The sequence below is a fragment of the Tinamus guttatus genome, unplaced genomic scaffold (genome assembly GCF_059628265.1).
Source record: "Tinamus guttatus ecotype Peru unplaced genomic scaffold, ASM5962826v1 Tinamus_guttatus_pri_ptg000038l, whole genome shotgun sequence".
NCBI classification, from domain to species: Eukaryota; Metazoa; Chordata; class Aves; order Tinamiformes; family Tinamidae; genus Tinamus; species Tinamus guttatus.
Window position 1 is genome coordinate 2,771,649 of NW_028288572.1, and position 72,089 is coordinate 2,843,737.

The following is a 72,089-nucleotide window of genomic DNA, read 5'->3' on the forward strand; positions in this document are numbered from 1 at the left end:
CCTTGGTAGCATTTGGGTATTGATTTTCGTTTGTGTATTCTCTTATTATTCTTTCTTTCTTTGTGTGTCTATGTCTTCTTTCCATGCTATGTGCAACCTAATATTCACCACAAAGTAGTTACACAAAGTTGGTAAGCCCAACATCACTGAACACCCAAATAAAATAATAAAGTGGACTAACCTCACTCATGGACTTTGATATTTTACAGTAATTTTTTAAGCCACAACTTAGACAGAAACCATGGATAGCTCCTCAAAGCTGGAGGCGGAAACTGGTCCAAGTGATGTTAAAATTCCAATTGCTAAACTCTCTGAGTTTAGGTAATAGACAAACTAAATCAGAACATACCAGAAAGAATTCAAGCTATTTCTCCTTAGTGGAAAGGAATGCAGCAGAAGAAAGGGACACTCTTTTTCTTTTTTTTTTTTTTTTTTTTTTTTTTTCCCCAGAAGGCCAAAAAAGGGCTTTTCACAGTACAGGATTTTTTCGATAATTTCACGTAATATTCCTTATGTATCACTGCTGGCCTGACATAACTCAGGAAGACCATGCCTTAAACATATATTATCACTTCCTAAGCAGGATTAGGGCTGGCCCCCTTCACTCACGTGGAAATGTGGATTGTGCATGAAATTATAATGCTTGCAAATGTGATTTATGTTTGTGGCAATTCCTAGCATTTTAGAGCACCATTTTAATCCTTTTAAAAAGCTTTTACGTTCTATCTCCTTCTATTAGACACATACCACACTCCAAATTGGATTATGGATATATAAATCAGTCCAAGGAGTGATATCCCAGGCAGGAAGCTCTGAACTTTTGATCGTCCTTCTATTCACTTTATCATACCGGGATTCTTGGCCCGCGGTTCACTAGGAGACGGTAACACAATTTCTCCCAATTGTGCTTATTTGAATCTTGGCCTTAGAAAAATAGCCAGACTTGACCCAACATTGACCCTGAAATGCACCAAACAAAAAGAGAGTTGTGGAGTGCAAACTAAGCTAATGCTGTCAAAATGACACAATGCAGCACACACAAAATTAGAATTGAGGCCAAACCTTTTTATTGGCTATGACATATCTATCATTTAAGCTAAGCCATTCAATGGATCTGAATGAAATCCTTAACCTGGTTTATTTTTACCTGCTTTTCTTCTCTCCAGAATACAATAAACATTTGAAAGCAAATGCGGAGTTCTATGAAGCATATTTTATTTAAGCAATTCAGAGTGATATTCATAAGAAGGCATCTCAAGAGTTACTAACTACTCTGTTTGTGTCAGTGTGTTGTGTGTTACTGATGGAAGACTGACAGAAGAGGGAGGTCTGTATATAAATACGAATATATTTCTACATACAGCAGGAAGAAACCATCAGACAATAGCAGCTCAGAATATTTTATTTTATTTTATTTTATTTTATTTTATTTTATTTTATTTTATTTTATTTTATTTTATTTTATTTTATTTTATGAGGAATTTAAAAAAAAAATGAATAACATCCATGTGAATGACAATATTGAACAAAATGATCCACCAGCTTTCAATTCTACAATTGTATTTTTAAGTGGTTATGTGAGGCAAGGAAAGAGAAAGGAAGGGAAGGGAAGGGAAGAGAAGGGAAGGGAAGGGAAGGGGAAATTAGGATCTAGCTTGGAGTATCAATATCAGAAAGGAAAAAGAAAATAGGAAACAAGTACCTCAAGTACCTTGGAATGAAGTTTCTGAAGAGCCACTAGCTATCATTACCACTTAGAGAAACAAATGACTCTTGGATGTGACAAAACTATTATTTTACTCTGGAAGCATGTTTTCAGATGGGTATGAAATCATTCTTGTTATTCTTTCACAAAGAAAAGCTCTGAAAACTTCCAAGCAATTAAGCGTCAAAGTCTCTGACTGCTCTGTGCTTGATTTTCTCTGGTCAATATCTTCTTATATACAAGAGATAAATTAGTTTTCTCAAAACTAGTTTAATTTGGTTCCTTTTAGGAACAAGGCACATCCATTCTTCATGGCTATAGGATGAAGTAGAGATCACATTTCCACGTATTCTTTCCCAAATCATTAGTATTTAGTGAACAACTTATCCGTAGAGGCTCTTAGGTGTGAAAGTCTATTTACTGCTTGAATAGAAATTTTGGCATGGATCTAAAATGTGCAAATTTTACCAAATTTTACCCTGTCTATTTGAAATTGGATACTTCAAATTTTAGGTTGCTGAACAAAGAATTACTGACTAAGGCAGGAAAAACAAAAACAGCAAAATGACTGTCAAATGAGCATGTGATATTGGACTTAATTAGAAAGTAACATGTTGTGATCCCTGTGCATAGGGAGGTATCCCAAGGCATATCAATTCAAAACAGAGAAAACATTTAAAGGTATGAAGATGATTCAGAAAAGGGAGCCTAAGTGTTTAAGATTACCTCTTACTGATCAATAAATGAATTCTTTTCTGTAGATGAATCATGGACCTATTTTATATTAAATGCTATTGTACACTAACATTTTACATAAAGCTGAAAGCTGGCTTTCTACATAACATCATTCCATTTACTTTCCATATTGATATCTGCAGAAATTACTGTGTCTGGTCATTATATACCTTTTTAAGGCTTCAAAGCTCAAAAGCCTGAATATCTAGAAAGATGACTCAGTAATCTTGTTTCATCCTGCATCAGAATAAATGCATTTCTTTTTAAAATCCATTGTATTACCAAAAAAGAAAATATCAGAAGTGTAAGAAGGTGCTACTTGTCCTCGTTTTTCTCTTTAAATGACTATCATGTGAAAGACAGAAACGACAACACAGAATAAAGTACTTTATTATTTGTAGAATAGATGTAGCCGCATAACTTCAGAAGTATCTTTGAAAAGGCTAAAATATTCATTGCAAACAGAATTTGGATACAAATCCTTATCTTATGCCTTATCTTATTTTTGCCAGAGTCACTAGACATAAATCCACTAGCTTCATTGGAGAGTGAATCATATCAAAATGTGGCCTACCAATTCTGCATCAAAATAGTCTAGCACTGACATACAGACCAACCACAGGGTTTTCTTAGTAGCTTCTCTGTTGTATTCCTTTTCAGGAAAAACAGCCCTCACATAAGCTATTTTTTAATACTTGAAAAAGTTTTTTTTCTGTTGTGAAATGCATATGATAAAATATTAATATCTGAAGGCTTATGTTTGTATATAGTTGGATATAACTAGCTAAATATGAAAAAACTATACAGTGTGTTTATATATATCTGTGTGTATATGTGTATATATGAATATATATATACACACACCTTTTAACTGTTATTACGGCTTCTCAGTCTTTAACAGTGGATCAAAACAAAAATAAATAAGGGGATTCATGATATCATGTCAAGTCTGACTGTCGGACAAAAGTCTTTATCAAATTTTAAAGTACAGCTGGATGAGATCAAAAATATATGCCACCTTAAAGGATTGGTCCACTGCACACTGAAGGAGCCATTATTTCTATCAGTACCTCTCTGACTGGTCTGACTTCTTCAAATCTGTTTACCTGTTCCAACATTTTCTTTCAATCCTCTGATTCAAGTGATCTGAGTGTAGGAACACTTCCAACAGCTTTCTGCACTCCAGGACCTCCTCATGCACCATCCTTTTATTTATCAGTCACAAGGAAGGTCAGGGGAGCTTTTATTCATAGTCATAAAAGTTTAGATAGAAGACAAAAGAAAAAAAAAGGAAAACAAAACCAAATCTTTTTCATATTATATATTACATAAAAAAGAAGAGGCAACAGTCTTCCAATGACACAAGAATATTCAGCCTTCATTTCCCCATGTTCAATACAGAGAAAAATAATCTGAAAGTTGATACTGGTCAACTGCTCAACAACTATTGGTCATAGTTGTTACACCCAGGTCTTCTCACTATGAGGCCACCTCAAACCTCTTGCTGATGAGAGTAGAGGTCATATCATAACGTCCTGGAGGCAGGGGAAGGCTCTAGGGGCTAGTCCAAGGGAAGGTGAAGGGGAAGCTGAAGAAACAGAGAAGTTTTAAGTTCTTAAGTGACAAGTTTTGAAGGAAGTTTCTGTAAAGTCTTTGATGAGATCTTGACTGCACAAATGGCCAAGGCAAGGGGAGTTAGGGAACGTTAAGAAAAAGGAGAGCATATCCTGCTCTTAGGTAGGTGCACAAGGTTCCCCTTAGGGTTTAGGCTGTTGAAGGGTGAAATATACTCCCTCTTATGACAGAATTTAAAGGTCAGGTTGTTGCACCAACTTGATGTTGACGAGTTAAGGCAAAAAGAGCTATCAGTTACACTGGGTGCAGATATGTGACATTATATTCACAAGACCACTAAAGCTAGAGGCAATTAGACTGTGTCATCCACTCTAACTTTAATTGGTTAATATTTTTAGGGCATAGTTTCATTTCAATTTTTGAATTAAAATTCAATATTAATTTTGAAACTACTTTTCTAAGCAGAAACTTTCTGAGGCGAAGCTGTTTCTGCAGAGAGTCTAAGTTCCAATTGCAAGCTTTTAAATGGAAAGTTTTCTAAAGATAGGCTACATGCAGGACTAAAATTAAGGCTGCACCATATCTTGCCTACGTCAGTTTAATAGTGGATCAACTTTCCTGGATTTGTGGGGTTTTTTTTCCTCTGATTCATATCTTTTTAAGTGGGAGGACATTAGAGTCCTTGACTCTAGTATATTCAGCTTACAGTGTATACGTTCTCCAATACTAAAGTTAATAACTAACATGGATTGTTAAAGGGGGAAATTGTTAAAGGTGAATTTTGGGGAGCTGCTTTGTGGGAGCAGTTTGTCATATTGCATGACCCTAATTAAGACTAGAATCATAATCATATTCACACAGTATTCAGATTAGGCAGAAGAAGCGAAACTCTGCTTTATGTTCGGTAAGTGCCTTTTGATTAACACTTGTCTCAATGAAAGGAAAATGAAGTCCATATTTATACATCTACTTAGATTAGTTTAGATTTGCTTAGATTAGGAGAAATTGTCTAATGCATATGTAAGAGCCACGAGTAGAGGACCGTAGTAAAACTAACATATTACTGCTAATAAATCCTCTTCCCTACTTAAACAAATTAAACTCTCATCAGCCGGTACATAATAGCTCCATTGTCATTGACTTAAGAATAAAATGACCTGATAGCAAGGAGACACTTTCACTGTTGTCATTACCTCCTATTGAAAAATGTGAATTACTTGGAGGCAGTAGAGGGTTCCACTTGCAATTAAACTAGCGCTAGTGGACATTTCACCCACATCCAAGGAGATCACTAGAGAGGAGAAAAAGACAGGTTCTAATTTATCACCAGCTACTGGTTCTTTATGAAAAATGCAGGTTTTAACTGTTCTTGTCCATTTTCTGAAACCCAGAAATGTCTTTAAATTATCTGATCATCTAACTGAATGATTTATAACTCTTTTTTGGTCCCACACAAGGATTTGACCTCAAAAATTAATCTTCCCAGATATAATTGGAGTTAAAATTAAAACTACATTATTCCTCAATTCACTGGGAACTTGGTATGACCTTTCATAGCATCATCGGGTAACACAATGGTTAACAATGGCCCATGATACCATCTATGACTGGACAAAAATAAAAGCAAGGGAGGGAAAATTAGCACAAATAACAACCTTTTATCAAGGCATCAATGCATCCCAGCTGCTCAGTTTTACGGTAGCAAATAGCCTCAGTAGCAATTACCTGCTATAGGTAAAATGAAGCTATTCTTAAATCCCAGTGGTATAAACCATAGTATATTTCAAAAAAAAAAAAAAGTGCTAGGAAAAGTAAGTTGCTCAACCCCATTCAAACGCAACAAAGAAGCAGGATCCCTAATAATGCTTTGAATAGGCTAGCATAGAGTCAGACCCAATGCACAGGCTCACTCACGGGCTGCAGGAGACCGTTCTGGGCTCAGAAGAGAAAAAAAAAAAAAAAGCTTTTTTTTTTTTTTGGCTCATGACCTGATTGCACATTTTCAGACAATGAACCCAAAGTGTAAGCCTTTTCATAGAAATTGTTAGACACCTCAGGTGCTCTGCAAAGGCGGTTCTGCAGCACTAAGCACAAAGCGAAATGGTAGAGATGACACTTACGGCAGTCTCTTCCAAAGAGACAGTGTTCTTTGGGGAAGCCTGCAATGGACTCCTGGGGTGCATTAGGAAGAGTACTGCCAGCAGGTTTAAGGAGGTGATCTTGATCCTCCCTTCTCAGCCCGGCTGAGACCACATCTGGAGCTCTGTGTGCAGTTCTGGGCTCCCCAATGCGAGAGAGACATGGAACTACTGGAAAAGTCCAGCATAGAACCCTATATAATAGGACAGATAGATAATAGATAATTAGAGGACTGGAGCATCTCTCTTCTGAGGAGCCTCTAGAAGAGAAAGCTGAGAGCTGATCTTATCAGTGTGTACAAATCCTAAGAGAGGATGTCAGGAGGTTGGGATCAGGCTCTTCAGTTGTGGCCAGCAATAGTGCAAGAGGCAACAGCCACAAGCTGAAGCACAGGAAGTTCCACCTGAACTTGAGGAAAAACTCCTTGACTGGGTGACAGAGCACTGCAACAGGCTGCCCAGAGGATTTGTGGAGTCTCCTTCTCTGGAGATATACAGAATCCTCCAGGATATGATCCTGTGCAACATTCTATAGATGTCCCTCCTTGTACATGGGGCTTGTACTAAACGATCTCCAAAGGTTCCTTCCAACCTTAATTATTCTGTCATTCTGTGTATGATAAACAAACAAGAACTTTACTGACATAAGTGTGTCTCTCTTCATTCAGACTGGTCCATGGCTGGTCCCTAATGGTTCTGGGTAGGAATATGGCAATACCTGATTCAGTGCCAGCTTGAAAAGCTCTGAACAAGCTGCTACATCTGTGTAGCACGATGCAACACTAGGCAGAAATACTGATCAAAGCTCTGCAAGACAAAGAGCTACTCCTTTTGTATAGCATCCAAAGTTAGCAGAAGGGATTTCTGTGGGGACTGTAGGTATCAATGCCCAAGGCTGCACTGTACGGTGCAGGCATATCCTGTAAGCTCCATATGCCATCAGCTCTGGAGCAGAGCAAAACGTCCCTTTGCAGCACCAGTATCATTATCATGTAGTGGAAGATTTAAAGAGGTCTCTACTCACTTTTTTTTTTTCTCCCCCTACCATTTCTATTGATTCAGTTGTTTGGAATTTGTATTTTGTTGCCCCTTTCCTGTCTCTTCTGCGTATTTAGGAACCCTCTCGGGTTTCGGATGTGCCACAATCTCTCTTTCCCTCTGCTGTGTATTTTCTGTGCAGAATGTCACCCAGAAGGAATAGACTGCTAAATGAACCTGCTGCTGACATTAGATCTTCTGTTTTTGTGCCAATATGAACTCCTGCTGTGTAGTTTGAGCTACATTCCAGTCCTAAAGAATCGAAACTCCAGATGTAAAATTATTGATGATGACAGATTTCAGATTTAACAATAAAATGTTACACCAATTTCGGTCAACTCAGCTATCGTCATTAAGAGCTATATTTTATTCAAAGATTTAGGCCTATAATAGAGGGAGGAGGACCCCACTTTGTAAAATAAATGAGGGAGCTATTCACCAAAAAACTCTGAGCCTGCTGATCCTGCTTTATGAACATAAATGACTTATCCTCAGAATACAGAAGTGTCTTTATGAACATCTGCTTCCTAGGAACTTCTCTGTGAACAATAGTTATGCCTCTCAGAAACTGTCACCATTAGGAAAAAACTTCCCAGTTCATCACAAAAGAGACAGAAAACCGAATGGGAGTAAGGTTTTCCTTCTAAGCAGAGAAATAAGTTGCAGGTGTGCTGAAAGGTAGTGACAGTGGAAACTTTCGCTGTTGTTACCTTTGTGTGTGTGTAATATAAAGTGTGCACTGTCAGAAAATAGGATGATTCTGTACCACTGGCAGTCAGACATAGATAAAACACTCACAAACATGAAATGATGATGCACCACACAGGGCTCAGACCAAGTTCCCTGTCCATTGCTTCAAGGACAGTGAGCATCTGTAATGAGAGGGAATCCCTCAAAAATAACAGATTTACAGATCAAGTAAGTAGAATAGGTTGTTATTCCTATCTTCTTTTAAAATTTTTATCCCTTTGAAATGGGAGAAAAAAAAATAAAGCTCCAACCCTGGAAAAAAAAATGTGCAAACTGTCTCCACATCAGTATATAAGTTACAGGTTGCACATGAAATTTCAAGCAGTCTTGGGAAGGGTGCTCAGCTCTGTCAAAGGTTGTATTTGGTGCTTCAAGGAGCATATGGAGCCTTTGGTTCTCTTTCTCAAAATTTTTGACTGTTGTCACTGATAATCAAGAGAGCATTACCGATAGTCGGGTTTCTGGAGAGGGCAATACTCGAAATGTCCATCAGAGGTCAGAAGATAGTCCTTGATCATCCAACATTCTTCAAAGGTGCTCCTGATAAAATCCTGAATACTGGAAAAGCTCCTGAAGTGAGATGTACCTTTGCTGAGAAGAAGAAATGAACTGAGGAAGAGTCTACCTAAATGTGCTGTGATTTGGGTGTTCCCCCCTCCCTTTTTTATTGCTCTAACAATGAAGGATTATAGTAAAGCTTTACCAAATAATGAAGACATATGACATAAGGGAATGAAAACTGCTCAAATTGTCAACATATTTTGTTTTGCAGTTCAATATAAATCTTTTCTTTGCAGATGCAGATGTTATTCATTATGCTGTAGATAAATTCAGAAATGTGGTTTACACTGATTTAGCATTGTACTTAATTGGTTTTAAATCTAATGCACTGCAATAAGCCTTAAGTGCTACTTTGCTGTGAAATTTAAAAGTGAGCAGTACTGTAATTTTGCTTTGGTAGGATTTCTCTGGAAGCAAATATGCTTCATTTCAACAGCCTTTCACTGGGAATTGCACAGCAACAACAAAAAATCCCTTTAAAAAGTAGCTTTCTGAAATGACCTGGGTTTCTAAAAGCTCTCATTTGAGGATTGTGTTATTTATGGATTTCAGGTTTGAGAGACAGATACAATCAGGAATCTGGAATCACAACATTTGGCATTTAGCTCCTAATAATGAAAAAAAAAAAAAAAAAAGCATGAGACTATCAGCAAGTGACAGCTGCTGCACCAGTGTGATGGGTGTCTTAAAAGCACAAAGGAATGCAACAGTAAATACTGCAGATGTTCTGTAGATCCAGGCACTGCACCTTGGTCTTTGACTGTCCAGGACATGCACAGCAGCCACAAGACTACTCTTGCCCTCGCTAATATAACAGCTTGTTATTGAGAGATAAAGTAATTTGCCAAGCTAGATTTTTTGTGCTATCAGCCCTTCTGGCTTCTAGCCACGAAATGCACTTTCAGTATCCTTGAATTGAAAGGAGAGTCTCTTTAAACTTATATATATATATGCATATATATATAAAAATATACACATATATATATGTTTTTTTTTTTTTTCTGAAGAATAGTGGTCTTAAAGACATGGAATGTAGCTACCATATTAATCTGACAGCTCAACTACTACACAGCATCTATCTTCCTGAAATTCTCTTATCCTTTTTTTCTTTCTTTTTATTTGTACATGAATCAGACTGTCTGACTTGGAATTTGACTTGTTGTTTTCCTAAATTATTCTCTGTGAGGAATCTACCTCCTAAAGAAATAAAGAAAAATAATACTGTTTTCTTTCATAATTTTAAATGTATATTGACTCTTTTATTTTTCAAACTTTTTTTTTTATTGAAACCTCACTCTACAGAAATCTTCAGGCACTTACAAAGGATGTATATAAAATAAATTTTCATAGTAGTAATAGTAGAAATGTCTCTAGTTTTGGCTTTGGGAATACAGTTTGGGTTATTTTTGGTATGCTTTAAAAATAACTTGTGTTTTTGGTAAGACCAAATATTAACAATTGTTAGGTCATCAGGAATGGTTTATTCTTTTCTTATTCTCAAGATGAGGTCTCTGATCCTTCTAATCATTATGTAGTTTGAGGATAGATGTGTGTTAGACCTAATAATTTCTTTGTAAGATGCAAAAGAGCATAAAAGATGAGGAGATGGAAGGGAAAATAAAAACTCATTCATTCATAACATCTGAGAACAGTGCCTGAAAAGTGGTGTTGTGTCCTTGAAGAGATTTATAAGAATTTTACTCATGATTGCAATGGAATTAGGGCCAACAAAACTCAGTATACCAACAGAACTTGTCTGTAGTTATCCACAAAATGACTTGAGAACATGAGTTCAGACTTGGGAACAACAGTTCCACACAGCCTAAGGATGGATGAATATTCATTGAAGTGCCTACAATGACAAAATTTGACATTATTATTGAAAACATTTGGATGACATGAAAAATCTGTCTCACTGAGGACAGCTGGATGTCACATGCTTATTTACACATCTCCCAGCACCAACACTTCATAGTTTCATCCAATTACCAGAACTGATGCCGCTTTTGTATCCTTGTACTAGTCATGGGGCAGAAGCTGCCTTTAATCCAAGCTGAACCAGGGAGCATAACACTCAGTCGGTTGCTCAAGACAAAGGACATTTTTCTTTCCTGCACTCTCTTTCCCAAGATTACCAGGTAACAGTTGGAGCTGTCACATTTAAAAGCTTTCATTGTATTTCTGCCTCACTTTCTTTTAAGGAAGTATGGTGATACAGTTCAGGAGATAGACAGCTACTTGAAAATGTCTTTTAGTTATAGTTCAGACATAATGAAATCGTAGGACAATTACCAATTTAACCAGGGTCTCAGACATCTTGGTATCCCTATTCACATGCTCTCTTGACAGTGAGTGCAGGATTTTCTGTGACTTGCAGGAGAATCTTATCTTTAGCTTTTGGTAGCTTTCTGGGTTCTCACAAAGAATCACAAATAAATAAATAAATAAATAAAAGTCAAACCTCCTAGAAGCACATTATTTGCTTCAGGCAATGCTAGTCTTGCAATATGAACCAGATTTTCTCAGTTTAATTTTTCTAAACCGCCTGTAAAAATATCCAGACGTTCACAATCTGTGCTCATCCTAGTCTGTTTGCCTGCTCCAGTCCAATCCTACTTACCATCTTGGTCATCTCCACTGGCTCCATTCTGTACCATTACGTGATATGGTTTGTCTCTGCCTCCCTCAATTTCCAGCATTTCTTCTAGTTGTAGTTACCAAAACACAGATAGTTAAAGTATAACTTTGTAGCAGCCCAATTCACCAAACTCATTTATCAGCAACAGTGTTTCTTGGCAGGGGTTAGTGTTATGATTATGATTATTATTATATTATGGGAGAGGGACAACATATAGTTTGAACATTTCAGTTCATAGATGTTAGTTAATGACCAATGACCAACACTTAATTAGAAGGGATCAGCTATTGATTTCTGCTTGCTTTCTGAACACCAATCATTGGTTTTCGGTGTTACAAAAGGACACATGTTGACTGATGGCAAATATTAAAAATCAATCAACTTTTAGTGGTTACTAAAAATGAACTTCTTGGGAGGATTTTAGTGCTTTTACCAATGCTCAGTTTTGGAAATGATATCCCACAAATTAGGTGTACAAATGGTGAACCATGCTGCAGGTAGGTCACCTTTCCCTTCTGTGAAAATCCTTAGTGTCCTCAGATTTGACAGGAGATTTTTAGTATTGCTTTGTTCAGTAACGATAAGGGAATATTGATATTAGCAATTCACAGGGATAAGATCTAATACTTCAGATAAAGGCATAGCCCTGTGTGTGCATCATTTTCACAGACAGCTTTGTCCATGGTATTGACCGTGTCTACATAAAATATACCAATGAAAATTTCTCTTCATCTCTAAGACAACTAGGAAACATCTGAGAGAATTTGGCTTTTATCCATCCTCAGGATAATTTCATAAAAATCATGATATATCCTTAACAAGATGATCCCAGTAATCTTAAACAGAAGCTAGGATATTGTGGGCAGGTAGTGTGAATACCCCTCTGGGGTAACACTTATCCAAGATAGAAACTTATGAATATCAGCTAGGTTTCTTCACATCTCTTCGTGTTCTATAATTCTTGCTTGTCAATTATCTTCAGCAGATGTTGCTGCATAGGTTATATTTGGCATAACAGGAGGAACATAAACCTTTTTTTTTTTTTTTTTTTTTTTTAACTGAAAACACCAACAGCACTATTAAATAGCGTTAAGTTTTATGCAAAAGGTGGTAATGTTTTTTAGTCTGATCATAACATGAAAGAATATATAACACACTAACTTACATTAAACCACTATTCTTGTGCGTTTGCTTGGCATCATGGAAGAAACTCACCAAATGGTGTTTGCAATTGTTTGTACCCTTTTTTCCTGTTTTATCAATGCAACAGAAGATGGGACATACACATAGCACTAACCACAGTACATTTGAGTACAGTCTGGGTTTTAGGGAATCCTTCAGATTCATCTTTGCCTTAACATGTTAATTTCACTATTAAATTAGTTTTTAAAGCTTTCTTGTGGTACACCAGGATGGATGCTCAGAGAATATAGCCTTGGACCTATCAAAATCTCACACAAAATGGTATGGACATAACCAATGTTTTTGGTTAACCATTACAAAATAAAAACAGAGCAAAAAAAAAAATCATCTGGGACTCTGAAAAATTATACCTCAAATATAAATAGGTCTAATGAATAAATATTAAAATATCTCTTGGATGTAGGGACGACTCATGCTAATGCTGAATTTTTGACTTTCCTAATACCAATAGAGATCTTGCCATTAAATTCAGCAGAGTCAAGATTTGACTCTGGACTTTAGGTAAAAGTTCCTCTGAGCTTGCAGCAGTTCTGAAACGATGTGGTTTGCATTTGCTTTTCTTGAAGTCCATTAGGACCATCTGTGGCAAAGATGTTGAGTCCACAGTGACACGTTTTTAAAGAAAAGCATATTGGTGCACCAACCACTTACAAGGATTGATGTTTTTGAAACAAGGCATCTTGTAGGCAAGTTTTACATTTTTATAATGTAGGTGACCTGAAGGTGTGAAGGCGACCTGATCTTATGGACATTTTTAGAAGATTTTGCAATTATTTGAAAAAAAATGTTATATAGATTTAATGGAATATATGGAATATATATATATATATATATATATACACACACTGAACCAACCACAGTAATTCATGTTGTTATGCAATATATCCAATATTAATTCGTGTTCTAGAATGGAATTAACTTAATAGCATTTCATCATGAAGACATTGGAATGTGCTATGCTGTTTAATTACATTGATGCTTTGATATGTTCCTTTTACTTATTTTTTACAGTATAGCGTTTAGCACCTTTTCTGCTATTCTTACAAAATAATATTTTAGAAAGATGTCTACACTTTTCTGTCAATGAACACTTTAAAGATGGCACAGAAACTTGCTGATAGGTATACTGAAGATGTCTGTAAAGGATAATATAAGTTTGCTAAACTCAAAGAGATCTAATTATTAAGGAATTTGGAAACAAGAAGGGAGACAGTATACATAGCTTTAAAAATTCTTCTGCCTTGATAATATTAAACACTCTCTTTTTCCTTAGAAACAGGACCAGCTGGCACTGTCATTCCAGATGTGGTTAGGGAAGAGCTACATTTTTCTTTGTATGTACAGAAGAGACAAAGAGTCTATTTGTTTTTCAATTCAAGAAGATATTAATGAACCTCGGGTAGTTGGTAATCACCAACTTTGTGAAACTTTGTGAAAAACCTATCACTGACTTGTTTGTGCATCAGCTTTTAAGTGCTCTTGGGCCTAAACCAAGCATTTAGCTATTAGTTAAATGGTAGCTTCATCATTGAGCTTCCAGAATTGATCATGGCCTCAAAGCTTCTGCAGATCTGGTCAGCAATAAGAACAAAAGCATGATGATACCCAGGGCGCATTTTACCACCTCTTTATTATTATCAAAAATAAGAAATAAGTTTGAACTTTCCTTAAGATATGGAATATGAAAGCTCCCATGCTGATCAGAGATTACTTCTGTGCTACTCTGTACTTTTTTTCCTTCCTTCCTTTTCTATCTGTATCGTATTCTGAAAGTATGAGAAATCCCTTGAAATGCTCAATAGCTCTTTATGATTTCATGCTGCTATATGCCCAGCTTGGAGCAAAAGTCATACTCCTAGATGCAATAGTAGCTAAATTGCAATAGTAGCTAAATAATCAACTAGCACTATAGTGTGATTCACACACCACATCATTATTTTTTGAGCAGTCATAATAAAAGCAATGAACAGTAATTGCAATTCACTGTAATGGTCTGTGTCCCAAAGTGTCTTGGTAAAGTTAATCCACATAATCAAACCTCATTCCTCTCAGTAGCAGGTATTTGTCAAATAACAGAAATTTATAAGGTTCAGAGAGTTAGAAAATATGTACCTTATAATATTTTTAACGATGAATGTAACGTTTACCAGTCCCTCCAAGCCCCTGCTCTCCGATCCAAAATCTTTGCTAAAAAAGTATAAAAATTGCATCTCCAGCAGTATACCTGTGTGTCCCACCCATGCATTTCTTATAATGTGTCCAGTATTGTTGTTCACATTTTTCTGTTTCAAAGGTGTATAACTGCCATGACTAATAATATGCACACTAATTTATGCCACAAACACAGAAGATCTGCCACAGAACAATCTTTTCATAACACTTCCTAGGAGAAAATCTTAAGCTATTAAGAAAAGTGTAAATTGCATATGCCCACTTGCTAAAATAGGTAATGTAAAAATTAATTTGCTTTGGATAGTCAAGTGGAAAGTTACTGTTTATTATTTAAAATGCAACCCAGATCAGAGACAGATTGTATAAAGTGGCCTGTATAAATGGAAGAGAAACTGCAGTCAGATTTGCTAATCCTCAGTTTAAATGCATTATCTGTAAACCAGATATTGGAGAAAATGAACAATGTATTGTCCACAATGTCCAAATGTGGACACATTACATATGTGTATGTATATATGTATGTATAGGTACGTAATTCCTATTCATATAATGCCTCTCTGTCTCTCGCTGTTAACTCTGATTTACAAGAATGAAGTTGAACGTATGGCACTCATGAGCAAAAACACTTCTCTTCAGGCTGCGTGTGAATCACTGCAGAAACCAGACCTATACTTTTAAGGACAATGCAAGTGCAAATACACTGTGCTCTAAGTGCTTTTCACTTTACCTTCCAGAGCAAATCCATGTGGATTAAGCCAATGACTTACTGAGGTGCTTGGCAAAGTTTTCCAAATTGCTTTGGAAGTGTCCTATATAAACCCCTTAGCACACACATTATCAAGTTCCTGTTGAGTTTCACCAAAAGACTTCCATTAATCTTGATTGATCCTCAAGTTTTTGACTTTCCTAGGAAACTGCAAAGGAGATTGGGAATGACTATTTGGAGTACAGATACAGCCTCTGTTTGTTAAGAAATGTGCGGGCACTGATTGTCAGAGAGGAATGGAGAGGACTGAGAACCTAACTTTCAACCACCCACAATGCTAACACAGAATTACGTAGCTATATTAGATGCCTAAACACATTAGGGTTCGGTGACATACTAGTGACTTTTAGCAGACTTTGGAAGGAAATGGAGCTGAGAATTAAAAATAATAATCGATGCCAGCAGAACAACACACTTGTGAATGTACTCCTCCTGTGATTTTTTTTTTTTTTTTTTTTTTGGCTACAGGGCTGGTGGCCCTGGTAGCTTTTTGACCAAAGAGCATTCTCTTCTCCGTATCCTGAAGACTGATCAGTAAATTGCTCACTGAGTGGGCGATTCATTTGAACGACTAAATATGGACATTACAGTTTAGCAGTCTGTGTGTGAGCAAATCCCTCCTGAGTTCCCTTATGTTCAGCAATGGTATAGGTAATGATATTTCAGAAATTTAGTATCAGAGAATGAAATTAGTAGGACGTCAGTCGTACCTAACATGTGAACAGGCTGTGATTGAACTTGGAATTAAAATATTTGCATTTAAAATGTATGTAACACAATCGAAGTGTGGAACAAAATGTACTGGAGACAAAGCTGTCAAGGGGGGCGAGTTTTGTGTATTACATCATGTAAATCACATCATTTTATACCACTTGGAATAGTTTTTGCTTCAGCTTTCTGGAAGCAGCTGAGATGACTGTTTAATGAGGACAGGAGCTAAAGGCACTAATGCTCCTTTTTGTGGGACTGCATGGTTCACACTGTGAAGGAGGTGACAAGGAACTACATGAGCGTTGTGGAACAGCTCTTCTTACCCAAATTTTATTTACCAAAAACCCCTGAAACATGTATACATAATATGATGAAAAGCAGGATGTTGGACACCTTGCCACTAGAGAGAAAGATGGTCTACTCAGGAAAATACTTTGAAAAGATAAGTTAAATCCATAGTGTATTGGAAATAAATAAGTTAAATCATGCAAATGTTTGGTGACTGTATTGCTGAAGTAAAAGCTTGTCATGATTCATCCTATGTTAGATTGAATAGACTGGCTTTTAGGATATACCAACCTCCCCCTTCATTGATAAGGCAAGGAACATCAATAACAAGATTGGAGGAGAAGCCTGATTTTAAGATGACTGACAATAAACGGGCAGCTTATACCATCATTCACAAAAGATTAGTTTATGCTGCAGTCAACAGCTATGGAAATATAAGAAAAGTAGTTTGTGCTCCACTAGGCAAAAATATAACTATGAAGACTTCTGCTGACCCTTTAGCAGCAGTAGAGCACATATTTCAGCATTCCATGCCTGAGTTTCTTATTTATAGAGCAGAGATAAAACTTCCTTTATTTATTTGTTAAAGTAGTGATTTTATGTGGACGAGCAGTAACAATAAGTGAGATTGTAGACTATTCCAGTCATCTGAGATTAATTTATTGCCAGATTAAATACAATAAAGTAACAAATCAATATACATTGCATACAGGATGAGTAAATTTGCTCATGGCTTTGCTGGCCAAGCTTCCAGTTAGAAGATGTAAGAGATTCCTGTAATTTGTTTGATGTTTTTTCAGTCATCAGTTCCCACCTTGCTTGTGTTCAGGCTTGCATAATATTTTCTCTTCCCAAATTAGAGTATTATTAGAGTTTACTAATAATATAGTTCACTATATTTAAATATCCTTTGTCCTGAAAAAATCCAAGTTGAACTGATCTCTGTCAGCTTTTAATTTCTTTCTTGAAAAGACATCTGGGATGTCTTTTCTGTGTCACAGCATCACTAATGCTTTTGTCTTATGTTGTCCCACATCTCTGTTTAGCATATCCTGCTCACAGTAGTCAAAGGTTTGCCTGAATTTACATGTCTTTGCATTGATATGGAAGGAGTGAGAAAAAAAGGATAGAATGAGTGTGCATGAGAGAGAGAATGCGGTGTGTGACCTTCTTATTTAAACAAAATAGCATGTACAGCCATTTTGTTTGGACTTCCTTTGCATACGTTCAAGTCCAAAGAAAATATGGTTTCCTTACAATTTAATGATATTATATGTGGAAATGAGCAGTCTTTTGCATATGTACAGTGTAATTACAATGAGACAAAATCTCTGAAAATTAAGCAAGTATCAATAATTATAGGAAAGAATGGATCATCTGGTTTTGCCTGTGTTGCTGTGGTTTTATTCTCACAGTTTGGCATATACTTGTTTTTTTTTTTAAAAAAAATATATATTTATTGGGAAAACTGAAAATCATTTTTCCCTCTTTTTCAAAAAAACAATGTTTTCAACCTTGTGTATTCTTAGTTCTATCACAAGGATGTGACTTGGTGAAGATGGAGATGCAACCATTTTTTGTCGTATTCATTTAGTCAGATTTAGTCAGAACCTTCACAGAAGAAAGATGCTGATTTACAAAAAAAAAAGAAAAGGAAAGAAAAGAAAAGAAAAGAAAAGAAGAAGAAGCATGCCTCCTGACTCTTTTTCTGTTTGTTTGTTTGTTTGTTTGTTTGTTTGTTTGAGAAATAACATTGATATCTCAAGTGATCTTTAAAAAGTTGACTGTGTCACACACTTCACTCTGGTGCCAGTGGGATAGCAACACAAATACATTATTTATTTAGGGGATCACGGTTAGGTGTCTAGGGCCAGGCACTTCTCCATGTGTTTCATTTTGTGATGCTTAAAGCAAGGAAGACTGTAAATTGCTAATGGAAGTGCTAGCAATCACCATGCACTTAGCTCTTCAAATGTGCAGTAAAGATAAGAGATAAAAACAAACAAAAAGAGATAAAAACAAACAAACAAAAAGAATAATTTTCAGTTGTGCAAAGAAATCACTTTGTCTTTTGCAGGACAACTAGATAAATGCATAGCTAAATAAACAACAAACCCCCACACCCCTCTGCACTGGAGAAACTAAACATTTGTCCACCCAGATTAAATCATTTTCCAGGCTGCATCCTCTCCCACTGTGAAGCTTCGTTCCTTTTATGAGGACCTCCCTTCAGTGTCTCTTGAACAAAATTAGTAATTGCTGGACCTAGCCATTTCTTAGTAATTAGAGATCCATTTGTAAGTTCCTTGGGGCAGGCATAAAGCACTGTGGCCTTCTACGGGAAAATGTGCAGGAAACACTTGGCTTAGTCATAAATAATGAATAATAGAAAATACCAATATTTTTAGGGGCAGCTATTTATCTTGTGTAAATCCATGTAAGATATGCAGACACGCACCGATTTCCATGACTTGAATCAACTACCATGGATACCTTGATGCCAATTTGATAAGATTTAACCTCAGCTTCTAAAATGTCTAAGAATTACTGCCAGCTAATGAAGATCTCCCTGATCAGCTCTCTGTGTGCTCCTAAAGATCTCCAAGCACAAAGAGCTCTGCATCTGAAAATGTTAAAAGCTGAGTTGCTCAGATGTTGCAGTAATGATGCACAAAAGTGCAGTAGTTTTTAGCCCTGTGAACCCTGGCAAACACATTACAATCATCCTTGGTCACTTTTGCAGTCACTATCTGGAAGACAATGTAAAAGCTGAGGGGGATTAAGACTCACTTGCTCTACAATTTGCCTAACAACAGATTATTGTTTAGGGCATGGTCAGAAGTAAACAAAACAGAAAGTGTCCTGAATTCTTCAAAGAGTGATTTTAAAACACCTTTTAAATTAAAGAAAGGCCACATGACACATATTTCAAGTTAGGCAGGCAATTTGAAAAAATCACTGTATTAAACCTTGGAAACGGGAGATCGTAAAGGAATTGCTGAAAGGCAGCCTTTCTTGGAGTGATTTGAGGGATGTCCTAGCAATAAAGATAAGATCCTGTCAGTTTAGACAATCCCAAATATCCTCCATTGAGCTTTTGTTCAGGTGGTCTATTTACAATTTGCAAGATATTATAAAGATTACTGGTGCCAAGGAAGTTCTGGGAAGACAGTCAACTGCTGCAGATTGAATATGTTTCATTGAAACAAATTGCTTAAATGGTGTTGAGAACAGAAAGGACTGTATGGTGTCTTGCCTATTTTATGGTTTTGATTTTTTTTTCTTTTTGTATTTTTATGCTGCAAATTCCCACTTTTTCAATTTTCCTTAGAGATTTTTGTTATCTGTTTCCCTTTTCAGGAATCACAGTGTAGCTGCCACTTTTTTTTTTTTTTTTTTTTTTTTTTCCTCAGGAACACCTGGACTAATAACCAGCCAAAGAGTGACTATAACATGTTAAACATCTGATCCGTGGTTTCTGAAGTACCAGCATCTAAACCTCTTTCCTAACCGAGTTCCTCCTTCTTTACTTTATTGGCTGCATACACTGGAGATGTATATTTGGTTATCTCATTCACCTTATGTACACTGGATATTACAGTAGTATGGCTGTGATCCAAACAGATGATTTCCGCTTTTATAGAGGTCATTGAGAAACTATTTGTCCCTCTCAGTCTGATGCTTCATTTGACCTACTTAATGCAACTACAGTTTTTATGGAGTGACTATTTACACTCCCATCAAATGAATACAAACATGCATATGACAGTCACAGTGAATTTGTCAATTTGATTGTTCAAGTAAAAAGCAAAACAAAATAGAAAAATAGAAAAAAAAATGTACAGTGAAAAAACTTTTGAAAGAAAAACAACGGGTTACATCATATTCTCCTCCAGATGTCACGAGAACTATCCTGGAGATAGAGGCACAACTAGAAACAGAGCTTAGTCACTTCTATTTAAAGCAAATCAACAATTAGATTTCTTTTTTAACTTCACACTTTTTCACCTTTCTTAATATATCACATTCTTTTAGCTTTCTTCATATTTTGAAAGCACATTTTTTTATTTTTTATTTTAAAGCAGTAGAGAGAAGGATATACCATTATAATAAGCTTTGGGCAAAAAGAGAGAGTTTTGGTAGAGCAGGAGAAATTTTAAGTTTATAGCATAACAACAAACTTTGTATCAATTATTTATTACCTACAATAGAAATAATAAATATTTCAATCCATGTCAACAAAACCATGGCATATAAAAGACAAAAGCTTAAACACATTCATTTGGAGTGCTGATATAACAGATAAATCAAAACAAAAATGTATTTTTTTTTGGTCAATGGAAATATATGTATGCAGGTACATATTTCTGTTAGTTATAAAAGAATATGATACATAATTTATGTGGATTTAAACCCACAAAACTATGGAAAGAAATATAGCAATGACGGACTGGCACCTTTTACTGAGTCTTCTACTGAAGCATTGTTCGCTTGGCAATGTTCAAGTTAAAGAAATATTTGTGAAAATACATGAAAGCAGGAATAGCTGCCATTCATGGCGCATTCCTCTGAAGGGCTGCCCCAAGCCTTTGCTGTATTTCAGCATTTTATGGAAATATCTTCCTTAACTTAATCCCACCACAAGGATGATGCACTGTGCCTATGACATGCAGAGGGACAGCAGGGGACATTCATGGCAGTCTGAAGAAGATCTCGGCTGGAGCATCATGCTGCAAACCACTGGTCATAGAAATGACTATACCTTAGAGGGGTAACATGATTCTTGCATTAATTGCTTCTAATTTTGTGCAGAGTACATATTCTGAGATCATTCATTTAATTATAGTTTGAAGCATAACGATATTTCTACTGAACCTGAGGAATGCAGAAGATCAAGTATTCATAGAGAGGAGATACAGAAAAGAGAGAGAAAGATCCAAGTGGCTGGAAGCTCTGTTTAAAGACAGGGACAAAGAAACTTCTTTAAAACTGAGAAAAGAGTTGGAAAGCAGACAGGAATTTCCCCTTGTTCTTTTATTTGTGTTATGGAGCATGACACTATTCTCAGTTTTGTTTCAGTCTCCTCTCTGACTTATAATTATGCTCATATATTTTAATTGAGAGTTTGTTTTGGTCTGATCTTGGTCTCTTGTGGCTATTTTATGGGCCACAGAAGGCTCTGTATCTCTTGAGGGAGTTTTGTAGACTGGTCACACATTTCCTTTAATCGGCTTTAAATACCTTCTTATCCTCTGCCCCTCAAATTTGTCATGCCCTCTCAAGTAGTTGTTGCAGGTTGTTTTTGGCTTCAAACCAGTATTAATGCACAGCTTTTGGCAATGAGTCATGTAGCACATCTTTTCCAGCAGTCCTCAAGTGGCAGGTTTGTGCAATGCAGCTGGGCTGACAGTCCCAAATACACCAGGTTACGCCATTGGGTATCTATTTTATGCTTACATTAAGGTTTTTGGGGGGGGTTGGTTGTTTGTTTTTGATTTTTTTTTCTTTAGGCACTCTTTGCTCAGTTTTAGAGCTGTGTAGTGACTTGCAAAGCAAGTTTGCTACAGAATGTTTTGATTCACTAAAGAGGAAAATCAGGCCTTGGCAAAAGCTTGTTATCTGTACTTAAGAAGACATGCCTTATTTACAAACCATAAAACAAACAAATGCATGAAGAAAAAAATAAACAGAAACAATCATCAGTAGAATAAGAAATCTGGATTAGTGTCTCAAGATTCAAGACCTAAGCAATCTTCTGACTTTGGAAATGTAGAACAACCCTCAGTAAAGGGAAAACATAGGAGTCTAGACAAGCTAGCAGATGAATAATGTGCCAAAAACAGCATCATGTCTGGTTGAAGTGCATACAAAATCCTCCCTGAGACACTGTAATAAATATGGCTATTAAATTCGAGAAGGGGAGGGTAGGGAAGGGGAGGAGGGAATCCCAGCTGGAGCAGTGAGGTTAAACAATCTCCAGCCCAGCTCTCTTGTCAGTGTACCAGATGAAAAGATACATACCAGATGAAAAGGCCCATAATGAAGTCATTGATTGCAGTTTGTGGGCCAAGTCATAGATCTTGGAAAGGCGGAAAGCTAAAAACATCCCACAACAAAGTAACCTATTTCATTAAAGAGGAGGCAAGAATCAAAGTGCTTAACAAATGCATTACGCATCAAAGCCAACAGCCAGCAAGAGGCAGCCTTAGAAGGAAGAGTAGAACTAGATAGCATCAAAATAGAAGGTTCAACAGAAGGTTGATTACAAATAAAGGTTCAGAGTGATTTCCATAGAGTCCTCTCACATTTCCATAGAGTTCTCTGGGAAAACACACCTTTCACTCTGGAATAGTTCTTGTTGAATGTATTTTCACAATTTGGCTCACCAGAACTTCTGCTTCTCTTCTCTTCTACTCTGTGAGAGGAGATAATTCACTGCTTCTACCATACCAATCCTATTCTCATATTTTTGAAATAACCTATTCATATTACATAGAGTAGCTTCCCTGCTGATCTGTAATGGCACTCTGCAGACTATAAATGCTGGACATGGCAGCCCTATATGAAAAGTTTGCTAAAAGTTAAGACACATGAGAGAACTAGAAACATTCACTGGTTACAATGTGAGGACAGGAAAACCTCTTGGAGGGTGTGAGTCCTGTTTGGCTCCCTGGTACTCCTGTGCTGGGAGGACAACCACCTTTGAAGTAACTTAGTAAACACAGGCATCGGTAGTGGCCAGTGACAGAACAAGGGGTACTAATGGGTACAAGTTGAAACACAGGAAGTTGCATCTCCATGTGAGGAAGAACTTCGTTACTGTGAGGGTGACAGAGCACTGGAACAGGCTGCCCAGAGAGCTTGTGGAGCCTCCTTCTCTGGAGATCTTCCAAAGCTGCCCGGATGCGCCCCTGTGCCCTGCGCTCTAGGTGTTCCTGCTTGAGCAGGAGGGTTGGACTAGGTCTCTAGAAGTCCTTTCCAACCTCAGCCATTCTGTGATTCTGGGATGCTGGGAGTTTAGACACTTCCTTAGCATGTAGACAACTGGATTGTAGACCCATTCATTTAGATATCTGAGTCTTAAACTTAACCCCACTCAGTAGGAGTGAAGTGCCTGAATATAGGCATCTAGAGCCATTTCAAATTGCTCTGGCCTCCAGACACTGCTTCAGAAAGCTGCAGGTCTCCCTTAAATTCTGTGCATACCTATCATTCCTACAAAAACTTTTCGCTTATCCAGGAAATTCTCAAATGATACAGGATGGGTATGTTTCAACAACTGGATCTTGCCCCTTATGTTCTGTAATAAAATGTCATTTCAAGTGTGCAATCTGTCTAACCTGTTCTAGAATATTACCTTAAGAGAAGTAGATTGAAAATGAACTAGGAAATTCAAAATTAAATTCCAAGTATAAATATATGTATAATATACATAGTAATATATAGTAATAAATACATACATATATAATGTAAATACATAGTAATATATAATGTACTATATGTATTGAACTTTACTGTGAAACCTCAGTTACATATTTCTATACATTTTGAGCTCTTTTGCTCTTATACTAATCTGTACTAGTGAACATTTATTCAGATTTGGACAAATCAATATAGTGTAGTTTGGGAAAGGAGGGATCTAGCTTGGCTCTCGAAATGCCAAAGGTAAAATAAAATGCAAAATAATCTTTCATCCTTTTACATTTCTATTTGCATATTGATCCTTATGAACAAAGAAGAGGTAAGTTTTTACTTTTTCTTATTTCTTTCTATGGTGACATTATGGCATCAAAGAAATCAATAGAGGTTCATTCACCAATTTTAACAGGATTAAGATCTTACTCAGTGCTATAAGAGTTTCAAAACTCCTTCTTCCCTTTCTACTATAGGAATTATATGTGTATGTGTGTGCATATGCACTTTTTAATATGCATATGCAAAAAGATGAAAAGATTTATAGAAATATATATCAGGAAAATAGCCCTCAGTTTCTCTTTGTAGGAATTACTTCAGTGTATTGTTTTTTTCTGGTTTTGCTCAGAGCTAACAAATCTGTCGCTCCTTTACTCTTTCCCTATTCAAGCACTAAAGGAATGATGCAAGAAAGCTGTAGCACAACCAAACTTAGAAGATAGTTTCTTTCAGTGATAGGAATAAAATAATATTGCTTATTTAATAATTTATACTAGTCAGTTGTTAAACATAAACACAACTTTCCAGGTGAATGTCTCCATCTCTGTAAACCTATTCAGAGGCAATCTAGACCCGCTAAAAAATCAGCCACTTTATGATAGTGTTCAACAAGAAACAAAACAGCTGGCTAATTTAAAGTTAATGATAAAACTACAAGATTTAGGATGAATAAACCAATATGGGAAATTCTGTTACATAGAGTCCTGAGGCTCTGATTCCTTCTTCTTCTCTCTTTATTTTATTTGTTATCCTATTGAAAAGCTGCTAGCTTCACCAAATGAGATACAAGCACTTTGAGAAACAAAGTCTGACAACTGGAGTCTTAGCTTCCATGTTTAATCCTAAGGAAGTCTAAATCGCTTAAAAATCTCTGAGTTTTCTCCATGAAAACTCATTATACCACTGGATTTCTACTGGTGACATGAAAAAAAAAGAAAAAGAAAAAAAAAAAAAAGAAAAAGAAAAAAGAGAGATATCAACAGGAACAAGCACTTTGAGGTTGTTCACAGTCCAGATTCCACACCTCAATTTTATCTGAATAAACTATGCCAGAAATTTTTCCTGTTGCAGTAAAAGGTACTGTCCTGTGTCCCATATTGTGATCAATTGACTGAAGTTTTCAACTGAGAGAACTTTGTTTTTAGGTCTTAGAATCACAGAATAGCTGGTGTTGGACAGAACATCTAGAGACCTCCAGTCCAGTGCAGTGCAGTGCCCTACTTAAAGCAGGATCATCAATCAGCCAGAGCAGGCTGTTCATGACTGTGTTCATTCAGTTTTGGAGTAACTCCAAAGATGGAGAGTTCGGAAAGTGACTGGATACCTCCCTGTGTTTGACCACTCACACAGCAAAAATTTGGGGGGGGTTGGGTGTTTGTTTCTTTATTTATTTATTTATTTATTCATTTTCTATTTAAGTGGAATTTCCTGTGTATTAGTTTGTTCCCATTGCATCTTGTCCTGTCACTGGACAGGGCACTGAAAAGAGTCTGTCTCCATCTTTATTCCCTCCTACCAGGTATTCATAAAACATTTATAGGATCCCCCTGGAGCCTTCTCTTCTCCAGCCTCTTCTCTAGTGCTTTCTCACACTTTCTTCATAGGACAGATGCTCCAGGCTTTTCATCATCTTAGTAACCATTCACCGGACTCACTCCAGTATCTCCATATCTGCCTTGTACTGGGGAGCCCAGCACTGACAACAGCATCCCAGATGTCTTCATCAGTGCTGAACAGAGGGGAAGGACCATATCCCTTGACCTGCTGGCTGCTCTCTGCCTAATGCAGACCACAAACTATTGGCTGTCTTTGCAGCAAGGGCACATTGCTGGCTGTTGCAGTTTGATGGGGGAAGTGGGGTGTAAATTTGATAAGAGATGAATCCTGTTGCATTCCAGCCAATCCTCAAAGTCATCCTTGGGCATGGCTGGATTCATCTCTTAATAGGGATACCAAATATTGTGATAACTATAAGCCTAATTCTGGCAGTACTGGATTCACAAACAGTCTGTTGACTGTATGTCCAAAAACCTTCGAAATAAGTAGTCGAGTTCATGAATAGCATGATTTATTCAAATACAAGAGAACAGGTTAGAGAACAGGTTTCAGATGTCAGTACAGGAAATTCTCTACTACAGTGTGGGGTTATTAGCTAGTGCCTAGTGTACAAATGCACAATCATCTCTCACCCAGAAGATGGGAGAGGGCACTCAGTCTTGAGGAATCTCCTTAGGCAGTGTCCTGACCCGAGGGGAGGAAAGGGGTTCAGCCTGTCGACTGATCCAGAAGTTACGATGGAATCTTCCCTCTCTCTTCTTTCCTCTTTCTTCCTTCTTTCTTCTCCTTCTTAGTTCCTCCTTCCTCAGTTCCTTCTTCCTACTCTATCCCTCCTTAGTTCACCTTTTATATATTTTCTTTTACATTTAGGTGGAGCTTGAGTGACCCTGGTCATACTTATTTTTGTTATTCTTTGGTTTAAAAGAGTCTCCTGAGTTAATCTAAAATCTAGAGAGCATGCTGAGTGAGGAGTGATCATTCCTTGGAAGTGGGTATCTTCTAGGATGGGGTTGTGTATTGGTATTATAATGCAATTAGAATGAGGAGAAGTTTGAGCAAAGTCCGTTGGAAGGGACTGATCTGTAACCACTGTTGGCCCAGCACTAGACATCACACTATGTGGCTCATTAGCTACATGGTACAACCAGGTTTCCATCTCTTCAGGGAGTACAACAGAGTTTGGCCGTGGTGTCTTCACTCCACTACACCCTCCATTCACTCATCGTCTGCACAGCACATTCAGATTATCCCCTCTGCAGGGAAGCCAACAAAGTTTGGCCATGGTGCCTCCATCCTGTTCATTCTTTGTTTACTCTTAGTAGTGTGTGCCAGAAGAGCAGATTGTGTTGCCAAGGGAATGATGGAGAAGTAGATTCTGTACATACCAACCATCCTGGAAGTGGTAAGTGTCTCTCATCTCAAAGAAGCCTCTGTAATGCCATAACTTCTGCTAGACCCTAGTTTTTCTCTATTTTCCCTTTTCTCAAGCAATTCTGTCATACCAGCCCACGTTCAAGTTGTTACAGGACCCTCTAGGTCTTTCTCTACAATGCTGTTGTACAGCCAGTTGTCTCCGACGTGTACTGGTGCCTGGGTTCCCTTTGTTGAACTTCATGGAGTTCCACTCTGCCCATTTTTCTAGTCATTTGAAGTCCCTCTGAATGGAGGGAGATTGGAGCAGGTGGTTCTTGAATATCAACCTCTCCTGGATGCCTCATTCTTCCATGACCCTCTCCCATGAGGTTCTTCCAGGTAGATATGTACAAACTTCCTATATAATAGAAAAAAACAAACAAACAAACAAACAAAAACCAGTGGGCTATATAGTTGCTTAGCAATTCCATTCCCAAATAGAAAATCTGCAAAATATTGCAGTTATAGTTTATGAATTATTACATCTTTTCTTGCATATCTGTCCCGTTGGTGGTTTGTTTTCTCCCTTTAAAGCAAATATTGTTTCTTAAACTAATTAATCTTTAAGCTTGGAGAAAAATAGGTCACTAAGGATCAGAAATCTTATTTTAGTTTTCCTGTGTTACTATGTGGAGGCTGTAATGAGTATGTTAATAAATGATTTCTTCAAATTAGAGACCACTTTTTGTTGCCAGTCAAGTTCTGGAAGAAGAGTTGCATCATTATTATTACTACTACGACTTAATCATGCACTTTAAATGCAGTGTTTGTCTTTCTTAAAAAAAGTGTTTCCAAATGTCATAGGATGATAACACTTGGGATTGGAACTGAGATGAGGAATAGTTAGTAGTTTATGAACTGGGAGCACATTCCCTGCTCCCAGTTCATAGCATAGCATCATGCTATGTCATATTGTGGCTTAGGATATAAATAGAAGAAGTGTTAAAGAGATAAACAGATTTGTGTATCTGGAGGAAGGACAGGGCAGAGATAACAAAATCACAAGAAATTCTTTTAGTGGTGGGCAGATCGTAGGGGCAAAACACCTGTATGTGTGGTAGAATGTTAGTCAGGAAATTACAAAGAATTTACTGTAAATTTATTTAACATTTCTTATCAAAGGTGTTTATATTCCTGTTGTTAAAGGTTTGAAAGCTGTATTGGAGATGGAAATTTCTATGATCTGTAGCGTCATAAATAAGTATTGTGTAAAACAAAATCCAGACCTTGGAGGAAAAACACTGAACTTTGATAATGCTCAGCAGAGGCCGCTAACAAAGGAAGGTTGTAATACCCGGATCTCTGAAGAAGACCAAAAAGCAACATGTTATTTAAATGAACAAAGAAGTAGTTAGTTCAGAAGAAGCAAGAACTGCTGTTCAGGCTGGTTTGCATCCAGCCTAGACTATAAACTGCCGTCTAAGGAAGTTTGAAGGCCAAAGTCACTGTGAGAACAAGAAGGATAAGGGAAGTGATACCACCAAAGTGAGGGATGAGACCCCCTTCTGGAATTTGTGCAGGCACAGTCCTAGAAGGATGATATAATAGAAAGGCAGAGATTTACCCGCTCCTGGGTGGCCTCCTGGCATGTGCTGGCCCTATGTGACCAGACACTCCAAGGGATAAAATACAAAGGGCAGATTTGGGGGATGGAGACTCCTAATATCGAGGCCAATGTTGTCTCCTGCGGGGACACCCGCTATGATTGAGAGCCTGCCAGCCCCTCCAGTTTGCTACCTTGGAGAGATGCGTGGTCTCATAACTCTACTGGCAAGTATTATTCAGTAAGTAACTTTTTCGTATTCACATGTACTAACCAATTCATATTCGTATGTACTTGTATCTATGTTGTATTAATTAAAGGCATCATTGTTATCAAGTCTATTTCTTGTCCTTGGACTGCTGAATCCCTAGCCCATCTGGCACAAAAGCATATTATCTGGAGTTTGAATAGCATATTTTGGATTGAATTAGAGGTTGACCTGCTGGAAGGCAGCTCCGTGGAGAGGGATTTGGGAGTCCTGGTTGACAACAGGTTAACCGTGAGTCAGCAATGTGCCCTCATGGCCAAGAAGGCCAATGGGATCCTGGCCTGCATCAAGAAGAGCATTGCCAGCAGGTTGAGGGAGGTGATACTGCCCCTCTACTCAGCTCTGGTGAGGCGGCACGTGGAGTATTGTGTGCAGTTCTGGGCTCTCCAGTACAAGAAGGACGTTGAACTTCTAGAGAGGATCCAGCATAAAGCCATGAAGATGATCAAAGGACTGGATTATTTGTCGTATGAGGAAAGACTAAACGAGCTGGGCCTGTTTGGTCTGGAGAAGAAAAGGCTGAGAGGAGAATTGATTAATATGTTCAAGTCCCTGAGGGGTGATTGTAGGGAGGATGGGGCCAGGCTCTTCTCGGTGGTGGCTGGTGACAGGATGGGGGTAACGGGTGTAAGTTGAAACACAGGAAGTTCCACCTCCATGTGAGGAAGAACTTCTTTACCGTGAGGGTGACAGAGCTCTGGAACAGGCTGCCCAGAGAGCTTGAGTAGTCTCCTTCTCTGGAGATCTTCAAAACCTGACTGGACGCCACCCTGTGCCACATGCTCTAAGTGTCCCTGCTGTAGCAGGGGGATTGGACTAGGTGATCTCTAGAGGTCCCTTCCAACCTCTTCTGTCATTCTGTGATTCTGTGAATGTATTTCAAAGTATGTATGAGAAAAACTTTTCCCTTTTCTCCCCTGTCCCAGCTAAAGCAATTTTCTTACAGGCAGTCCTTTTTGAAATGCAACATCTGCGACTGTTTCCAGAGTTGGTTTAAGGAAAGGAAATAGCCAAGTACATTAGTGAACTATACTATTTATTCTTATGAATGTTTTCCTTAACATTCTTCACATACCTGCTGTGATTTTTTTTCTTTCTTTTCTATGATTCAGATGAGTTGTTTGAATGAAAGGGTCTGGTTTTAATCATACACAAGTCTGCCTCAGACATAGCATTCTTTTTTAATAAGAGGGAAAAAAAAGAGAAAAAAACAAAGGGAAAGGAAAACATCATGACACTGATGCATCCTGGAAATCAGAGCAAAGTCTACTACTGAATGTCCTGTGTAATTATGTCAACAGAAATCCTAAATATCACAGTCTGAAAGCTAGGCTTGTGGCTTTGATTCTGCAAGGAGGATCCTGCCTCTGGCTGATTTCTAGAGTCTAGATATTTTATCCACACTCCTGCTGCTATTAGGCAGCACACTGTGACCCCTATTCTGCCTTCCCTACAAGCAGGTGATTGCAATTATGTCCTGACATTCTCAGTCCAATGATCACATCTCCACTCTGTCTGAGCACAGTGCCATTGGAGTCCATGTCAGTTGACTTGGATTGACTGTTTTTATATGTTTTTGACACACAATTATTTTGCTGAAAAATTTCCTGCAGAAAAGGATTATCCTTCAGGAGATGAGAACAAAACAATGCAACTTCCTTTACTAAAGCAGTTTTGTACTAACCATATCTTTACAGTCACAAGAGACTCTGTTATCAGTTTAGATGGTTACTCTCAGATGCTGGGATGATGGACAGGAACATGAAGTTCTAAAATAGACCCTAAAATGCTTTCCCTAGGTAACCAATTAGAAGCACTAGACAGAGATAAGCAAAAGAGTGAATCTATGGGCTCCAGAACTTTGAAGTGATTAAGGACTAGGAACAGTATCAATCAATCAAACAAACAAACAAAAAACTTCTGAGTAGTCACTCACCATTTTTTTTTTCTTGGAAAGCTGTTATTTCTTCCTAATTCTTACCTCCTGAATAAGTTATTTCATCTCCTGAACCCAAGGCTTTGGTACCTGTTGTGTGTACACTTCTAATTCTTTAGCATTTGTGTGCAACTCAAGTCTAGCCTTGTAATCCAAAATGGGTACCTGATGATCAGGAAAGCAGGAAACACAGTTCAAATGCTAATACAGCTGATACACTCAGAAAGAAGTTGGTCATGTAGAAAGGAGACTCAACTACAGAGTTAATAGATTTCTTGTTGAAACATGATCTGCATTATTTATTCATATTGCAATAGTACCTAGAGCTATCAGGCATAGGCAAAAGTCATGGTCCTGCCACACAAGGTACTTCATGGAACCAAAGGGATATTCTCTGCCATTCTGCACTAAGAAGCTTACAATTTTAGGAGGAAATCAACATAGCTCTTTCTATTGCATCATGAAACGACCATGTAGGCTGAGACCCAGGAGAAACTGAACAAGGAGACAAGAATGGACATTCTATTTTTTTTCCAAGGTTTCAGAAATGGCTATTCTGAGAAGAGGAAGATTCCTATCCAAACTGGATTACTTATTTTCATATGTCATGAGAAGACAAAGATAAGGTTTACTGAAAAAATTGCACTTATATGATTAGGAAGGGGCTCCTAAATTTTATGAAAAAAAAAAAAAGGTATGGATTTCAAGCTAGACATGTTTATAAAGAAAATAAATGTCAGTTTGACCCCTTGTTTAGTACTGTGGTTAAGACTACAAACATCTTATCTAGGCATCCTCAATTTGCTAGTCCTGTGTTTATTTTAGAATCAAGTCCAACGTATAATAAAACAGGAGTGTTGCTTAGCTTTATTGGAGCTTGAATAAAATCTCACTTCCAGAAACCTGTCTTGCTATCTTGTGTTCTTCTCAGAGGTCTTAAAAAAAGCCTGGCATAGTCCAGTAGGCAATTGAATCTCTGAGTCTATAGGAGGTTATTATAAATGTACAGTAGCAATAGCGTGACATACAACCATTCTAACCTCCTAAGACCAAGATTGATGAAAAAAAAAAAGATAGAAATGTCACAATAGGAGACTGTTCCACTGATAGCAACAATGACCTGAGAAAGGGCTGAGAGAGAGGACGCATCTGCTACTACTATAGTTTTTTTTAAAAACTGTAATCTCTGTCAGATTGTGCAACAAGGGTTTCAAACGTTTGTACTACTTATCAAGAGTTGAGCTGGAACCAGCTGCCAGCTCTGGCTACTCCAGAACATTGAAAAGGAAATGCCCAGAACTGGATGGAACGAAAAAAAAAAAGGACCAGAGGGAGACCACTCACATCAAACATCCCCGCTCAGTCCATGCAGCTCTTCTATATCCTCATTTTCTTTAGGATCTTACTTTAATTTGCATTAGCTGTCTCATTTCCCAACTAAGTCTGAGAGGATACTGAAAATTGGGCCATGGGATATGAGACTCATAGGCAAAAGTGAAGAAAGCTTTCAAAGCTTGCAAAAATACTTGATATCAGATCTTTATAACTTGTAAGAATGTTGAAAATACACCTGAGCCACAGCATTTAGCCTCCCTACTATGAGGCAGAGGCTCCGATAACCTCTTAACTCTTGATACAACATGTTGTCAGTATCCAGAGATTCATTTTTCTTATGCCAGCCAGTTGATGGTAAAATTCACCATAATTGTCAATTATGAAAGATTCTTCAGCATCTCCATAGGGAAAGTATTAGGAAGTAAATGTTCTGTGTTTGCTGCTCATAGACAGTATGTTTTCCCTAACTGCTAATTTTCTTCTAATAATTATGTGGAATATAATTGTATCATAAATTCCCTACAGAAGTTTACAATCATTTCCTGAGATTCTTCCTTAAGACTTTTTACTTTCCTATGGGAAAGTAGGTCTGAAGTGTTGATCTATAAAGAGAAAACTTAATAAATCTGTCCTCCAGAACACCTTGATACTCTTTCTGATCTTTGCACACCAACTTTCACGCTTGGCAAATATGTTTACTTGTGACATTGACAGTCAACAAGTCCCTTTCCAGCCTACAGCCTTCCATAAAGCTCTTCCCTGGTTTGTTCCTCCTTACGTAGGTCTAGGACTGTTCCTCTTCTGCTTCGCATTCTTATTTTGCTGTTTTAACTCACAACTTCAAAAATTATCAGCTAACTGGAAAACAAACAAACAAACAAACAAACAAACCCAGCAAGCTGATAATGACCTCAGCAGCAATGTATAATCACTTCTTCCTTTTTAGAATTATTTTCAGTCTCTGACATCCTTTGTCTTTAGATATTATGCCAATCTACTAGTCCAAAGAAAAAAGAGAATATTTTCTGATCTGGTTACTAAGATGTATTTCACAACTCTTGTGTTTCTGGAGATTGTGCCTTATGGCCTCTCAAAGCAGTATGTTTTGCCTGTTTTCATATTATATATTCTTTCATACTCATTTTATGATAATGACATTTCACAAGCCCTGGTTAAGAATGTTACCATCTTTTATTTGCACTGCCAAGCATGCAGGCTTGATTAACTGACAGCAGCAGAAAATCAAGGCTCTAAAATGTTTCTTGGATGTGGCCTGAAATTCTTGCCATAGCAAACTTGTTATTCAAGAGCAAACAAGTTTGAGAACAATAGTATAATTATACCCATTTTACGGATAAGGAACATCAGGGCATAGTTGACTTACAGAGTAGATCTATAACTACCTAAGTGGTCTCTGAGCGATCTGATCTAACTTTCAGCTTGTATTTCCTTTGTGAAGGAGGTCAGACTAGTGACCTCCATAGATCCCCTTCAAATCTTAATTATTCTCTGAGTCTGTCTGGTTTATGACTCTCCAGTGCTACGGAAACTTAGATTAACTAGATTGCAAGGGGACTATGGAGGTAACCTGATTCAGCCCCAACTGAAAGAAGGTTAAGGTAGCTCAGGCTGTGCAGGACCTTGTCCACTCAAGATATGAGTATCTCCAAGATTTTTCACAACTGCTTTAGGCAACATGTTTCAGTACATGTTTTGGGATGTGGATCTACTGGAGACAGTCCAGCCCAGGGCTACAAGGATGATCAGGGACCTGGAACATCTGCCCTATGAGGAGAGACTGAGGGAGCTGGGCCTGTTCAGCCTGGAGAAGAGAAGGCTGAGAGGGGACCTGATCTGTGTATATAAATACCTCAAGGGAGGCAGTGAGGAGGATGGTGCTGGCCTCTTTTCAGGGGTGGGCACTGACAGAACTAGAGGAAATGGCCACAAATTGAAACACCAAAAGTTCCACAGGAACTTCAGGAAAAAATTCTTAACAGTGAGGGTGACAGAGCACTGGAACAGGTTGCCAAGAGAGGCTGTGGAATCTCCTTCTTTGGAGATCTTCAAAACCCGCTTGGATGCAGTCCTGTGCCATGTGCTCTAGGTGACCCTGCGTGTGCAGGGAAGTTGGACTAGAGGTCCCTTCCAATCTTAACAATTCTATGATTCTGTGATTGCCTTTCTCATAAGATCAGAGTTATAAGGAAGACCTAGAGCTGTGCTAACAAGTTGTAGCAGAGCCAGAAAATCAAGTCAGATCTTCTTAGCCTCATTTTGGTGACAGTCACAGAACAAACCCCCTTCCTCATTCTTTGTAATTATTTTGGCAAAACTAGCGGTAAAATATGCATAAGAATATAAGCTGTGACAGATAATCACCTTCAGCACCCAAATGTTTCTCAGCTAAACATTAGCTAACAGACTTAGTTAGCTTCTAAATTTTCTCAGTAAACATATCCCTAAAAAAAATCCAGCAGAAGTGCAAATCTTCCTGTATTCAATTATAGACTACTAACATCAGTCTTGATTTTCTTACTTACATGGATCCGGTCTTGAACTTACATCTACTTTGTGAAAGAGGTTGGACTAGTGACTTCCAAGGGCTTCCAAGGGACATTTCTCCGTGGGGGTTTGCACACTGCATATTGAGCATCATTCATTTCCACTCAATATGTGGAGGATAGGTTTTGAGATATTCTAATCTCCTTGTTTTCTGGCTTTTCTCATTCACAATGCGCTAATTTGGTAGTTTCGCTTCTCTTCAGTTGTAAAAACAGGAGAATTTGTCCATAGGCAATATAGGCAAAGCTAATTTTGTTCATGTTGAATGTCACTGCTGAATGTCACAGACCAAGCAAATTTCTCACAACTGTTGTTTATTCTTAAACACACAGACACTCAGGTGCAGTAACCCACTCCTACCCTTCATAGATCTGCTGCTACAGCCAATCAGATTACCATTTCCTGCTGTGCTCCCAAGACCTGTCTCTGATTAGCATCACCAATTTCTTTCTTGCTGCAAAGGGTCAGGTTTAGAAGGCTGACAGAAACCAATGTAACATTGGCAGCTGCTCATTACTCCTTAAGTAACTCCATTAGTTGTAAAACCAATTTCAAAACTTCCCTTCTCCTTGCATTCTAAATCTCACTTCACTTTAGCAATCAATATTTCATAATTTTAGTTTAGCTTTTATTTTATTTTATTTTATTTTATTTTATTTTATTTTATTTTATTTTATTTTATTTTATTTTATTTTATTTTATTTTATTTTATTTTATTTCTTTATTATAACCACCTTTCCTGCTGAGCATGATTTACTTTAGCACATTAAACGAATCACAACCAATTTTGCTTCTGCTATCACTTACATAGTATCTGATCATAGATGAAAAACATTAGAGAGGGCTAAAACCAGGAAGATTTCTTAGCCTATAGCTGGTCCTGATGCAACAGTTCATTTATCTTGCCACACAAGACCTAATCTAGCCACACTGTGGACAGTCAAATCCTCTGTTGGATGAGTCAAGACAATGTTTCCTCTTGGGTAAGCCAATAGCTTGTCTCAGCTGGGTAGAATGATACAGTGTTCCTGCAAGATCTACTCTTGGAAGCAATCACCAATGATGAATATTAGACCACAAAGCTAACTAGCCCTATCTAGCAGGGGGCTGACTTTCCAATTAAGCAGCATCTGTTTCTTTTCACAGTCGCAAACCACATACAGAAACAGTACCAGTTTCTATGAGTGTCTCCAAATCTGTCCCTTGCTTGAGCTCTGAATCATAGATATATTTTGTCCTCAGCTAAATTGTAAAGCAGTAAGGCAGCAAAACAGATTTTTGCAGCTGCTTGACTCTAAAACAACAATTCTACCCCTCAACACCAAATTACTTGCTTTTTACATCTTTGGAAGCCTCTCCTTTCAGTCCTTTTCTCTGTAAAATATTTAGCATAACTCCACTGACTGGAGACAGCTACAATTGAAAGGGCATCTCCAGCTCATCTTTAAAACTTGAGCCTGCCAAGGCGCATCAGGGATTTGGGGCATCTAAGGAAAGGGCAAAGTATAAATGATGGATCTACCATCATCCAGCTTTTTCTGCCAGAATAGAGATGAAGCTGGAGGCACAAGCTTCTGAACATTGTTCCAGTCCTGGATTTTCATAGCATTTGTGGAGTGCCCCTAACTCTTTGTTTTAGAAGAAACTCCCCAGTGACCAACAAGCTGCTGAGATTTCACTGGAGACAGGATTTGGAGCTTAATGAGTACGTATTCAGCAAAGCATGAGCAACTGTAGATTGGAAACTGCATACTGCCTAGTGCACTGCCAGGTGTCAATTGTGATGCTGGTTGTAAATTAATATCATGTCAGAGTAAATAATCTGGTATCTGCTGTCTGAAAAAAATAAAACAACTGACTTCATTAGGAGAGGGTCCATCCCAGGGGAATGCATTTTATACCCTACTACAGGGATTTTTTTTTTTACTTGGCTTGGAAGGGAAAAAAATCTTGCTATCTTACAGTGAAAATAACCAAGGAGAACAGATGTACTGAAGCATATAACAGAGATCAACAGAGAGACAGAAGGACAAAATACTAGGAAACACACATTAGCTAGGAAGTTGTCGCATCTGGACTTTTAAGTGTTACAAAATCACAACCATTTGAACACATGAATGTTCAAAAAACAGTGAAAAAATATTATACTCCAGATTAAATATTTAGAGTCTCTGACTACAAGAAACTCAGGATCAAGGTACTGTCTGATTTGGCTGTCCTCTTTCTCATGAGCTCCCACCCAGGAGTCAACATTCCTTCTCTATAGATCCTTCAAGAATTTATGCCCCCTCAAGTCTTGTGTTCATCTTTTCTGACACCCAGAATCTCAGAAACATTATCAGCAGACATTTCATTGAACTAGATATAAGTCCCAGAGAAAATTCTTTTTTTTTTTTTTTTTTTTTTTTTGACAAGCTGCCTTTTTCTGACTAAGAAAACTGATTAGTGAAAAATCTCTAAGCTGTGCTTTCATCCCATGTGTATCCGTTTTCATGTACACACATAAAACCCATCACTCATTTATTCAGGTCCTTCCACTTCTGATTTAAATCACTAACAGTCTCAGTCTAATAACAGTCCCAGAAAGTTGTCTTTCTTAACTCCTACTAGGTTGTAAAGACCCTATGACTGATGTCCTGATTCTGCAGAATGGTCTTCACCCTGTACCTTCACCTTGCACCTCAATGAAGGTGAGGTTGCACCAAACTGTTCCAAGCGCTCATGAAGATGAAGCCACAATTCTTTGCTCTTGAGGAACCCAGTTACCTCTGTCTTGGTTATCTGGCAAGGAAGAAGAAATGAGATATTTCCAATCTTGCACAAAGCACTTGGAGATGTCTGGGTGCAAGGCTCTTTGGAAACGCAGGCTGTCATCAGCCTTAAAGACTGATTGAGACTGGGAGAAAAACTGCAGCAACAACAGTGAAAAACTTCTCAGTATTCCTTTTCCTTTCTCTTTTTTTTTTTAATTATTATTATTTCTTTCACTGCTATGACAGGTAGCGGAAGTGTGCTATAGAGTGTATGTGTTACTGTGATAAACTAATGCAGTCATGTGTAAGGTCTTAATTCGAGACATATCAACTGAGACGGGGATGTATAATTGCTTTGCAAATCCCATTACAAGGGGCAAGCTGAAGCAGGTTCTCTAACAGACTTGCAAAAATAGTGAAGTCTGATTGAGATTCATTATAAAATAATGCTCCTCAGAGAGGAGGAGAATAACAAGGCAACCCCGTTGCCCACCTGTCCATCGCTCATGGCCATCATGGGAAGGAGAACTGCTGTCCCGCAGGAGATGAGAAGATTACAATGGCTAATGGTGCATGTTCTGAACATCCTTTGAGACTTATTATTGACACTTCCTATAGCTTTTTACAACAACTCCTGCACTGATTCTCACCAAATTATCACCATTTCATCGGAAGCCATGGAAAATACTTAACGTTGCGTTCCTAGAGCAGTAGCAAACACTTCTGTTGGGTTCTTGTATTTCCCACATGTAGGTCAGCCTCTCACTAGTCTTTCTTTTCTTATGACTAAACTGTATTTCCTATGTCTTCTCTGTTTAGATTATCTGTTAAAACATCTGTCAGGAGAGATGCTCTTCTATTTTTGCTATGTCTTGCAGTAAAGGTATTAGAAGCTTATTACTTCCTTAATGTGGTAAGAGCTGAATTATCTGATTTGAGACTGCTGTTTTCCTTGGTAATGTCTTGTTAGAGTTCTTGGTAATGTCACATTTAATTGAGCCCTGTAGTTTTATGTTTTATAATGTCATCATCACAGAATTTTCATACTGAAAGTGCATCATTTTGTATTCAGCTTTAAATACTTACTTTCAGTGGGAGAGATCGTTTTAATCACTACAGCCTAATCCAGAAAGGCACATTTACAATAGCTAACAGTCCTTTTGGACTGACTGATGGCAACATATTTCATAAATCCAAATTTTTATCTTGGTCTTCCGCAACAAATTTTCCCTGGCCTTGGTACATGGCCCTTCTCATCCTAAACTGCTAAATGGTGGGATCTTTGAGCTCAGCTGTTGCTTGCAAATCAATTAGACATTTCTCCTTCTGGTGGTTGCACTTCATGGCTCTGTGTATACCCCACATTAACTTCAAAATCAGAAATAAACAGTCACTTCTATGATATGAAATAGATTTTCCACCAAACAGAATAGTAGAACTTTTCACTAGCTTTCGATGTATGTTTTATAAGAAGATTAGATTAGACAGCCAGAAATCTCCTTTGACACAGCTACTTGTTTGTAGCAGAAAAGCAGGAAGAGAAAAATGGAAATGTGGATTGCTCGTGTATATGAGCTCTAGTAACAGTGAATAAAAGAAAAAGACAAGAGCAATGGATAGGTTTGGAAGCATGTACATCTTCCTATAGTCAAGGCAAACATTTTCAGAAAAAAAAAAAAAAAAACAGGTTTCCTATTCTGATTAAAAGTTACGAATTAAGCAGTTTCACCTTGGATTCATCTGAGTGAATCTTTGTAGAGCTGTGACTGAACATGGTCCAAGTTTTAAATGAAAGTGAGTGAATGTATTTGTGGATAGTTTTGCATGATTTCAGCTCAAAACCCAAGCAAAATCCCTGTGATTTTTGCCAATTCTTTCTTTCAGGCTTTAGAATTAATTTAAGCTGTATTTGTAGGGCGAGCGTTTACAAAGTTCAAAACTGATTTTGCAGGTTACCATCATCTCTTCTGGACAAGACATGGGGCAAAAAGCTCTCTCCTCCTTAGTCTTGTAAAAATAATAAGTTTTCAAAATATTAAAGCAGAATGGAGATGAAACATCATAGTTGATAACTATTCTGTGCATAGATGACTAAGAACTACATTACAGGAAGAACAACCAAAAAAATAGTTCCAATGCATCTATGGAACTGCAAATATATAATACATATATATATGTATATATAAATTATTGGTTACTGTAACTGTGTCTGTGCATACATGCATATGTGTATCCCTGTGTGCTTGTTAGTGCTAATTTTATTTTGATTGAAAATTTAACATTTTCAGAGAGAGAATTTTGGGCTTTGATTCTTTAGGAGTTAAGAAGGTTCTGCTTGGGTTCGCCCTCCACCCAAAGAAAGCAGTTTTATTCCATGAAAATATCCCTTCAGTCAAAGAAAATATTTATATCAAAAATCAGTTGTGTGGAAGAATTTTCAACTGGTGATATTTATTACAGCTAGCACAATAATAAAACTCCCACATCAACAGTGCTCATTAGTTGTTATTACTTAGCTATTGTTTTTATTGCTCCAGCTGTGGAGCTTCTGTGGTTGCTTCTGTGTTACAGAAGTGGAGGAATGACAGTCACCCTTGCCATGAGGACTTTCTATTTCAAATAGACAATTCCAAACAAAGACAATAAGATGTTATAGGTAATAGGGAACAGCACAAGGAAATAATGAAGTTAAGCCACTAGCTTGAGGCAGGTCAACATTTTTGAATAGTTCAGTGGAGTATTTTTGGTCTCTGGGCCTTGTTAAGCAATACATGTGACCTAATATTTAACCATGTGTTGGAAGAAGTGTGTTTGAAAAAGAGCCTGTTGGGTCTGGAGGAGAAGCGAAATTACATGTCAGACTGAATCAAAAGAGTGATTATCAGCATAATTATGCCCTTCTCTAGAGATAGGAAACATGATCAGGGGATGCCTATTCTGATAGCCTGGGAAGGAAAATAGGCAAGAGTCATTGACTCATTTTTACTGTAAATGAAGCTTGACAGAGGATATAAGACCTCTCAATATATCAGTGTGAATCACTAGTCCATAACCAGGCTGCTATTAGCTGGTAGCAAAGCTCCCCACTAAATATTCTGGTGCTGCTTTTCTGACAAGTTAAATACAAATGTGGTAAGACTGGAAACCAAATCCTGGCTTCATGGCTAGAAGCAAACCTATCCCAAACTTAATCCCACTCACAATCTCTTAAAGATTATTCTCGCTCTAGGAAAATGGAAAAGGTAGATGTAGGTAAATCCCAAAGTCTTGCTTTATTTCAAAGAAGATTAGCTTCATTGCTAATATCAGAAAAAGATGAAAGGATTTGATATCAGCCTGTGCTGGACAAAGTCATTGTCTTCTTTATGAATTAGGAGAAGAGCTCATAGGCACTTCACAGGTGAGTGTGGGACTCAAGAAGGTGCAGCCCATACAAGAGGGTTTGCTCTGGGGTATTCCCCAAGAGTTTAGGACCACGGCTGGAGTGACCACACTGTGGTGTTACTGTAGACCTCCAAAGGCCCCATGAGTGATGAGCAAACATAGTCAGTAGAGGGGAAGTGACACTGCTGACTCACATTCTAAGCTTCTCTGCACTTTCAAATTTTGCACTGGGTATTTGTTGCATATCCATACTGTTATCTGTTGACTGTGCATAATGTTATCAACTGATCATCCTGTTGAGCATCCTGTTGGTATCCATACTGTTATTGACTGAGGCCATCTGTTCTGTCGTGTAACCGTGTTCTGGCATCGGTCGGCCAGATAATGGGATAAGCCTAGGAAGGTTAAAATCAAGTAAGCCACAAACCTCTGGTATGGATTCAGACACCCCAACACCTGACCTGCAGACAAAACTATCCACCCATCAACAGGGATGCCCCTAATGCCAACTGTCAGGGACAATCATCTGAATCATCTTTGCTCAGCTTGCGCGTGGTGACAATAATACGGTGAAAATGGATTAGCATTAATACATTCTTACACTTGACAAATGATGATCTCTCTCAGCACAGCTAACGCTGAAATCCAAAGGAAATGTAGATGACCCTCTCGTGGTGCATCACAAGAGCTGAGATAAATACATCATTTGGCTTGGATGAGGTGCCTCTTGGTTAGGTACCAAAGAGTAGTGCAACATATATATATAAATATTTTCAATAAGCAAAATACTTAGTCAGGATCTCAATTATTCCTCTGTTACCAGCCCTGCTGGTGGAAAATAGTATGTCTCAATCAATAAATAAAAAAGAAATGAGAACTAGAAAAGATTAATTATATAGAATTGGAACATATATTGATTCATATAAGTTCCTTATTTTAATAGGCAGTCAGCCAGCACTATAACACTTCCAGCAAACATGTCTGGCTTTAATTTATTAATTTCTTAATAGTCTCTAATAAAGATTCAAAACAATCAAACCCTTACTACTTCAAAATGATTAGTTTTAGAAATGAGTGATTTTGATTGTCTTGAGAGTGAACAAATCCAACTGAAATTCAGGAATTTACTCATATAGAATTCCAAGTGTCATTTGGTGTCTTTTTTTTTTCCTTTTTGGGGGTGGGGGAAGGGGGCGGGGAGAGGGTGGAGAGCAGACTTGGTTGTTTGTTTGATGGAAAAGAAAGGGGGAAGTAACTAAAAAAAAAAAAAGTAGATAGGAGTAAACAGCAGGTGAGTGAAATAAAAAGATATAAAAGACTTTGTGTGGAAAGAAAAAAACATAAAGACTCAGAATAGAGTTTATAGTCAATATTTGACAGTCCATGTACCTTCAAAATATGCTTAAATGACACAGGAATGTTCTCAGTCCTGCTTTATTAAATTAAATAGGTGGGCAGGAGTGTGTTTTTAAAGATTTTTAAAGATATTTATGTCCTTTGTCCCTATAAAGTCACTGAAAATTTAGAAGCTTGCATATGCTTATTATGGTCTTCATATCTTTCAAGAAGATACAGTTTTTTACACTTCTTCAGTTTGATTTTTTTTCTTGTCATCTGTGAAACTGAATCTCCATTAAATTTCCACAAACAATTTTGTTCTTGCAGGTTTCAGCTTACAAAATCTGTATTAAAAAAAAAGTTGCAATGACCCAAAAAAAAAAAAAAACTCACAGACAAAGGAAATGAAAAATAGAATCATGACACTCTACACACGCACACAGACACACACACAGACACACACACAAAAAAGGCACCAGAACACTTTAAAATGCACTCATTTTCCACAAGTCAAAGAAACCGAAAACAAGTTAAACTGGTTCTAGAATTTCTGGAATTTTGTTGAATCAGAGCCAAATGTAAAAGAACATGCAAAATAGTAGGCTGCTGATTCCCTAACTGTAATCTAACTAATGATACATAAATCAACTCTAAGTGGTCCCCAGTTGGTCTGTGGAAACTTGTAATTTCAAAAGTGTATAATTTTGAGGGCTGGTGGTGTTTTCTGGACCTTAAGAGTTGGGAATGACTGTATTCAGGGCGTTAATGAATGTGCATTCTGAGATGAGATCAAGTGAAATAAAATGGAATAGGAGAGAGATAGTAAAAATGACTTAGAGTGGGATGCTTTACATCCATCCTTGATTCAGATGTAGCTATAGCCGTAGCTATTATCTAAATTTTGTATATTCTGAAGGTTCATATAGGTACATGGAATCTTCCCATTTAAATACAACCTGAAATTTAGAGGAAGGAAGTCTCTGCTCATTTGTGACCATCACATGGAGAACAAAGTTATTCAGCATCTCCAGAAAAATGTTCTATCTTAAGCCATCAGATTTTCTTTGCTAAGGATCCCAAATAGCAAACTCCATTGCATCAAGCCTATCTATACCAGTTACCAAACAAAGGTCTGCTGTCATTCATTTTAAGTGCCAGTTTGGTACCATTTCTTAGTGGACATCCTCATAGATAGACTACTTGCTAACAGATGCAATTGGTTCTTTAATGTGCACCATCCAGTTTTAATTAGCGCTTACCTTCATCAATTATCTTTATGCAGCTAATTCACAGATGCAATAACCCATGTATTATTTCACTGAACCTAAAGATCCATTTATGCTAGTCACACTGCCTAGTATTCACAATAGAGGAAATATGACTTGGTAGGGGTGGCTTTTGTTTGTCTGTTACAAGTGTAGGTCTCCATTGGAAGAATTTAATCTATTCCAAAAATAAAGGATATGGCGAGGAAAAAAAAAAAATAGTCCTAATTAGTGACTATTTCTGGACAGTTCACAGTAATAATCCTCATTTAAATTCTATTTAGGGCATGGTCAGGATTTAGTATTTTTGAGCATAAAAAGAGAGCTTTTAAACAGGAAGACAAAGGATTTGAGTAGCCTCTATTGCAAAACCAAAACAAAACAAAAGTGAAAATGAAGAAGAATTAATTGATGTTGATAGAAAATGAAGAAGAAATAATAATAATAATAATAATAATAATAATAATAATAATAATAATAATAGTACAGACTGTGACACTAATCATATCAGGTCATTCTAAATGTTCACATAGTTCAAAAGGGTGTTGCTAAATGGTGGCCGCTAGTGGACACTTACGAAAATGAGGACTAAAAGCCGCTATTAGTTGCCCAGATCAAAGATGTCAGGTCAAGATGTGAAACCTTCATCCCTGGAAGTTTTCTGGACTCAACTTGGCAGGCCACAGCTGACTTTGTATGGGCAGTAGTCCCACCAAAGTGACTGGCTGGACTAGATGAGGTCCTTCCCACCAACAGTTCTTGAATCGTGACATGATACTTTGCCTGTGTATGCCCCACCTCTGAGTGATTTATTGTAGCTCAAGGATTTCTTGAGCCAAAGGCAATATATTCTTATTTAAAGCCTTTAATGAGTTTTTCTCAGTGTTGAAGATGAGAAGTAATAACACAAGCATTCAATCTTCAAAACACAGTCAAATGTTTTCCACAGCATTTCTACTATGAGAAGATCTGGCCTTTGAACCTAGACAAGCATGATGGAAGAATAAGGTTCTCCAGGCCTTTTTCCACTTTCTTTCATGCTTCAAAACACATGGTTCCCAAATGTTTGCTCTGTGCTCCAAGCATATTTTCCAGTAGTCAGGGATTGCAAGTGACACTTTCTCTGATAACCTGAGGGGGTGTGAGGGAGCTGCATGACAAGGCACTAGGAGTTTTTGCATTTATGTTCTGTCACTTTCTTATTATTATTATTTCACTTCCATTGCAACAGTAAGTAATTAACTGTCACCAGTATCACTCCCCTAGGGTAACTTGTTTCACAAAGTTGCTATCCTACTGCATCCCACTTGGAAAACAATGTAAGAATTCGTGGTGGTTACCAGCTTCCCTTTTGTATTAATTCTGTTCTTATTTGTGGCTTAAGCCATTATTGCTCACTCCAGGTCTGGAGGCAGGAGGAAGCAATTAGCTGCCGTCAAGCACATGGGAAGGAAATTCATGTCGTCACCACTGACAAATGGAAGAAGACATTTTCTCAGCCACAAATTGATTTAAGTAAGTTCCACATATGCTCTTCATGTCTCACAGGTCCACCTGGAGGATGAACTGAAGGCTGGAGTGTCATTGGGATTATCGAGCCAATATCAGGGCTGCACTGCACAAACATCTGTACAAGCACACATACTCTAGGATATATCAACATTTGTGATTTTTTTTTATAACTATTATTATTTTGTTTGCACAGTGGCAGGCGTACTTTTGTCATGGGGAGAGGCCTTGTGTTGATTGCAGTGAAGTGACTCCATCATACATTCAGTCTCCCAAAATTTAAATGTTGTGTCCACTGCTGTTTACAGGTCTTAATTTTCTCATGCTCCAGAAGTTTCTCTTTGACTGCTGAATCATGAACTTTATGGAGGTAGTTTTGTCATGCCCAAGTCCCTTATAAATAGATCTTGCTATTAGCAGACCATAAAAAAAAATACAAAAAGCCTGTCAGCCCAAGCATAGTCTTAGTAAAGATCATCTTCTACTCACACCCAACCCTAAGGGCTTTATCAGGCTACCAAATATGCTAACTACCCAAAATTCCCACTTTTTGTCCTACTTCTTCTAGCCAACTGACATGTCACTCCCTTCTCTTTTCTGATCTTGGTCATGGCATCTATGAGAATCCTGACAGCAGATAGCAGCTTCTACTGATACCAGTAATGATTGTCTTCCTGGTACCTGGTGCCCACTGTCTGTCATACCCACCTGCTGTGTTATGTTTATCTTTAAGCTATAAACTCTTTGGGGTTGGATCTCCTTTGAAATGTATTTCTGCAAGGCCAAACACAGTAAACTTTTACTTTTAAAGTCCCAAGCTGGTGTCATTTGATATATGGAGAAGAATAAATAACAATAAACTTTTTTTTTTTTTTCCTAAACAGTGAGAAAACCAATATCGGGGTGAGTAATATTCTTAGGGAGGTATAAGCCTGTTCTAACCCTGATAGAATTTATGACTTATAAGAGGCTAATAACTTTTTTGTAATTTTCAAAAGACAAAAGGCTATTCCAACTGGAAATAAAATATTAAGTGGAGTGGGCACAGCAGCTGAACTGGGGCATTAGTCACACCTGGTACCTAAGATTTTGTCTTTCTTCCCCAACAATATGAGAATGTTGGACACATTCAGTATGTGATATCTATTTCCCCAGTTGCTCATTAATAACTATTGCTATATAGCTTTTTTTCTCTGGATAGAAAGAGTAATTCTCCTGTCCATCACACAAGATGTAACTGCATGTAGAGAAAATAAAAGCATTGGTATTACAGATACATCTTTTGTTGCACTTATTTCCTTCAGTGTCAGTTCTCCTTTCACTATATCCCTCAGTACCAAGTGCTAGTATTAAATAAGCATTTAAATCTTAGATGGAAACTAAATATCTCGACTTTTGCAATGCCACAGCAGTTACTGCTCATTCCACCTCTTGTCATTATACCTGACTGAAATAAAGTGGTTTGAGATGGCACCAGTCCTCCAAATAGTAGTTTGTCTCACAAGAATTAAAGTTATAAAAACCAAAACACTGCAGCCCAAAACAAGCACATTCTGGGTTAGGATGATGAGTGTTGTGAGAAACTAAGAACTGGCTGTGAAAAGCAAATTGGACATGAACATGCACTACAAACATGTCAAAGCATCAACATTAAGTTCAGCATTGGGGGCTCAAAAACATGGCTGGAATCTTTTCACCAACTACAAACACACAAAAGCAACAAAATATGTAAATCAATAAACCAAATGAATTTCCTTGAAAAAGTAAAAAAAGAAAAAGAACATGTCTTTGGAAAGAATGACTAGCAAAGGAGCAAAGGAAACTACACACACAAAAGATACAACCTGCATTTTAGTTAACTTTTCTAAAATTGAAAATATGCTGCAAATAATTGTCATTTTTTTCTTCTTCCGTCACCAAATAAGGAATAAATTCTCTTTCTTGATCCCAGTGTAATTCTACAAACACACAGGTTTTGTTGGAGGTGTTTCTGTATGGAGTGTAAAGTAAATGCAGAGTAAGGAATCAGAAAACTCTAAGAGTAAAGATATCTGATAGTAAGAAAATATTTTTAAATAAAAATACCTCATTAGTACCTTCACCTTTAAGGACCTACACAGCAGATTAATGAGTTACTGTTTATCTGTTGGGCCTTTTTTGATGTTTTTTATTAATGGACAACTTGCTGGCTACATATGTAAAAATCCATGAGTTCGATGGAATTATCTTAGAACTTACAACACCCATAACTCCAGGAAAGATAGAGAGAGAGAAAAATGTTATGTTTTCAGTTTACTGAGAATGCAATAGAGACAAAGCCATGACTGGTGCTTCGGCTGCAACCTCACAGCAAAGAAAACATAGAAATACCTCTCACACCCTTTTTCCTGGCTTCTGCTTTTTTCCTATTGTGCTGATCTCATTATGGTGGCCACAGTCCTGAACAGCATCGCAAGGTGGAGCTGGCAGGGAGCACAAGTAGGATAGAGACAGGCACAGTAAGGAGATGCTATTCTCCTATGTATATCTAAGTACAGAGGTGTGCATCACTGATGGAAACTGCCATCTTTCGTGCTCAGGCCTGGATAATACAATATTGTAATGAAAAATATGACACTTAAGCTGAGATGTCATCTTGGGATGGGTCAATGAGGTGTTTTCCTTATTATTTTATACTTATATTATTTTAATATAAATTTATATATTAAGTCCTGAAAGCTGAGTTTGCCTCTTCATAAGATTTTGCAGAGTTTCACTTTACAGGAAGATACAAGAAGAGATCATGCATTTCCTATGCTACTGCAAATAACTCCACTTAAATATTCATCTGCAGACATGGACTAGTACAAATATATTATATAAAGATTGCTTGTGATTCATTAGAACTTATTTGATCCTAGAACTCGGTTAAAAATACCCCTTTTTCTTTTTCCAAAATACTTTTTTTTTTTTCTATAGTGTGGAAAAAATAATAAAGTCCAAGCCATCCTGTGCAATATATCTTTACCACCTGTATTCATAGGAGTTTTGGTCTAGTGTGAAGGAAATCAATATGAGTTTTTTTATCAATGGCATTATGTGCTGGATCAGGCCTGCAAAATATTATGTGTCTACATAAATGCATTACAGGCACTCTATTCCCACTTCTTTAATAAATAGCTGCAGTCGTATCATTGCCTTTTAGAAAGCAGCATAGCATATCAGAGTGAAAGACTTCTGCTTTCTGGTCATACTCATCTAAGCATAAACACTTGTAATTTCGTGATTTTCTTTTGTTTGCTTGTTTTTCTTAATTTCTTCAGTCCAGCCGTACACTGAAACTTTGCTCCCAAGTACATTCCCCCTTTCATAACACCATTGCTCTTGTCGCACTGTTGTTACTCATTGAGGAACATCCTGGATGTCTTGGCATCACCTAGACCGCAGTTTCCCTTTTGCAGCAGATTCATTTTCTTCCTCTAAGCTGCCACATAAAACTCTCCTGAACTTCTTTAATTCCAGTGGAAATTTCAAGGTTCTGGGGTGTATTCCTCTCCTGGTATAAAACTAATAAATATCATAACAGAGTAATGTGAGCTTTAGAAGAAAGTGCTCATTAACAGGGTTTGTCCTAAGTCTGTGTGTCCTAAATGCACAGGTTTTAAGTTTTGGGAAGTTATTGTTGCGTAGTTGTCAAGGGAATTTGGGAAGAACAGGGAAAAAGGAAGTATGGGTTAAGAAGGAAAAACTTGGTTAGGGACAAAGATTCAACTTTAATACAAGAAACCTTCACTATGGGTACACGACATAAGTACCATCCATTAGGTTACAGGAACCTAACTAACTGATTTAATTCGGTTTTTGATTTAATTGTTGATTTTTTTGACTTAAACTTTTGCTTGTTGCTGGCCATGTGGTGCAGAACAAAACTTGCCACAGAGCTGAGATAGCTTTTCACAAGCTAGATGAATTAGGACCTGTTCTGTGTCACAAGATGACAGAAAATAAATAAATAAATAAATAAATGTCCTGATAAACAATTAGAGCGTGAATTTACCAATAAGCAGTCATTACAAGCAAATTCACTGTCTGAGGATTTCCCAGAGGAATTTTATTGGGGGAAAAAAAACAAAGATTAAATAAAAAGGTGAATGGAGCTCTATAATCTTGCTGGACTCACAGAAGTACTGAAAATCTCTAAAAAGCTTTTTTTTTTTTTTAACAGAAGAGTGGAAAGAAAAAGAACTAACCCACTTTTAAACTTTGAGGAGTGATTTATCAAGAACCCCGTTGCCAGTCTCTTTTTTGTGTGTGTTGCCTGACCTCGCCATTAATAACATTTACTACCATTTTGAAATATGGCATGGTCAGTAAGTGAAACGATAAATAAGCGCATCCTCATGTGCACACCCACGCACCCCCTCACCCTGCCCCTGGCTCCAAATACAGTATGTTAGAATACAGTATATTAGCTCTGAAGCCATCATTTCTGCTTTGCATAATTGACATCATTATCTGTCAGGTTGCAGGGCTCAGGTTTGCAGTTGTTATGAGATCATTAGAAGAAGGGTTGTAATAAGTTCAGAAGGCCAATGGGCTGCATGCTAATCGCTGGAGAGCAGAGCATGGAGAGGGGCCTCAGGGAGGAAGTATTGAAGCAGCTAGAGGATTTTTAATGACCAAATCAGGTTAGGAAAATCACCACCTGTGCCTCAGTGAACAGGATAATTTCAGCTTGGAGTCAGATTGAGTGCAAAATGGATTTGTAATGACTTTGATGTTTCTCGCCATTCTTGTTTGAAATATATAAATAAATAAATATATATTTTATGGAGAAGGAGGGAGGCAGGAGAGGACTGCCAATCTTCAGAGCAGAACAGCAGAAAATAAAAAAGGAAAAAAAGTCAGAAAATCTTAACATAAAGCTTTTGAAAGAAAACAACAAACAACAATGACCTATGCTAGCTAAATGATGACCAGAGACTTTGCAGATCTCATGAAACATCAGCCATTTCAAAAGCGAGCGAAAACAGTTCTGTGAGGCAAGATTAATCCCAGTGAATTGTAGGCACCTATAAATGAGACATACTTAAGCTTTCTCACTAATCAATGGCGAGAGGAAAGCACCACCTGCAGATGATTCAGCTCATCGTAAAGTATGTGTCTAAGGTAAATAGATATGTAACTTCTCTGGGAAAGATTGCTTTTCTCCACTCAGTGTGGAGAGAACAAAAATGAGTAGCTAAACTAATAAAACTAATTATTTAACACCTATTTCTCAATCCAGGAGTTAAATGACTTCAGTCATGGTCTACTCCAGTAGACAAAGAGAAACTCATTCTGCCTTTGGGCTTATGAATTGAACTCAGTAGTTCGTCTCTGGGTGATGGATGCTCCTGTCCTTTATCTTGCCCATCTAGTTGTCCACAAATACTATATTGTCGCCTTCCACTTTTGGAAAATATCTGCATAACATTTTCCTGGAAGACTGGAATTCACACTGCCTACACTCTCAGTAGGTGTTGCAGAAAACACTAATCACAAGTTGAAATAAAATATCTTTCATCAGCACTTGGTAGTTTGGACTAGACACAACATTATTTGCATCCACAGAGCTTCAAGTTATCATGGAGCACAGACAGAGAAAATTTCCATCTGCCGCAGATGCAAGTAGAGTGAGCTCATGTCTGCTCAGAGGGCAGGAGCCTGTGTAGGTGGATCCTGCGTCTGGCTTATCTATTAGATAATAAATTAATCACAGCAAGAGAATTCTCCTCTTTGCATGTTTGTATAGCTCTCAGCACAGGAAATTATGGGTTCAGTTGGGGTCTGGAAAAGCCACTCCATTATGAAAACTAAAATTTAGAGTGAGTGCATTGTCATCCATATCTTCATTAAATAAGTAAATGGAGCCCATTAAAGCCAAGGTGAAAAATATCCAACAGATACACTTCTAATGGAAAGATAATTTAATTGAAAAATAATTTGTTCACAATATTTTCCTATGCACTATTTTATTAGGTCCTATTACCAGGAACCCATTTAGTGTGCAGCCTTGGAAATATTATAGGAAGGGGAAAATTTAGGTTACATGAATGAATAATATGTGAGATGAAGGAATATCCTTATGTTGATACCCCTTGGGTTAAATGAGGTAGGGAATTAAAATGATATTTTAAAACACAGATAAGGGTATGGACACTGACTAAGAAAAAGGTATTGCCAGGATTTTTTTTTTTTTTTTTTTTTTGTCTTTGTGTCAGACGGTTCTTTCTCTATCAAGGGAGGTTGTTTACTTAGAGCCTTTTTTTTTCCCCTCTCTCTCTTTCTCTTTCCCCCCTTTTTTTTTCCTTTTCTTTTTCTTCCTCCCCTCTCCTTAGAGAAAACTTTGACTTTACTATGAAACGCTGCCATCCGCAAAAGGGGTTGTTTAAAGCAGGAGACAGATACCAGTTCTCTTACGCTACGAATAAGATCAGTTTCCTGGTTTCTTTTGCTCAAAAAAAAAAAAAAAAGGTTTTAGGCCATAAAAGAGAAAGTCATGCAGAATGAATCAATAATGGCCCCACCCATTTTCAAGGAAAGTTGATTTTTTTTTCCTGTTTTTTTTTTCCAAATTAAAATATACATTAATATATTCCTACTAGTTAGAAGAGTTAGATCATCATCAAATTCCCTTTTAAACAGACTCTGAGAGCTGTTGAATCAGGTAAATTCTATTGCTATTTGGTGAGCACAGTCACCAAAAAGCGCAGCATTTATTTCCTAGTACTGAGGTGGCTTCAGTGTTTTGTTGCTGTCTTATATTCATGCATGTTATATCCCTGGAGAGTTAACACATTTTCTGTCTGTGTGACTCCCCAGATAGCCCTGCAGATGCTCAGCTGCACCTAGTGCTAATGTGAGTTTCATCTCAGCAACCTGAACTGTTAACCTGCTCCTCTGGACTCCTTCTGTAGTCAGTGAAGAAAAACAAGCTTTTTCCAAAAATAGTCCTGACTTAGACAGGATCAATCATCCTTTTGAAGACAGATATTTCTATCTGCTGATTTACACATCTGCTGATGTCATCCAGCTCATGTGCAAGAAACTAGAATTAGGTGAGGTCTCAAATACATTACTCTTTATAACAACAAGATTTTAAGTTGAGTAAACGTGGCCTTTTAACTGCAACTTCATGTCAGCTGAATATTCATAAGCCACAGGTTGAGCTGAGGTTTGTTCTCTTTTGTTATTTCCTGATTGAGCCTCTTCATCTCAGAATCAGTTTTTTTTATGCACTGTCTTTAGTCAGCATTAACTAACAGCAGCAGAATTTCCAAGGAACCTGCGGCAGGCTGCAATGCTAAGGAGCTGCTCCCCTTGAACCTAACATAAATAAGAAAACAACTCTGTAATTACAAGATTAACAGGCTGAAAAATTCAGTTAATGTCTGCAGTATAAGATATGAAATACATGCTAAAATGACCACAGTCCACTTTAATGAAGAAAGCTTGCCTCACTAGGACTGATGATATTGCTCCTAGCACTTATGTAGAGAAGTTTGCCTCTCAAACATATCCAAGTGTTTCTGCAAAGCCCAAATTTCTGTTAATTCCTCGCCTAATTTGTGAATCATCTTGGTCCTGATGCTTGTGTCAAGAACTCCATGTAAGCCACCTTCTGCAAATACACAGATAATGTCCATACTGAGATTTGTTCATAACTAGATGCTCGCTTAGAGCATCAGATGAGAACAGATATTCACAGGAAATTTTTTTTAAGTATAGGGTTTCTTTCAGTTATTTCTAAACATCCCAGCTACTGCCATAGTCTGCAGTCTCAAGTACACAGAAAGGTGCTCCCTTTTGCTGGTACCATTGAATGTTCTCACAGCTACTGCTGCTCTGGGTGTCTATGTGCCTGAATTCAGCTGATAGCTCTGCTGCTTGTTTGGGCTTTTGATTTGCTGCTTTCTTTATCCATACGGTAATTTCTGCCATGCTTGTAGAAGATCAGCACACTGTTCTGGAAAACAGTCCACTGTTTTGGACAAAATGCATCACACTTACTCATACGGAGGAGTGCTTTATTGTGTAGTCCCACTGGATTTACTGACTTATCTGAGTAAATTGATATTAATGGAAGTGAAACAAGTAACAGGACATGGTCTATGATCAACATTTGTAGACTGTGTAGCAATTTAAATTCTTTCTTTTTCCGCCTTCATTTTAAATGAGATGTTTGTATAACTTAATTAAAAAAGCACAGGAAGTCTTATATTTTACTGGAAGATTTTTTTTCCCCTTAATGAGGGCTATGGTTTCCACTGATGACTGTGGAAACCATCATATCCTGCTGTTGATGATTCTCCCTTCCTAGCCTTTGACCTGCTCAAACAGAGCATAAATCTAATAACTGCAGTCTGCGGGGTTATTATTTTTCTTTGAAAAATCAGTTTTCTACAGAATTGGGCAAACATTCACCTTTCTGTTGGCAAGTGTGGGCTTGTTAGGTAACCTTTCTTGATACGTGAATATTATACTGCTAATTGGATCTACTTTAATATTTAGCTTTGCCAACATATGCATGAAAGTATCAAAGGTATCACAGAGAAGATATTATAGCTGCTAAATTATCTCCTTCAGACATTATCACCCTTTTTTCCTTTCTTTTATCATAGTGAAACAATATATCAATGTTTTTTATTATTTTTTTTGCTGTTAAAATTGAATCTGTGAGACTAAATACTGCCTTTGGTTATAAATACAATACTACAGCTTTTGGGGACCTAGTGGCATTTATTGATTAAAACTTTATGTAAGTTTTTATTCTACAATTGGAGAAGCCATCTTGGATCAATTTATGCCTAGTAAATCCATTGTGTATTGATTCCTTCTGAGTAGATGGTCCCTCCCTGTTATTTACAGAAAGAAGACTAAGTTGCAGAATTTTAAAGTACACTTACTAATAGAGTAAATATGCACACACGTATATATACGTATATATCTAATGTATTTTAGAGTAGCTCACTTCCTGTTTCTTCTTCTTAATATATGGTCTTCAAGATAACACATAGATATTTTGTACTGGCACAATATTTACTACACAATTTCTTGGGAGTCTGGGAAGGTCTGTGTCAACATATATGTACCAAGAATGTCTTGGTGCAGGACTGATCAGAGGCTTGCAATATTCATTCTTGGGCAATATTCTCTGCATAGCCCAGTAGCTTCGCACTGAGAAAAGGCAGCATATGCGAACACAGTTTAGAGGTGAGTTATAAGGGAAACTGCTTGCATATCCACAATCTAGAGTAGAAAAGTTGTATTGGATTACTGTGGATAACAGCGAAGGTGAAAGGAGTTTGACCAGCTCCTTAGTTCCTACCAAAGGCTCTGAGATGGACTTAGGCCATCACTTCCAGAAACATAGACTGAAAGGATCTTAATTAAAATTAATTCAGTGGAGAAAAACAAATGAACAAACAAGCAAACAAAAAATAATAAAACAGTAGCCTAATCTGAATGCAAGAGAAATGCCTTGAGTTGCACAACAATTAGATCTATCTATCATCTGAACCACCATCAAACCTGATTAGCACTTGTTCTCTAACACTTGGTATTTATTAGTAATATATGGTTCAAAGGTCCTGCCTAGAGAAAACAGGAGGGAGAAAATAGGGCTTGTTGACCACGGCTTGCTGACCACAATTCTCTATTCAGTAATGTCTAAGAATATTGGACCTCGCCATATTTATCTTAACTTGAAAAATTACATATTCCATTCAAACACCTTAACTAAATATCTAATCCTCTCCTTGTGTCTTATATTTGAAATGACTAACAATGTCTTTTGGACAGATTTATGCCTAAGTCATTTTTATTCTTTTCTTCCCCATCCCACAGAACATATCTGCATTATGCCTCTTCTTTCTGAAAACGCAAAACAAATTAGAAGAAAGATCAATCAATCAACAGCACTCCACTCTGTGGACACCAGAGGCCATATATATATATGTATATATTCTTTTTTTTTATTGAATCAGAGCCTTGGACAGGATTATATTTCTTCTCTGAAAGCTAAGGTTTTAACATATTGGAAAATCACAGTAATTGAATGCATAGAACACAACACAGTACCATCTGACATTACAAACAATAACATTAATTTTCCCAGTTTTTCTTGGGAAAATGTTCAGGTGGCAGAAGGCAATTTCAAGGAGAAAGTTTTATTACTCAAACAAGTTTGAGAATTATAGAAGTTTCCTAATGACTCTAACACAGAAAGCCATCTTAATAAATGTCTGAAATGAACACTAACACTTTTGATTCTATTTTAAACTCTAATCACAGCTGCCAAGGACAAAGTTGCTCCTCCATTCTGCATCATTTTACCAAGAGCTCCAGCATCCAAAAATGGAGCTAGAATTGTTATCATTCAAGATTCAGGTAGGGCTGGGATTCTAGGCATGATCAGGACTTAATTAGGCTAGGTAGTGTACAACTACGTAATAAAAGACAGTCCAAACTTACCTTCTGAGCAGTTGAGACTACCAAAGCATGGGAGGGGAGATCAGGACACAGAATTATTCAAGCATCAGTAATGAAGCTGGAATTGCTTCAGGTCATAACAAATCCTAGGTTCCACGAAGTATTGTTGGAGAAAATGGAATTTCTGCTCCATCAGAAATCAAATGGTCTCTCAATTTGATCATAGTGTCTCAAATGTCAAATCTCACCTTTTTCTCTACCTCTGAGAAAGGAACTTAGACTGCCACAAGGTGTATATCTCCGTTAGTGATCAGTTTTCATATATTTTGAGAAGGAACAAGAACATAGGAAGGAACATAAGAAGGATAAGAAGAGCAATGAAATGTTTGCCTAATACATTGCCTACCCTCATTCAGAGGTACTATTATTCACCATTATTCTGCTGTCCTTGGTTTTCAACTTTTATGTTCATATCATCAAATAGATGCAGATGGTTACCACAACAGGAAGATACTTATGAAATATGAAAATACATATTGGGGTTGGAAATGTCCAAAATAACTTTTACTGACAAACTAACACTTGTAATAAAGAACATTGTAAGTTTATCTATGCTAGGTCAAGTTTTGCTATGAAGCAGAAATTAAATAAAATTTGGGATTCTGCAGGATTATCCTGATCCACACTGTTCTACCCCCCAAATAAAAAAAAAATAAAAAAAAGAGAGAAGAAGAGGAAAAAAAGTGTTGACTATGCATCACCAGCTAAATACTTAGCACACATGACTAGGCACAACCTTTCTGTTCAAACACATGCTTTCGTCAACCGTGACAATAGAAGACGTTAAGCTGTAGTGTTTGATATATATTCCACATGCTTAGTGAACTGGATATGACCCATTTTACTTTCCAATGAAGTAAGCGATCCTGAACACACATTCATTTTTGGTAATTGCTTTTTCTTTTTCTTTTTTTTTTTTTCCCTTCTGCATTGCAATGTTGGATGGAATATTTTGTTTTTATTTTCTTGTTTCTATGCCAGACTTTATACAGCCTTCTAAATGCATTTGCCTCTCTGCTCAACTTGAGCTTTTGATAGTATTCAAGTTGAGGCTACTAAGTGGACAGAGCGGTTATCATGACCAAATATGATCAAGTGAACACCCATGGAGCTAATGACTATTTGAGGGAACATCCTGCTAGATATAAATCTAACATTCTTACTCATAGGGATGAGGGATGATTCAATAACAGGTTTCATAATAAAATAAATTTAAAAAAAAATGCAATCAGAAGAGACAAAATAACAAAGTCTAACCAGTCAAACTACCTTCTTATAAATGCAACCTTGACAGAGATAAGGAGACCATGCAATCAATCCTCTTCTACCTGACTGGAAGCAAGATCACAATTGGTAGTTATAAGTATGTTAAATTGCGTGTTTTTCTCTCCATTAAATTTCATCTTCAACTATGCCATTCAGAGTTTTGATGGTGCTTTTGAATCCCACCCAGTGGGATTGAATTTGGATTCACTAGAAAGTGAAGTGGGGAGGAAATTTCCTATAGCAGGAGTTATGTCTCAAGACCTAAGACCCACATCCTTGGCTATTTCTATAAATTATGACAGGAGGAAACTATTTTGCCTTTTCATTTGTCTTCCTTCCTTCCTTCCTTCCTTCCTTCCTTCCTTCCTTCCTTCCTTCCTTCCTTCCTTCCTTCCTTCCTTCCTTCCTTCCTTCCTTCCTTCCTTCCTTCCTTCCTTCCTTCCTTCCTTCCTTCCTTCCTTCCTTTTTCTTGTAATAACTCTGCCGCTTTGGGAGTTTTTTGTTCCAGTCTTCTAAAAATCTTACACAGCAAATTTTTGTGTTACAATAGAAAAAAACCTCTATTTTCCTTCTTTTTTAACTTTGCATGAAAGCTTCAAGGTTAAGTTCATATAATAATTAAAATCACATTTTATGCATATTATGCACTTATAAAACATTGGAGAGAGGAAAAGCATAGGAATCATTTCACCTGCCTCCACTTAATAGCTCTCTGTAATACTATATAAAAATCCTGTAGGCAATGGAATCTGAAAAATAAATTGCATTGCCACAGTATTTGGATTCTGGCCATAACATTGAAATCCTGGCTGTATTTTTTTGTTGTGAGCGCAAGGTTCTGTAGTGACAGCTTGTGATTTAGATCTTACTTTGGCTTTGCATTTCGTGCAAAATATGGCACTTTGGCAGATAGTGCCTCCAGTCCAAAAGAGCCAGATTTCTAGCCAAATTGTAGCCCAATGTGATCCAGAAGTATTTTTAACATTTCACCTGAAAGAAAACAAATATCCTAAAAGAAATTCTCTAAAATTCAGGCAGGTCAAGAAATGCTTTTAAAGAGCAAAGATTATCAGACACTTCTTAAAAACACAATTGTTTGATTTTCATCACCACATGATTGATTCACCCTAAGGTCTCAAGCCAGCATCTCTAGGAGTTCAGCTTTTTTTTTTTTTTTTTTTTTGAAGTGATATGAAATGGAAAGTCATCCCCTTTCACTTTCTATGCACAGCATCAGTTACAAACACCAAATCCCAGAAAGGAGTTCGAGGATAATGAAAGTGACAAGTCTGACTGAAGAAGAAGATACATTCCATAATGTTCCATCGAGGTAATCTTGATGTCTTGATCTACTCACTAAGGAAACAAAAAAACAAAATCCTCCTTTGTGAGACATAGGCATCTAACAACCTAAGAAAGGCTATTATCCCTATTATATATGGGGAATTGAGGACAGCGGAAGTTCCTGAGTGCTCAAAAACTACCCAAAATGGGGCTTCAACAGTGTAGTAACTAATTTGCACTGTTGCGATCTTTTGTATTACTCTGCCCTCTTGATGCTTCCTCCGTCAGCCTGACATGTTGATGAAGCAAACTCTCTCTCATGCTCGCTCTCCAGAGTCCCAAAACTAAGATTTTCAGATACTACCACTACTATTTCCTCTGATCATCATTTAAAGAGAAAAACTTTCTGATCAGGAATGTCTTTTCAGGAGATGATTCTTGAGGTCTGGATCACAACTAGGCAGAAGTCTCCATTATGTAAATCCACTTTGAATATGTAAACTCCAGGAAAGTAAATCTACTTTCTTACATTGTACCTAGACGATCTGCAGTCAGAGAAAAGTCTTTCTGAATTCTTCTTTTATTCTGGGGAACTTACTTAATGCCAACTTAATATTTGCCAACTTTTGTTTTGGCTAAGTACCTGTCTGTGCTGTGCTGGCCAGTTATTAATGTTTCTGGTCAAAAATAAAATCTACAGTGAAGCAAGAAATGGAAATTGTGTACTGTATTGGAGATACTCCAAACATGAGTTACAGTTTTATCACCTACACCATACATTGCCTCTGAGTAATGGTGGGGACAATAATCCACCAACTGACCTAAACTTTCTGCATCGTCAGGTTTTGAACATTTTCCATCTAGAATCAAAGAAGGGGTTATTCACTATCAAACTGCTGGTGCTTTTGTACTTTGAGGTTGACAAATAAGGCTCGGACTTGGAATATAAACTTCATGGAACATGCGTTAGTTGTGCCATGGATTTTAAAGAAGCTACCCAGAGATCTGGAATGAAGCTCACATGCAAGTGCTACTATTCTTCCCTTTTGGAGAGTGAAATGGATGAAACCACATCAGTAAATCTCTAAAGACATATTTCTATCAGTAAATTAATCACTATGATTCTCTGATTTTGAGATCATCTGACAAAAAATGGTATGTGTGCATACTATTAAACTCTAATGCTGTGTAGCCAAATCCAAACATGTTTAGGCATGTTTTCATCTCCTAAACTGTGCTCGAGAGCTTATTCAGGCAGTAATTGCCTGAATCAAAACCAGATCAAGAACCATTCTCAAGAATATCGGCTGTAGAATTGTCCAGGAAGCTTTCTTGATACTCTCTAATTTACTAATCTTAACATAGCCTAGAGCTCCAAAAGGTAACACAAAGCCTGATAAGAAACCATTTAAAAGAAAAAAAAAATGGCAATCTGATGTCCTAGGAGCTCCATCATTATAATTTGAACAGACAGAATAGTCCAATGTTCCTGTGCCTGGGACAGGGTTAACCTGAAGAGTTCACTGATTTTTTTTCTCTTGTTTTGAGTTCCACAGTGCTTACCCTGAGTAAATACTGAAAGCAGAACTGTCCCTCAGACAGTGACAGCAGGAAATTCAGCATCTGAAGAAAAACATTCTCTGAAGGACCAGACTTTTACCCTATGAAGTGAGTCACACTGTGAGCAAGACGTAGCAGTAAAAATATAACTAACTTCTCACTTTTTTCTCTTTCTACTTTCCTTCTTCTCTGGACTCTAAGCCCTATCATACATTTAGTTATTTGTTACTTAAGTCACTAATGACTGAAAACACCCAAAATTTAATACATTCATCGCAAACTAGAGTCCTACTTATAAAATCAGTAGAGTAATGCATATACAACTTTCTTTTTAAAACTACTTGCTAATATCAGTTGTGAGGTTTCTTATGTTACAAGTAACTATTTTCACCTTTATTTTCTTGGGACTATTAGCTTAGTGAACACTTCAGGATTTGATCCTACTTGTATGCAGCAGTGTACTATTTCCTGTCAGATTTTCTATAACAATAGCATACATTCCAGTTGTATTTTTTATTATTTTTCATCAAAATATTTGGAAAAATCTTTACATAAAAATAAAGGATAAGGTATTTTGCTCCAGCATGCAAATACTTCTATGCTTCGGGATGATAGTGCTAGTCTTGTGGGGTAAGGTTTGCAAGTGTGGCAGATGCACAACCTCACCAAGAAAAGAACTGACAAAAAATGGAAAGCCAAAGTCTTTGGTAGCAGAACAAAATGGAAAAGAGTCTCAGTAATAACAATTCATGTCTGCCTTAATGCAATTAATTCATCAGAAGATAAAGTAGAAAGTACCTTATAAAACTTCTGGATGCAGAAGGACCCTTCGGTAGCAGGGACTGTAATGAAGCACCTGCTGTGCCGAATGCACAGTAAGACAAAGTACAGGCTAAGAAGAGTGCAAGAAGATTAAAAAATGAAAAAGAAAAAATACCTAGCAACCAGCACACTGCTAAAAATTTACTACAACATATGACCACAAAACAAACACTCCGGGTTATTTGATCCATTGTGTGAGATATATACAATTATAAACTTTTTTTTTTTTTTTTTTTTTCTACACAGTAGTGGCATTTTGGGATGTATTATGTTATGCTTTACCAGAAATGTGCCAATTAACAATTTTCTTAATACACTACAGGACTGTGCAGTGTCTTTTCCAAGCACTGCAGGGGCCCATTAAGCTAATGCTAAAGATACTAGTGAACTCTACAGTGGCATAAAGCGATCTCACTTCTACCTCTGAGCAGACTAGTGTGTCCCTCACACACATGACAGTAATGAGGGTCCTGAGGGCAAGAGGAAGAACCTGGAGTGTAAAATCTCACCACACGTGTCTCCTGTCTCCACCAATTCAACAAAATGAGTAATTGGCTCCTAATTTAGCTCATCTTCTACATATTGACAGAGTCTCTTGACATGTTAGCTCTCCATTTACATTGATGGAGATAAAGAGAAATGCTTTTGGCAGAGCAGGAAGCTTTACTGTCAGTTGGCTCTGTATTTGTATGGTACCTCATGTAATGAACTGTTGGCTCATAGTTGTAATTCACAGATTTTGTCATATGAGAAATAACTGATCCTACATTTATTTTGCACTTTGCTTTATATTCTTAGCTATCCTGACTCTGATATCAGTCACCCTATAGACTGTTCCTCAGAATAGAAATAACAAAGACTGACAGACTGACCCACAGCCTTATGTTCCCAAAATATTTTTGATGCTAATTTATCCTAAGGTGGGAAGCAAAAGGTAGAGTTTGTAAAGGTAGGTTTTATAAAGGCAAAAGGTAGGCTTTGTGTCTATACATCAAGCTCTGTATTTATCAGCATTTAGTTACTTGTTCAACTCAGAAGGGTGCCAAGAAGCTTAACTAGCAGGAACAGAAAGCAACCCAGAACAAACTAAACAACAGATACCAAATGGGAACCTCTTAACAAGAGCTAGGGGAAGGTCTCAAAGTTAGATCTACTAGGAAGTTTTCAGAGACTCCTCGGAGTCACAGTATTTTGACTTCTGTTGGTAATATCACATTTCTCTTTTGAGAAAGTCTGGAAACTGCTTCACATACAGTGTCTCTCCCTTATCCAAAACCATGTTCCACAGTTTTGGACCACCATTTTGCAGCCAAGGCATATATGTCTACTTTTTCTTACCACTGCACAGGAAAGAATCTGTTAGCTCATGTGTCCAAATTTTCAGAGCAAAAAAAAAGGAGAGTCTGAAGAAGTTCAAATAACAAAGAAGGTTCAACTCATTTTACAAAGACCATCTAATTTCCACTTTATCTAAGATGTTTATTTGGCTGCAGTCACTACAGCTCCTAAGAGCATCATAATCTTCTAGCATTTACCTCAACCACAAGGCTGCAAGTGTCAAAAATATAATTATAGCTACTTATTAGATTTTTTTAATGTCCCAGACACGCTTGGTTAATGATTTTTACCACTGTTGAAGAATATTAGCTAATCGAAGAATTGGGTTTTTGTTTTTCTCTTTGGTTGTTGTTGTTGTGCTTGCTGTTGTTCCTGTTCTTTCTCTCTACTGAAACACAAATATTTCACTAAAATTATTGATGAGAAGGTGTCTGAAATCCAGGGAGAAATCTCTGCACACTGTAACTACATCTACACCAGTAAACTATGTGTGCCCTGAAGCATTCCCAGACACTGAGATAAGCTGGCAAGGAAAAAGCCTGTATCTATGCTAATGAACTGTCAGTCATCAGAAGAGCTCAACTGCATGGAAACTACTTACTGGGAATAATCCCTGGAATGGTCTAATTGCTAAGTCGTATCTCTGGTCAATGAGACTGGATTGGGCCAAAATTACACCACAGAAACATTTGAAATTTTACTAGTATAGATGGTACTATCTCTCATCAGTGCCAAGGAATGTGTCTGTGTAGGTTCTGAGAAAAACCTGAATAAAAATATGTTTCAGAACTAATTTAACTAAAAAATATTCTTGGGCTATGTTTGCTTCACTTTATCTTCCTCTCAAACACAGAGAAAATATAGCTGTATCAGGTATTTCTCACACACTTCCCAGCTGGTGGAGGATGAAGGACCAAGAATACAACATGCAATAAGATGGGACTCAGATGTACCGAAAGTAATGGATGCCAGTCTATTAAATCTGCATAGTTTAGTATAGCATAGTGTAGTATGGCATAGCATAGCATAGCATAGCATAGTATAGCATAGCATGTCAATACCAGAATAGAAAGCCACTTGTGGCTACAGTTTGAATGTAATACCCCTATGATCATGGTTAGAATTCTGGATCTGGACTTGTTCACGTACAGTCATTTCGAACTTCCTGGACTGGTGGATGTAAACATCATTAACACTGATGGAGAGGCTCCTAATGGGAAAAGAAAATGAAAGTAAACCATGTAATACCTTTTTTTGCAGGGGGAGGGGAGATGATTTTTGCTAACAACTTTCTGAAATTGCTTTTTGTCTCAGAAAGATTTATGGGTACCCTGCCCAGTCCGTTCATAACACGGATATATTTCAAACTCCATCCTGTCTCTGAACGTCCAAAATATTCTGTTTCTCTGTAATAGTAAGCCAATAATATCTTCTCTTCCATCAAGACATCCCCCTGGAGAGAAAATTCAGCCACAGTCAGGCATCCTGTTTCCATAGTGGTTCATCTGACCCACGACATGGATCAAATCTAGAAGAATAGCTTGCTATTCTTACGGTTTAGTTTTCATCAGATTCTGATTGCTCCATCTTCAAAATCTCTCTTTGATCACTGCATGTATCCTTCACTTCTGTTTCCACTTCCTCAGTGTCCATAAGTCATCTTCAGGGCCAAGGTCCACCAGTCCTGTCCTCTTTAATTGATTTTTTCCTCTCTAAATAATAATTTCAGCCTTTTCCTTTTCTTACTGTCCTGACTTAAAGTCACAAAAATAAAAAAAAAAAATTCTCTTGACCAGATGAGTGTCTGTAGCAAAAGTCAAAACAGTCAGCCTATAACTTCCAGCTTTCCAAAAACTCCAAAACTATGATGGGGCCTATAGATTTGTTTCATGTTTCTAAGCAGTAAACAACCTTCTACTCGCAATCCGTGCCTTTCTTCCCTCACATACGCTTTAAACTTATACATATATTACTGTTGCATGTTTTCCTGGTTATGCTTTTGACTGAAAGATTTTCAAATGTGCAGTTGTAAAGTTGTTTTTGTTTTGTTTTGTTTTATCCAAGATTCTCTCTAATTTAAGGATATGCAAACTAAAGAACAGGCAAGAAAGGACTGCAGCTTTGCTATGAGATCTGACTTTCAATAAGATAACCAATCATTGAGCATTTGGAAGAGTCTTTGAATACTCTTGGCCACTTCTCAGCAGTTTGCTTCAGCTTCTGTCTTTTAGAGGTGAACAGCTTCTAGTTCTTCGCAAACCTGAAAAATCCCAACACAAACTTGGAAGAAAATCCATGGACTTTCTTCAGATGAAGGCACAGTCTGTTTTTATCATGAGTCCAGGCTTTCCAAAAAAATTATTTGAGTTGCCCTATATTATCCCTATAAAGCTTTATATATATATACATATGTATATATATATACACATATATATACACACCACATACTAGCATCATCTCAATCAACAGAACTAACAGGGTATATTTATTTTGTGTGGACTGGTGTCTGGGAGGCGTGGTGTCATTTTTATAAGTTCTGCATTATTTATATCAAATTTTCAATGAATCTTTATGGTAAACATCTATAGCTGGAGACAATTTGTTTATATTTCATATTCTCTCTCATCATTTTGATGAAAAACACTTCTATTGGCAGCAACAGCACTAAAACAAGGTAAGAATCATTTCATATACAACAGAACTTTTTCTCTTTTTTTAATGTGTAGCTTTGTATCGTTTATGGGGTGGAAGAAAGTAATGTGAGAAGAGATTTCAGTCTAAAAAGAAAAACATTTTGAAAGTATTAGCATAAAAAAGCAATATCAAATTGAGCAAAATAACTCAGAATCTGTTTTGGAGATTATCATGTGAAATGTCAATCCCGAGTTTTCAATAATAAAAATTATTACTAAGAGATCAAAAAGTTCCCAGGAAAACTGCTGTCTGAAATGACTTCAAATAAACCTATTTTTTAGGTTTTTTTATTATTATTATTTCTCTGTATAGAACTTCATTATTTGCTAGAATGAATCCTACACATAGAAGCTGCTGCTATATAGAAGCTGTAGTTCAGTTATCTCTTGCTTATGTAGACCAGTTTAGCACGCTCCCTACAAAGACATAATTCCCAGGATGTTCCCAGAGTATGAAAGAAGCATGAGACAATATCTTGCTTCATTGAGGGGAGATTTTTGATTGGGACCATCAAGATCATGTCTAAGAAGAAGACAGAATTAGACCTTTTCTAATTCTTCAAGTTAATGAGTAAAAATCAACTGAAAAAAATTTGTATCAAATAAAGATGCAAATTAAGATTAAACTCTTAACTAGTCACAGTTAATAAACAAAAACATTCACCATTTGCAGAGCAGTAATATGTATTTCATACTATTCAAAAACAATGCATTTCTGTTGAGAACATCAACAGTCTATCTACCTATCTAAAGGATAGCTTTGAAACGATAAATCAGTATCTCTGGCTTTCTATCACCTTTTTTTTTCCTTTAATTTATGTCCATCTTTAAAATTGAAATAAGATTGACTTCTCAGGAAGCATATTTTATTAATGCTTTAGAGCTTACATTTCTAAAGTTAGAAACTTATATTAATATTTAGGAACTTAATATTTAGTCTTCCAAGTATAAAACTTTTTGCATAATTACGATTTTGCACAGTCACAAATGAAGTTGGTGGCAGTTCAGAATACAAATCTCCCAGTTCTCAGGCCCGCAGCTCATCTTTTTGCTGTAAGATTGATACAGTTGCTTTATACAGTGAGTCATAATCACCAGTGAAAAATATCAACTATAAAGTAAAGTTTGTTCCTTAGCTGTCTCATTACATCATAACAGCTTTATCAAATTAAGGGAGGGCTCGTGTAAAATGTTATCATCTACCTGCTAGAAAGAAGAAAAGTTTGATGGCAAATGCATCTCATACAGCCTGCTGACACTTGTCATATAGTCTTATGCAGTTGTAAGAAAAGGAAATCATAACAAATACCCCAAAATGTTATCATATATTTCATCTTGTTTCCAATAGCAACACCGTCCAGTGCCTGTATGGTCAAGCATGACTTGTTGTGCAAAATTGTGCATCATTTCATATTCCAAAAAAGACACACAGGACCTTCTACTACACCCAGAACCAACTGCCTTGTCACCAGCCCTGCTTCATAAACCAAAATGTTGCTTTCTCCAACCCCTTGACTATGGTTATCACTATTAATTGAACTCCAGGTTGCAGCAGGTACTCAAGCACAGCCATGATCCACCTTCTGGACAGTAATTGCCATCCCTGGAGTGCCTGGGACACAGCAACTTGATTTTCCCATAATGGTGTGCCACCTGCAACATAAGAAAAGAAAAACAGGTTGATTGAGTGGACTATTGTAGACAATGTGATGTTGTGGAAAGCAGTTATGGGTGTAAAATGGGACATACGCATCAAGCCGGTGCAGCCATTTTGATGCTTAGCCCATCCACACTGAAGGGAGGACAATATATTGCTCATAATAGCAGTCTCAAATGTTGCTTCACTCCAGACTTCATTCTAAGTATGATCTCATGTCTAAATGTTGCAAATGATAGGCTAACAAAATTGTGTCTTGGAGAGCTTGGATTCCTGCAAGCTAATTGTAAACACAAAGAAATGCAACCTGAACACATATGCATTATTCAACCACAGAAATAAGTCATAAAGGCCAGATCCAGGGACCATTCAACAGCTCTTTACACATCACTATGCATATGACTGAAACAAAGATCTGTTTCCTTGATGTGCCAGTGTGTCATCATGTAATATGATAGTTATATTCACTGTGAACAGGAAAAAGAACATAGGCATCTATTATTTACACACCATTAAAACGGGACTCTCAAACTTCTGCAAACACAGTCAAATTGAATTCTTTCACTGTGGACTGTAGGCAATGTTTATGCATACTACAGTGAAAACTTTCATGTATTCGTGCATTTTCAAATAATAATAATAATAAAAATGTTTAATTAAGCTTCGAGCAAAACCTGAAGTTAGTGCACGCCCTTAAAAGAGGCTAAAATCCATAAGGAATGTAGGAGTTCTACAAAAACACCGATACTTATTATAATATTTTAATTACAAATAAGTCTCTGTTTGGTAGAAGAAAACAAAGAAAAAATGAATAATGGTTCTGAATGCAGTTTTCTCATGAGATAGAATGGACTAGTTGCAAAGATTTTTCATTTCAGTTATAAAATAATAAAAAGAAAGTTATAGTGTCTTTTATATAATGATTCAGAATTATTAAAACCAATTGATAAGGAAAATTTTACTCTTTTTCTTTTGTGGTTTTCTATAATAAGAAAGAAATTTTGAATTTCCCATGAAATTTAAAATGCATTTCTGGCTATCCTCTATTTTTAACACCATTTCTTTGAAGAACTTGTGCAGGGAAATCTGTTAATTGAAAACACTGACAGGATCCCCAGAATCCCCAGCAAAAATTCAGCTGAAAATTAGTCTAAAGTTTTACTGAAATATCTGAAGTTTGAAAACTAATTAACTTCTCTTTGTTGAATGCATGAGAATGTGTTCATGCATTTCGTGAATTATATGAAACTGTTCCATTCACAACTACAGCATAGCTGGATGGTTTTCTAATAGATTTTATTTGCTCAGCAACTGTTATCTTGTGAATATTGTGTCAGTCTCACTTTTCCGAGATAGAAATAGGCTACAGTAGAACAGACTAGTATTAGTAATTAACAGGGGGGAACATGGGAATTTCATCAGTAACTACTTATTGCTCTGATTTTTATTTTTATTTTTATTTTTATTTTTATTTTTATTTTTATTTTTATTTTTATTTTCATTTGTTTGATTGATTTGTTTGGGGAGGGGTATTTATATTTTTGAAGCACTGAATGTCCTTCCCAGCTATCAGCCCCGGCAGGTAAGCAGCCTGCTTCATAGGTGCTGACTGCATGAATCCTCTTGTACTTCAAATACAGAGGAGCTTACAACAGCACAAAAACTGAATTGCAAACCCCCGTGCTGTGTATCATGCTGATTTCAGGCCTGGGGTATAAATTAACCTCAGGCACATAGTTAATGCACTTCAAATCAAACGGAATATGAGGTCATTCCTAAGCTCCAAGCAGATATAAGCAGATTTTTGCATTTATTCTTTCTTCTCTGCCATGTTTTTAATTATCATTATTTTATTAATATTATTATATATTTTTCTTCTTTTATTCCTTTTCTTTGTGATGGAGTAAAGATGGGCTTGTAATCCTGTGAAAGTTTGCTTTCTGACCACACAATTAGCTGTAGAGTAGTTAAAACAGATGCAGCTGATGTTCTAGGTCTGACCATCAACATTACATCTAGGCAAGGCTTCAAACAGCTGTTTTCTGCAAAAAGCATTTTGTTTGAAAGGTCAGATCCAGTCAAACCACCTAATCAACATCCAGAGGCCACATGTAGCCATAGAGTTTATCTGGGTTCTCCAGATCTTGGCTTGAGGAGTGGGTTTTGACACAAGTTTGAGGATTCATAGCATAGTTGAAGGACTGGATTTGGTCTTGGTAGCAGATTCATGCTGATGTGACAGAGTTGAGTGCAGAATAATTCTTTGGTGGCAGCACCACATATTTTAAACCAAACTGCCTATTTCATAATGAGAAGTTCAAGGTTTTTTTGTATCTATCATCCACAATAGAACCCTAGGCCATCTAATCCTACCCGTCATTGTCTGGAAAGGATTGTGTCACTGATACACAAAATAAACATCCATCAGTTTGTCAAAGGGATCAAGTGAACTTCAGCCATTTATGAGAAAGATTGGATTTGCAGCTGAAATCAAATAATTGATCTTCGTGTAGGTTATATCTGCCTCACTTCTCATGAATCACATTCCACAAACAATAAAATAAGTTCATTAACCAAATGAGAATTTTTGAAGAACTCACTTGAATATTAAATAAATAATTTGCATTTTGTAATTACAAGTCCTTTGACCTTCCGGTGGAAGTGTTACTTGATATATTTTTATTATGTTGCAGTTTCCTGGCAAAAATACTTTATTAGACAGACTTTACTGTTCTTTAACTTTTCTACCAATCACATATGAGCTTACATTATAACTGTGATCCCTTTTCAGCTTAGAAAGAAAACAAAACTCAAACAAAACCTTTCATGTAAATCCTTCCCAATGAAGATCACTTATAAATAACTGTTGAATAATAGTAATTCTTAAAAAAAAATGATATAATTGAGATGCAGTCTGCACATATGCTCGGACTACCTACAGAAGGGCAGGATATCTTCTACCGATGGCTTGGACCTGGAACGGACCAAACCTGAGCAAGCTCCTCCTTGTAGCTCTTTTAGGTATCACAGCAGCTACAACTTCAGTGCTGAGCTGACTCCAGCCTAGCTCAGACAAGTGTAAATCTTGTCCTAGAAAGGACAATAAGATTTCAAGATGGAAGTGACTCATCTGAGTTACAAGGATTAAGAAAAAAGAAAAAAAATAGAGAGAAATAAAGAAAAAAAAGCCCTAAGGTTTTCTTTTCCATCCTTTTTCATCCCCTTGGCTCAGGTCATTGAGCCCCACTGCCCTTCTCAAAGAAAATGTATTCTAGTCCTTTCATTTGATAATGTCCTTTCAGAGCATGGGATGATGTCAGCTGATTAATGTTTCAGACAGGAGATTACAAGATCACCCAAGGTTACTATGATAAACAATTAGGAAACTCAGGATGCAGCAGAAATCATATTGTCTGACAACTCTGTAATTGTAACAGCAGTATAATTCTGAAGCAACCCCACACACATACATACGTAGACTCCCTCAGAATCAACAATGATTCACAACTCAGTGCTGTCAGAGATAAATATTGCTGATCTCAAGGCCCCTGAAATCATCCTGAACCAGTAGTTATAGCCGCCACTGAGAGACAGAGTAATAGAGGAGACAACACTTCAAGAGCAGTTCTCAGCTTGCATCAGCCACTCTCTCTGTGGCTTTTGGTAAGTCATTCGTGAAAAAAATATTGACCAAAATGTCTAGAAGTGAGTACCTAACTCTGCATATTGAGTACCTCATGAAAGAGATTGTGTGTTAGAAACACTGAAGGTACAGTTTCTCAATGAAGATTACACCACTGAAAATCTACCCAGTCGAAAACATGGGTTTAAGCACTTAGCTTCAGCCATTGAAGGTGCTCCCTCCTCTTGAACTGGAGTCTGAAGAAAGCAAGAGAACCAAACACATAAAAAGGGTCCAGAATGCAGTGATCACAGTGATGTGTGAAAGGAAGACTGAATCAGAACATCTAGAAAAAGGGCCTCAGATCTTAGGGAGTGCAACACTGAGTCTAGAGACATGGGGATCAAGGAACTTAAAGGACCTTACAGTAATGAATACAAACACACGTTCATAGAAAATGGCTATAAATAGTGGCATTAGTGGAGAACTGTGAGGCATTAACACCTCTGCTCTCCATCCACTCCGGATCTGTTAAGCTAGAGTGACTATTGTCCAATTTTAGTGGTGTGTAGGCTTCTTATCCAACATTTGATGAGCTCTGAATTTAGCCTTATGAACAAAACATAGCCTCATGTCAGGTAAGCCTTCATTATGAGTAAAACAATATGAGTAACGGGATGAGAAACAACTTTCTGTGAGAAAGAATGATTTTCTTTTTTTTTCTTTTTTTTTTTCTGTGGAAAAAAAATGAATACTGGGTTTAATTTATTTAACTAGAATATTTGCTACTAGATAATTAACCTTTCTTAAAGAATTTGCAAAGTTTAACTTTTGGAAATGAAAACATCTTTAAAGGCTTCACAAAAATTCTAAAATTTAATTCAGTTAATGCAATAAATAAGTTTTTCTTGACTGAAAATAAAGTTTTATTAAAGCACATTTGATGTGTTTTAATCAAAGACATTGTTTCTTGATAATTATTCATTCAAAAGATTTGCTTTGTCCAAGCTGAGGAAAAGGGGCAGATCCTAAACTAAAGGATGTAGTAGTGCCATGGCAAACCTATAAAATACAAAACAAATTCAGAGAAATCATACATTTAAAATGTCTGAGCAGATGTGGATCTATGTGAACACAGATCTGAGTCAAATTTAGACAATAAATTCTGCTGAAGAGTATTTCAGATTTTCTATTTAACTGCTTTGAAAGAAACACTGATTAAAAGAAAGCAAAAAAGTATACCTATTGATACATTTTAAATGCCTTATCCCTCAGTTCCCTGTAAGATCCAAACAACTATTCAGCCAGTTGATATAGCCTCAAAGTGTCACTTGCATTTCTTTGAGAAAATAAAATTTTAAAAAAAGTTGCAAATGGTCACCTGACAATAACTCTCACATATGTTTATTACCATGGATGTATAACCAGGAGTGGTAAGGAAATTTTTTTACAAACATGGCACAATTTAGAGGAAAAAAGTGCAATATCTGCAAAGGTCGTGCAGTAAGCAATGCTTTCTTTCCCAAGCGTCAATCTAGTCTCTGACACTCCTTCAATGTCTACTGGTTTTGCTGCATGCACAGTGATTACATACATAAAAAGTGTCAGAGGATCTTTGTCCAGGATGGAAAAAATAAGGTCTAGAACAGCAGTAGCTAAAAAGACTACTACTAAAATTTGATATAAACCAGAAACAAGAAGTTAGCCACTTTTACAGGTGCCTGTTTCACAAGGTGAATAAAGAAAAAAACATTCATTTAATCTGAAGCAGAAATAGATGGCTTGCTGCCAAACTAGATTCAAACAGTGCTATGATAATGGTAAAATGTTATGACAGGAGGGATCCTTTGGGTTAAAAAACTAATTGTTTCAGACAAGCTGTCAAGTTGTTAACACTAACATGCCCTAAATCTAAAAATTTATATACCCAGAGACCAAGATTCACACTTCATTGTACCTGACTAAGAGGTTTTCAATTCTGTAATGATTTTTGGCACTGGAAATATGCCTGCAAGGTTCAAACACTTTAGAGGAAAATTGCCTGGCAGATTCTTTCAGGCTTGTTTGATTACGAGATCACAGTGAATTGACTGTAGATGTTAGCAGCAGCTTTAGGCCCTGGCTCTAGAAACTTTGAGAACACAATATGGGAAACCATGAAAATTATGAGGATAAAATGCTACTGAAAATGTTATCCTGTTTGTTGTTTTGGGGGAAAAAAAAAAAAAGAAGAAAGAAAACACTTGTAATTTTCTCATGCACAAAAATAAAACCAGTTTATCAATTAGAGAATGCTCTTTAAATCTAAAGAAATAGGGCCTGAGCAGTTCCAAGTCTTTGTCTTACACTCACTTAGAAATGGAAGCAGAGAGTTTGTTTTTCGTTCCAAAAAAAAAAAAAAAAAAAAAAAAACAGAACTTCATATTTTAATATACTTTCTCTTTTATATGCTCCTCTAGGCTCCAGCTGAGATTTGAAGAAGTTCCCAGTCACTGTG